This window comes from Moschus berezovskii, chromosome 12 (genome assembly GCF_049115385.1).
Source record: "Moschus berezovskii isolate FMDL1 chromosome 12, NW_MosBer_1.0, whole genome shotgun sequence".
Taxonomy (NCBI): Eukaryota; Metazoa; Chordata; class Mammalia; order Artiodactyla; family Moschidae; genus Moschus; species Moschus berezovskii.
The window spans coordinates 56,147,216-56,219,304 of record NC_142471.1 but is presented as its reverse complement, the minus strand read 5'-3'; the positions used below and the strand labels follow the sequence as shown (position 1 = coordinate 56,219,304).

Sequence of the window (72,089 nt, the reverse complement as noted above, 5' to 3'; positions counted from 1 at the left end):
CATTAAGATCTTTGCTGTACAGTTCTTCCATGTTTTTTTTCCATCTCTTCTTAATCTCTTCAATGTCTGCTAGGTCTCTACCACTTCTGTCCTTTATTGTACCCATCTTCGGGTGAAATGTTCCCTTGATATCTCCAATTTCCTGAAGAGAGCTCTAGTTTTTCCCCACAAAATATGATCCACTGGAGGAGGGAATGGCAGATCACTCCAGTATACTTGCAGTGAGAACCTCATGAACTGTATAAAAGAACAAAAAGATATGACACTGAAAACAGTATTGCATAGAAACCTGGAATGTTAGATCAATGAATTAAGGAAAATTGGACGTGGTCAAGCAGGAGATGTTAAGAATAAACACCGACATCTTAAGAATCAGTAAACTAAAATGAACGGGAATGGGTGAAATTAATTCAAATGACCATGACATCTACTATTATGGGAAAGAACCCCACAGAAGAAATGGAGTAGTCCTCATAATCAACAAGAGTCTAAAATGCAGTACTTGGGTGCAACCACAAAAGTGACAGAATGATCTCGGTTTGTTTCCAAGGCAAACCATTCAACATCACAGTAATTCAAATCTATGCCTCTACCACCTGAAGATGGTAGAGAAGATGAAGTTGATCAGCTGAAGCTGAAGACCTAGAAGACATCCTAGAACTAAGTTTATTAAACAATACCAAAAACCCACTATCAAATCAATCATTAGGGCTCATGAAAGTTCTTCCTTGTGTTATCTCACAAATCCTTTTTTTCCCATTCCTACCTCTCCACCACAAACCAGGACCTCATATTAAAAATGAATTATTGATATCCTGACTTGTCTCTTTGATCTCATTTTGGCCATAACTTATTTTATCCTTCAATTCACATTTAAGGGGCAATCTTGATAAAATACTAGTCAATAGCTTTTTCGAGAAACAAAAAGCAAACAGAGAAAAACTTTTAATCGATAAAATCTTAAATTCACAATTGACCATCAAACCAGTTTTCCAACCATTGGAAAATAACCAATAAATAGTTGAATGAATAATTCAGCTGTAAAACATTTAGGCTTTGGCATTTTAGCTTTAGTAAATTGAAGCAAGTTCCCATATGGAAAGGGGTATATTATTCCAGCTTATCTAACATCAAAGTCAAGGACATCAGTAACCAAATTGAAAAATGTCTTCCATTTGAGCACTGTGAATTCATTGACATGCCCAGTGGAACAAGAACAGAACAAGGAAACTGCCATAGCAGTCAGCTCAGCTAGAAATTCTGACTTATATTCAGGTCTGTTAATAACTGAGTATAAGGCAATGGCAAGCCACTCCAGTACTCTTGCCTAGAAAATCCCATGGATGGAGGAGCCTGGTAGGCTGCAGTCCATGGGGCTGCTAAGGGTCGGACATGACTGAGCAACTTCACTTTCACTTTCCACTTTCACACATTGGAGAGGGAGGTGGTGGCCCACTCCAGTGTTCTTGCCTGGAGAATCCCAGGCATGGGGGAGCCTGGTGGGCTTCCGTCTATGGGGTCACACAGAGTCGGACATGACTGTAGTGACTTAGCAGCAGCAGCAGCAGTGAATTGTATATGAGAGCTGTAGACACTGTGACATAGACACACACACACACACACACATACACAGCACCTGACCCCAGAGTCTGGTATCTACAGATTTCAAAATGTCCTATTTTTGTTTCATAGTAGATTTTCAAATAATAAGGGTCTTGGCCACCTCATGCGATGAGTTGACTCACTGGAAAAGACTCTGATGCTGGGAAGGATTGGGGTCGGGAGGAGAAGGGGACGACAGACAATGAGATGGCTGAATGGCATCACCGACTCGATGGACATGAGTTTGAGTGAACTCCAGGAGTTGGTGATGGACAGGGAGGCCTAGCGTGCTGTGATTCATGGGGTCGCAGAGAGTCGGACACAACTGAGCGACTGAACTGAACTGAACTGATCATCTTCATATACACTGTAGCAAAAGGAAGAACTTACCTTGATTGCAGAACTTGGAAGTTGGAAAAATCTGGTAAAAATGCCCGTCGGGTATTTGAAGGAGACCACAGGACCCAAGGCAAAATTCATTTTGATTCTTTGTGCCAGTTCAGGCATGGTGGCAAAGGCTACAAACCCTAAGAGAACAGGAGATTAGACAATCTTATAAAAATTAGGAGTAGTGATGTAATGTTTCTGCTAACAAAAGTGAAGCTTTCCTTTTTCATTTTATTCTTCTACTGCAGCAATCATGGGGGATGAATTGGGCAACTCCTCTGAGTTATTCTGCAAAGTTAATCTGTCTTCAGCCCTGTCTACTCTCAAATCTCCATTTCTTTCTTACTCTGAACAATTTAACTTGGTTGGGAAAAGTTAGGGATAAATTGCTGAAGCAACTCCTGCCAAGTAAACTGAGGATGCCCTCAACCCCCACCAAGCGGGGGCTAAGTGCTGGCAGTATTGTCACTCTACACCAACTCTGAGATGACAGAGTGAGTCACGGAACCTCTAGAAATAAATGATCAGTTTGTCGGAGGTGAATCAATCAGCTCTTTATGCATCACCATCTAGCTATTCTGGAGGAGAAAATGGCAACCCACTCCAGTATTCTTGCTGGGAAAATCTCATGGACAGAGGAGCCTGGCAGGCTACAGTCTGTGGGGTTACAAAGAGCTGGACATGACTGAGCATACACACACACACACACACATACAGCTATTCCACAGTTTTTCTTTCTCACAGTGGAATGAGACTGCATTGCTCCCAGTGCTTCATTGGATGCTTGCCAAACCTCCAGAATCTTCTGTGCTTCCAAAAGGGCGACCATGGTCCCAGTAAGGACCAAGTGTCTCCATTTATAAAGCAGTAGCATTGCATTTGTACCCAGCAATATGAGGGTGAAGGTCGTGGAGCTCAGCTCCGCACAGGAAAGTCTATGTGGAGGATCTCCTTTTTTTGGTTCCCTGTTGTGCTTTCCTGGACCCCGCTCCATTGTGTGTGTGTGTGTGTGCGCGCGTGTGCGCGTGCGCATGCTCAAAGCCATAGCAGAAGTTTTTTGTTTTTTTCTGAATTTCTTGTTGAAATACTGAAACTGTCTTAACCAGAAAAGGAGCTGGCTGGCACTGATAGAAAAACTGAAACAGGCATAATAGCTCCCCCTAGAAGATGTCTAGAAATGTGCAGAGGTTAAGTTTTTGATGGTCATACTGGCTGAAGAGTCCTACTCCATGCGATATTTAATGGGCTGGGCCTGACTTGTTAAATGTCCTGTGAAGAATAGGTCCTTCCCACATAACAGAAATTTCTCTGCTCAGGATGCAAATCACGCTCACTGAGAAATGTCATGCTTGAAATGCAACACAGAGCCCTGATAATCAAATTGACTATTTTCTCTGCCAATCAGATATTGAGGGCGTATCTAAGTCTAACCTGCTTTTCTAGTCACACTCAAATCATCTTTCTCCTAAAATCTCTCCAGAACCCCATCAGTGAAGTCAAGATGACCTGGTGTGAATTTTGTGTGCCATCTCTAATGTGTTAAGAGACCTTGAAGGAGCCAATTAATTTCTTTGAACTTCTGTCTTCTTTTTCTATGAGATGGGAATAATAGTGGTAGGCTTGTTCTAAAGCTTAGAGAGGGATATTGTAGGAAATGTCCTGAATGAAAAGCCCTAAACATAGAAAATGCTCCTAAGTGTTAGCAATTATGGTACGATTATTTTCCTGTTAGTGGTAGGTTTTTGTTTTTTTTTTTTTGGTGGGGGGATAGGGTCCTTTTACTAGTTCTTTGATACTCCTTTAGTATATTCTCTCTAATGCTCATATGCTGCAAGCTAAGTTGCTTCAGTTGTGTCTGATTCTTTGCAACCCTATGGACAGTAGCCAACCAGGATCCTCGGTCCATGGGTCTCCAGGCAGGACTATTGGAGTGGGTTGCAATGCCCTTCTCCAGGGGATCTTCCTGATCCAGGGATCAAACCCGGATCTCTTATGTCTCCTGCACTGGCAGGTGGGTTCTTTACCACTAGCGCCACCTGGGAAACAATGCTCACAGCTTCACAGCCATCTCCTAAATTTGTAAGCTGCCTATCAGTATAAATAGGCTTCCCTTATGGCTCAGCTGGTGAAGAATCTGCCTGCAATGCGGAAGACCTAGGTTCGATCCCTGGGTTCAGAAGATCCCCTGGACAAGGGAAAGGCTACCCACTCCAGTATTCTGGCCTGGAGAACTGCATGGACTGTATAGTCCATGGCATCACAGAGTCAGACATGACTGAGCAACTTTCATTTTCACTTTATCAGTATAAAACACTGGTAAATACATGTTCGTTTTTGATGATAATAGTGGTAATGTAGGATTATTTATTATCTCTCACACAGTTTCACCCAAATTAAGTGCATTTTCATTTAACCCAGTCTCTTAAAATTAGAAATTTTAGTGGAAGATTGATAACAAATTCATACTTTTTGTAGTATAGGGTTTTTACATTTTTATTTGGAGCTAGATTATTGATTTCTTTTTTGAAAAATCTGGGAAACCATTAAGAAGTATACATTCAAAGTACATTTCTTGAACTTTTAAAAAACTTTCTATACAGTGCTTATAGTTAATTGTGTGCTAAACCACTTCAGTCTTGTCTGACTCTGTAGCCCTCCAGGCTCTTACGTTCATGGGATTCTCCAGGCAAGAATACCGGAGTGGGTTGCCATTTCCTCCTCCAGGGGCTCTTCCTGAGCTAGGGATCAAACCCGGGTCTCTTATGTCTCCTGCATTGGCAGGCGGGTTCTTTACCACTAGCGCCACCCATGAATCATACACTAAGTGTATATGCCCAATTTGCCTGTTATAGTAAGTTTTTGCATTCCGATTCACAAAGAAAACATTACTATATCTTTTAAAATTTGTTCAAATATGAATATAAGCCCTCTTTTTTATTTTTTAATATCCCATGTGGGTTGTGAGGAAGGTATGATTGATGTATATTTAACATTCTTCCAGGATATTTCATGCCATTTGGCTTTACTTTTTCAGCCTGGAGGAGATCTAGAGACTCAGTCTTCAGAAATATTTCTTTGGAATTCCTGGAAAATTACATCACCATTACAAATGTGCTGCCATGACCGGAAATGGATGAAAGATTCTTCCTACAAACTCACAGTCTCTGGAATTCAGGTTTACAGCCACTAGAGTTACATTCCCATCACAGGACATATAATTAAGGACACTGTAAATGTAAAACAGTGACTCTGTTCCTGATTCAAAGGTGAACTCTTGCATGGCTCTGACCCTTGTAAAAATGTTGACCCTTGTAAACATACCTATTGTAGTACCAAGCGAATATCCAACGAAATACAACTTCTGCTGACCAGTTTTATTTACAATGAAGTCTATTATTCCGGGGAGATCATATTTGGCCATTTCATGAAAGCTGAAGAATAAAACAGGACCTTATAAATATTTGCAGCTAAGTTCAAAACAGAGGACTTGTTCATTTTTGTTTTTTATACACAGAATTTTGTGCTGTCCACTTACTTGGTTTGTGTTTCATTATTTATCCAGTTATATGTAGGCTATTGTGGTTTTGGTTTGCTGCACTTATATGTGTTACTTTCTAATAGCAGGAATGATTTCAAGGCTTGTGTATACTACATTTTCTGAAATTCAGTCTTGCCATTCTTCCTCTTCACTCCCTTCTCTTGCATTTCTTTTGCTGCCCTTTACCTACCTGGTTTTAATGCCTCTCTTTCAGTCTCTCCCAGGGAACTTCAAGATGCTTAGGGCCATTTAACACTCAGATTTCGAAATGGAAGTGGTTGCAAATCATGATTGTACCATGTACTAGCTGAGTAGCTGTCTGTAAGTTACTTAAATGCGCTGAGCTTAAGTTTCCGTTCTGTTCCGTCGCTCAGTCGTGTTCGACTCTATGCGACCCCGTGGACTGTAGCCTACCAGGCTTCTCCGTCCATGGGATTCTCCAGGCAAGAATACTGGAGTGGGTTACCGTTTCCTTCTCCAGGGGATCTTCCCGACCCAGGGATCGAACCCGGGTCTCCCGCATTGGAGGCGGACGCTTTAACCTCTGAGCCACCAGGGAAGCCCCGAGCTTAAGTTTCATCACCTGTAAAATAAGCATGATAGTGCTATATGGCAGGGGAGCTATGACAGCTGGATAGTATTAAAGGAATGACTCTAGCAGCAATTAGACATTCAATCAGATGTTGCTATTATTATTTCTGTCCATATACAGTTATATTCAATATATACCAAAATCCTATAGTACTGGTTCAGTCAACATTAATACAAATGTTGAGAGAACAAAAAATAATATATCTATATATTATATAATAATATATGGTTGAGTTAGGTATTTCACAAACTAAGGGCCTGCTTATTAAAGGAATATGAGAGGAAATATAGATTGGTACAGTATAAGAGAATCGTTGTGATGCCTTACAGTAAACGAGCTGCAAGTTCCCAACTAAGGACCAGCTGCATGAAGTATTTCCTGATGTTTGCCCCTGGCAAAAGCTCTGACCCTAACAATTTGGCCTATTCTTCCTTTCCTTCCAACTTGTCAGTAGGTACAGAAATAAGGTATGGAATATTTCATTAATATGCTTCTGTTCTAGTAGCAGGTTTCAAACAACCAGGGAATTTAAGCCTGAGAAAGGATGCTCATTGCAGACAGCAGCCTGTTCTCTGATGACAGCAGAAAACACTTTGATTAAAGCAAGCAGTCAGTGTGTCAAAAGATTCTTTCCTGTTACCTATTAACAAGGTTGTAAAGATCTCATATTAGAGTTTTCCTGAAAATGGTATTCTATACATTCTCAACCACAGTTCCTGTAGGTAAAATATAGTACTGATATACATCATCTTTGCAAAACTAATTGACAGTCCAAGAGAAAAAAAATTGTAATAACATCACTAGGATAAAAATATAAGCTTCGTGAAGGTGGAGGCTTGTTTACTCTTGAATGCTCAGGGACTAGAACAGTACATTGAACAGGCACTCAATAAATATTGGCTGAATGAATGCATACGTTGTTCCAAGAATTTTCTAATCTGTCGTTTGAGACATACTTTGTATTGGATAGAAATGTATGTTAAAATGACCTTGTCGAAATGATAATTCACTTGTCTGAGATTCAGTGTAAATCAGAGCTTCCTGCTGTTTATCTCCTTTGAGCTATTAGCAGAGACTGCAAGGAGCTGTGTGACTCCAAGTATCACACATTATTATTAATACCATCCATGCTATTATATTTAAAGGACTTGTCTCAAGTTTTGTTCATGGTCTTTCTTAGATACAGTTTACCTAAAGGCCCAGAATTTCTCTTCGTTCACCGAGAGTGTTTTGTGTCTTCTTGACCAAGTGTTCCCTCGACTGTTTCCCATCCATACATCATAACCAGCATCAGCTAGAAGGAATCCAAGGCTGCCATTGGCAAAATTCTCAAGCCAGGAGGCATTGTCTGAAAACAGGGCATGCTGCATATATACAACTGGTCGGGCGCCTAGAGGGAGGCAAGAAGGCAGAGAAATTTATAACAACTAAAGCATCTCGGAAACATAAGAATCACACACACACACACACACACACACACACCCCATTGGAAAAAACCCAAACCAAAAAAGAGACACATAATAAATGTATTTTAATTCCCAATCTTGCCCCAATTCTATCCTCCCTTCTTAACAATGTCTTTCCTATAAATGTTTCTCCTTTTATATTTCATAGTGGCTCCCCACAACTCCTCATCATGCTTGGTGTTGCAAGATTAGCAAAAAACAAAAATAAAGGTAAACAAAAAGACCCAGGATGCCCTGCTAAATTTACATTTCATATTAACAATGAACTAGGTTTTTAATATAAGTATATCATAAAATGAGACATATGAAAAACTCATCTGCTCTTATCTGAAATTCAAATTTCATTGGGCATCTCATATTTTATATACTAATCCTACCCATGTCACACTCCCATTTTTCATTTTGAAACTCTTGAATTCTTAAGCAACATGATTTTAGCTGCCTCTGAATGTGGATGGGAGATGATTTGGTAAATAAAGACCACTGAGCCTTTGCAGATACTTTGCTTACTCTTCTCTCTCCCTCCTCAGATGATTTGTGGTTACGTTTCCCTCATAGTTCAAAAGGATACATAGCAGCACTGTTTGCAATAGCCAGGACATGGAAGGAACCCAAATGTTCGTCAACAGAGGAATGGATAAAGAAGATATGGTACATGTATACAATGGAATATATCTCAGCCATGAAAAGGAATGAAATTGGGTCATTTGGGAGATGTGGATGGGCCTACAGAGTGGCATACAGAGTGAAGTAAGTCAGAAAAAGAAAAACAAATATCATATATTAGCACATATATATGGGATCTAGAAAAATGGTATAGACGATCTTATTTACAAAGCAGAAATAGAGACACAGATGTAGAGAACAAATACATGGATACCTAGGGAGAAATGGGGTTGTGTGCGAGAAATTGGGAGATTGGGATTGATGCATGTACATAATCTCTGTCCAACAATGAGGAAATCCACTTTATGGGAATACAGCAATTTCTCACGTGAGAAATAAGTAATGAGCTGACATAACGTAGGCTCCACTTTTACACTGACTCCCTAAGAAGCAAGTCTGGCAGCAGTCAACTAGATCAGTCCTGCCCTTTGTAATTTTCTGTTCTTGCCTGCCTTCAGAGAATTGGAATACAATGAGACTTCCTGTTAACTATATAAAAACTAATCCAAAATTCAAACCAATTTTGATAAATTAGTTACTATCTTAATGAACAGCCAGTACTAAATTTTAGTCATGTGCAATTCTCCTTCTCAAGATAGACACATCTTGTACCTGTGATCCTAGTGTCTTTTCGCCCGTGGGGAATCCGATTGACGCTGAGTATGTACCCATCTTGAGTGGTTACATCATACTCCTCACTGGGGTAGCCATTATAGGTGATGATTTCACTCTGCTCAGTAAAAATAGAAGCATTAGCTAAACATTTTCTCTAAAGGTTATCAAAAGGAGCTAGAACAAAGCAGCTAGTGTGTGCTTATTAGGGTAAATTATATGCAATCTGCAGCCCCAGGTAGCAGTGAGATTAATTTACTACATAAAGTCATGATTAAAAAAATTAGTAGACTATTAGAAAATGTCTGCTAGTGGTAAATATTGGGAGGGGAGTTGGAGATAATATCTTTGACCCTTTCTTCTGACAAAACTATATTCTCAAGTCAGTTGTCTTTTTTTAAGTACATATAGATATATTTTAATTGAAATGTAGTTAATTTACAAATTTATGTTAGTTTCTGGTGTGTAGCAAAGTAATTCAATTTTATACACACACAATATATATATATGTATTAAATATATCTTTTTCCATAATGGTTTATTATAGAATATTGAATATAGTTCCCTGTGCTAGACAGTAGGCAATAGGACCTTGTTGTTTATCCATTCTATACATAGCGGTTTGCACCTGCTAATCCCAAACCCTCCCCTGTCCCCCTCCCTTTGGTAACCACAAGTCTGTTCTCTATGAGTCTGTTCCTGTTTCATAGAAAAATTCATTTGTATCATATTTTAGATTTTATATGTCAATGACTTCATATATTATTTGTCTTTCTGATTTCCATGGTATGATAATCTCTAAGTCCATCAGTATAACTGCAAATGGCATTATTCTTTTTATGGCTGAGTAAAGTTCCATTGTGTATACACAAAATACAGGTATTACATCTTTTTAAAGTTTTTATTTTATACTGGGGTATAGTTGATTAACAATGTTGTTTTAGTTTCAGGTTTACAGCAAAGTGACTAAAACAATTGACATTTATGTATATAAATGTCAACTGTGAGACTGTTTTTGGTTCAAAGGTAATAAAACCACAGTCCAGGAGAGGGCAGTCACATATGTCATCCAGAGGGCTTAAAATCTGTGTGTGCTCAGTTGCCAGTCATGTCTAACTCTTTGAGACCCCATGGACTGTAGCTCGCCAGGCTCCTCTGCCCATGGAATTCTCCAGGCAAGAATGCTGGAGTGGGCAGTCATTCCCTTCTCCAGGGATATCTTCCCTACCCAGGGATCAAACTCAGGTCTCCTACATTGTAGGCAGATTCTTTACTGTCTGAGCCACCAGCAAATCTCTAAAAATCACTTATGTTTAATCTATATCAGAGATTTTCTGCTATAACAGGAACTTCAATAATCTTTCAACCTATTAATTTGCAGTATTTGATGTTCTTCAGAATTCTCCATCACTTACAATATTCATCCACACTTCAGGATTTGCTTCTTTTTCCAAATTGAAGAATCCAGCAGCATTTAAAGTTCCACAAATCAAATAGGCTGTTGTTAAAAGCAGCCACATGGTGGGAATGCCTGATAGAAAACATTTAAAAACCACAAATTATTATATGTCAAAATTGATTGATGAAATGAAAAAGTCCCCCAGTGAAAACTTGAATAACATCCTAAGAAAGCTGAGACAGTGTGGAAGGGAGTAAATACAGTGAGCTAACTCCGAACACTATTAATCTATTTTTTCACATAGAAACTGCCCTGACATAGTCCAGTTCCAGATATGAAATGAACTAGTATGAAGTCTTATTTTTTGTCTTATTTTAATCCAGGATTTTCACCTAATTTAAATCTTTGCTTACCTGTGAGTTGCCAGGATATGTAAAGATTCAGAGGACAAGTTTCCACACCATGGAGAAGCTAAAAGTGGAGCTATCCTTTAATCTCCTCTAACATCCACAAAATAAACAAGAGCAATGAACAATGAAGCTTCAAACAAACAGGTTTATGGTGAGTTTCAAGTGATGTGAAAACAGGTTTATGGTGAGTTTAAAATGATGTGACTATCTCTCTTGTGAATAACCAAAGGCAAAATTAGAATGTGCAATGTCTCTTCCTTAGCACAGTTTAAAAAGCATGTCTCCTCAAAGCAGTTTGACCAACATCACAATGCAGAGTACTTATCAAAGGGGAACTGCAGTTCAGTGGTCTGAGTTTGAAGTCCAGCCTCACCATGAACAAGATTTCTGACCTTGGGCAAGTTACTCAGTAGCTTTGTCTCTTGTTTTTCCTGCTGGTAATATTCGGATAATAAAACAACCTACCTAATAGGATTGTAGGGAGGATCAGTGACATATAATGCATTAATTGCAGTGTAAGCTCTTTCACTATTATTTTTTTTAATCCAAGAACAAGCAAGAGAGTAACATCAGAGAACCTTTATGGTAATAAATTAATGACAGACTTCTAGAGAAATTCAGAGTTTACTTTTGAAGTTCAGTAGCTTTCCCTGGTGGCTCAGAGGTTAAAGCGTCTGCCTCCAATGCGGGAGACCCGGGTTCGATCCCTGGGTCGGGAAGATCCCCTGGAGAAGGAAATGGTAACCCACTCCAGTACTCTTCCCTGGAGAATCCCATGGGCAGAGAAGCCTGGTAGGCTACAGTCCACGAGGTCGCAAAGAGTCGGACATGACTGAGCGACTGAACGGAACGGAACGGAGCTTTCCATAAACTTGCTATCTGGTTGCAGCTGATTTTATAGCTATAAATGTTATGTAATTAAAACCATTTTTGAAATTAATAATTGCCTGGAGAATCTCAGGGCTGGCGGAGCCTGGTGGGCTGCCGTCTTGTGGGGTCGCAAAGAGTCGGACACGACTGAAGCGACTTAGCAGCAGCAGCAGCAGCAGCAATGTGTATTGAGGGCTCAGCTTGTGCCAGGCCCTGTTCTAAATGTTTCATGTATGTTATTTAGATATCAAAGAAATGCCATTGAAATAGCTACTATTATTATCCTCATTTTATCAATGAAATTAGCAAAAGCTTAGAGAGATTAAAGATCTGCCCAAGGTTACAGAGCCAAGAGGTGACAGAACTAGGATAGGAACACAGGAAGCCTCAGTGCAGAGCCCTGTACCTGGCTACAACTCCCAACCTGCTTCCCAGTTGTCCTAAGTCTTGATCTTACCTAGTTAAGAGAGTTTCCCCTGCTCCTGAGGACTCCTTATCGATGAGGGACTTCTGAACTTTTGCTTGTGACAGTGAGATATGATTGCAGCTAGAAGCTAGAAAAATGAGAGATGGGAAGCCTGTGGAAATGAAGAAATCCTGGACAGTGGCACACACCCAAGGTTAACCAGTTTGACTGAACCTCATTTGCACTGAATGTCTGTCACCCTTGGGAGGGTTCAGCAACATTTTCAAAACAAGGCATCCAACGCGGAAGTGTGTACTCAGGATCCTAAGGCAAAATCAGAGTTAACAGTTGTCTACCTTCTCAATACCAGAGTTCACGAGGAGGGTCAACTGAAGCAATGTTTGTGAAAGTACTGGCAACCACCAGGTAACATGCAATGTGCAGGAAAGGGATTGATTTTAACAGTTGACAAGTTGAGGCCTTCCTGATTCACTTCTTTTCATATTTTTTAAAATTTGTTTTTTAATTGGAGTATATTGCTTTGCAATGTTGTGTTGGTTTCTGCTGTACAACAATGTGAATCAGCTATATGTATGCATATATCCCCTTCCCTCTTAAGCCTCCGTCCCCCCACCACCGTAACCCCGTCCTACCACTCTAGGTCATCACAGAGCACTGAGCTGACCTCCCTGTGTAATACCTTCCCACTAGCCATCTATTTTACATATAGCAGTGTATATATGCCAATGTTACTTGCTCAAGGTGTCCCACCCTCTCCTTCCTCCTCTGTGTTCACAAGTCCATTCTCATATCTGCATCTGCATTCCTGTCCTGCAAATTAGTCTGGACTCATTCCAAAATCCTTTCAAAAATACACATGTTCATATTTGTCCAGATCCTAAGATCTGTTCTACTTGAGCCAGTTAAACAAATGTAGAGTGAAAGGAAGCACTCAGCTTGTTGGAATAGGTTGGAATAGGAAAGCTTAAGTACCAGTCCACACTCCTTTGATGAAAAAGTCAACCATACTTTGCCTTCAGTGATAATGGGCAAAGGTGTGTGGCAGTGACAGAGGTGTGTAGATTTGTCTGGATCCTCTCATGGGTTGAGATTTTAAAAATAATCCTTCTAACAAAATTGCAATGAACTCCTTGGAGAATTCTAGGAAGCACAAACGTTGTGATAACTTCTTGTGGAAATAGCATAAATATAGTTAAACTTCTCAGGTCTTTCTGGATTGTAGACTAGCTTAAATCTCAGAAGGATTTCAACATCATTGCCTTCTCATAGTTTTCCTCAGCTTTGAGGTTTATCTAAAGAATCTGGAGACTTCTTCCAACTGATTTTCTTCTAAAAAGGCACAAAGTCGTCTTTTTACAGTAAATTCATAGGAAAATTTACTTTGTACTAACCTGGAATAAGTCCACTATTATTTGTAAAGTGCATTGGACACTAATAAAACAAAAAATTATTACTCAATAGTTTTTCTGCCGTTCAGACTCCAAACTATCCTTAAGTTTGGTGACCACTATGGCACAATCTGATGTCTTTGACACAATCTACATTTCTCCATATATTTAAAAAATTTTAGAAATGCATAATTATTCACATTTTTCTATCATATTTCATAGGGTACACTTACTTTTACTCTTTTCTCTATACCAGTGCTGTCCAGTAGAAATGTAGTGTGAAATACATATACAATTTACATTTTCTTACAGCCACATGTTTTAAAGTATAAAGAACAAATGACTAATAAAAATTTAGAAAAGAACAGATGACATAAAATTTTTATTTATAATTCATTTTATAAATAATCATTTTATAAAATTTAATTCTATTTCTATTTTTTTAAACCAATAGATCCAAAATATTACTATCTCAACATGTAATCAATATCATTATTGAGAAACTTTCCATTCTTTTTTTTTTTGCACTAAGTCTTTAAGTCTGAATATTATGTTACAGTATAGCACATCTCCATTAGTATTACCTCATTTAAAGGGCTGAACAGTCACATCTGACTAGTGGTATTTATTGGAGATTGCAGCTCTGTACTCTCAGGCTTATGTTTCCTTCTTCCTGTTTTTCCTTTTATTTTGTTGAAACTTTTCAACCAGATTCTTTATTTTTCATATCGTACTCACCCCAAATACATAACTTTGTATTTTAAGTGTGCTGTGCTAAGTCACTTCAGTCGTGTCTGACTCTTTGTGATCCCATGGATTGTATGTAGCCTGCCAGGCTCCTCTGTCCATGGAATTCTCCAGGCAAAAATACTAGAGTGGGTTGCTATGCCCTCCTTATATTTGACATGAATTGGGTACCTTCCTATCAAACCTCCTACTATTTGAATCATCAGCTATATCTTCTCAAGTGCTTGGCCTCTGTTCCTCAAATGAGCTTTGAGCCTTATTGTCCAGCAAAAAAGACGTGAGCATAAATACTTAGCTACAGTCCTTTATCAAAAGCGTGATATCCAACAGTGTTCTTGTGGTCACTACATCTGGAAGAATGGCTTGTTACACTGACTCTATCTACTCCAATAATAAATGTCAAACTACTATTTAAAACTTTTTTTTTTTAAGATTTACCATTTCCTAAGAGAAAATGTCACCAAAATAATATTATTTAAACTTATTTACAGATTTGACAGCTTCCTGGATTTAACTCTTCTGAGAGTATTGATTGAATAAATAGCCACAGGTATCAGTTCGTTTCAGTTGCTCAGTCATGTCCAAATCTTTGTGACCCCATGGACTGCAGCACGCCAGGCTTCCCTGTCCATCACCAACTCCTGGAGATTGCTCAAACTCATGTCCATCCAGTCAGTGATGCCATCCAACCATCTCATCCTCTGTCATGCCCTTCTCCTCCTGCCTTCAATTTTTCCCAGCATCAGAGTCTTTCCCAATGAGTCAGTTCTTTGCATCAGGTGGCCAAAGTATTGGAGTTTCAGCTTTAGCATCAGTCCTTCCAATGAATATTCAGGACTGATTTCCTTTAGGATTGATTGGTTTGATCTCCTTGCAGTCCAAGGGACTCTCAAGAGTCTTCTCCAACACCACAGTTTAAAAGCATCAATACTTCAGTGCTCAGCTTTCTTTATAGTCCAACTCTCACATCCATACATGACTACTGGAAAAACCATAGATTTGACTAGATGGACCTTTGTCACAAAGTAATGTCTCTGCTTTTCAATATGCTGTCTAGGATGGTCATAGGTATATATGTGTGTAAATATCACAGCCGCTTACTTGAGAGATTTTGCTTTGAGATCGTGAGTATCAACACAAATTGTCCCTAAAAGAGCCCCGATTCCTTAATATTGAGCTGCAAATGTCTTTGTTTCTGGCTAATTCAATAGCCACATAATAGCCCAAGCTATCTTCATTACCACCTGGACCACTGCACTCTTCTAACTAAATTCTCTGCATCTATCTCATTTGTTCTCATTATTCAAACTATTGTCATCATTTTAAATCACAGATCTGATTCTGTTTTAAGCATTGTTGAGATTAAAAGTCCTTAATGATTTAGCATCCAAATTTCTGTGAGTGGCAAGGAAAGCATAAAACCGGTGTCTATCTCTTTAAACTCATCTTGTCCCATTTTCTTCCTGTGCTTCTTTAACTTTCTTTAGTAAGTCTATCTCCTTGCCACTGAGAGCTAGTTTCCTATCTGTAACAACTGGCAGAATGTACAGATCTCAGCCAAAATTTCATTTCCTCAGAGAATAGCCTGTCCACTTTGATGACATTGGTGATTCATTACAGTTACAATTAGATTTAATTATGTGAGTAAGTAGCTATACAATATCTGATTTTTTTCATTAGCCTTTAAGTTCCACTTGGGAAGGAATGGTGTCTACCTTATTGCCCTTCATGTTCTGAATGCCTAATTATTAGTAGTTCATAATAAATACAACATTATTGCATAACGATAAAGAGTTTCGTATCCAAAGTCAAGAGTTCAGAGTTAGAGAGGTAATATGTTGGGAGAAGTGGCTCAATAGCTCCAGACTTCAATTCCTTAGTCTATAAAGTGGGGATAATAGTGGTACCATTTTAAATGGCGATTCTTAAGATTAAATAAGATAATTCATGTAAAGTGCTTACACAGTTACTTCCTTATAAAAAATGACTCAGTGTACCTCAATAATTTTTAGGTGATAATTTTTGCTAAACCATATACTTCCTCTGTGTTTTATTCCCTTGCACAAACGAGTAACATTTTTATACTGGGGCTTCCTATGTGTTTTATTACAGGGAAAGAATGCACTGCTGTGGCCAAAAAAATGAAATAGTTCTTTTGACAACCATAGTTTTTAATATAAATTATAAAGACATGTTTTGATTTATGCTTTTCACCTTCTTGTAAGCTTTAGTTACGTGACTGAAACATGCGTTAAGTGTTCGGCATGGGTAAGTGCAATCATTTCTGGGACACTGACAGGTCAAGTGCTGGGATTGGCCAGTCTGATATGCCATAGTCACCAAAGAGGTGCCTCCCTGTGAAACTTTTTGGTGCCCTGCCAGCCAGCCTTCCCCTGCCAACACTCAGATCTTTAATACTCCCCCTCACACCTATAGTTCCTTTATTTAAGTATGCTAAGACCAGTCTGTTCTAAAGGAGATCAGTCCTAGGTGTTCATTGGAAGGACTGATGCTAAAGCTGAAACTCCCATACTTTGGCCACCTCATGCGAAGAGTTGACTCACTGGAAAAGACTCTGATGTTGGGAGGGATTGGGGGCAGGAGGAGAAGGGGATGACAGAGGATGAGATGGTTGGATGGCATCACCGACTCGATGGACATGAGTTTGAGTGAACTCCGGGAGTTGGTGATGGACAGGGAGGCCTGGCGTGCTGCGGTTCATGGGGTCGCAAACAGTCGGACATGACTGAGCGACTGAACTGAACTCAACTAAACTGAAGACATTTTTGAGAAATGAGTCTTAGCTAAATATGTATTCATTCAGTTCAGTTCAGTTCAGTTCAGTCACTCAGTCATGTCCGACTCTCTGCGACCCCATGAATCACAGCACGCACAGGACTGGAAAAGGTCAGTTTTCATTACAATTCCAAAGAAAGGCAATGCCAAAGAATGCTCAAACTACCGCACAATTGCACTCATCTCACACGCTAGTAAAGTCATGCTCAAAATTCTCCAAGTCAGGCTTCAGCAGTATGTGAACCGTGAACTCCCAGATGTTCAAGCAGGTTGTAGAAAAGGCAGAGGCACCAGAGATCAAATTGCCAACATCCGCTGGATCATGGAGAAAGCAAGAGAGTTCCAGAAAAACATCTATTTCTGCTTCATTGACTATGCCAAAGCCTTTGACTATGTGGATCACCATAAACTGTGGAAAATTCTGAAAGAATTGGGAATACTAAACCACCTGACCTGCCTCTTGAGAAACCTGTAAGCAGGTCAGGAAGCAACAGTTCGAACTGTACATGGAACAACAGACTGGTTCCAAATAGGAAAAGGAGTACGTCAAGGCTGTATATTGCCACCTTGCTTATTTAACTTATATGCAGAGTACATCATGAGGAACGCTGGGCTGGAAGAAGCACAAGCTGGGATCAAGATTGCTGGGAGAAATATCAATAACCTCAGATATGCAGATGACACTACCCTTATGGCAGAAAGTGAAGAGGACCTCAAAAGCCTCTTGATGAAAGTGAAAGAGGAGAGTGAAAAGGTTGGTTTGAAGCTCAACATTCAGAAAACAAAGATCATGGCATCTGGTCCCATCACTTCATGGGAAATAGATGGAAAAACAGTGGAAACAGTGTCAGACTTTATTTTTTTGGGCTCCAAAATCACTGCAGATGCTGATTGCAGCCATGTATTCATTACATGTATGAAAAGTTTTCCAGTTTCCATAGTACTTAGTCAAGTGCTTAGAGGACAGCGATGGCCAGCCATTCAACAGCTATTTATTGATCACTGAAAGTGCCTGGGTAGTTATGGGTGCAATCACGAATGAGACAGACAGAACCACTGTCACAAGATGGTTGTTTTCCCACCCATGTCCATTTGGAAATGGATAGACTTCACGTTCTCTGCTTTTCCTTGTCTGTAGACACCCAAGTCTTCCCTTACAACATAGACCATTTATTTCCTCCTCTGGGATGTCTGCTCAGACACTTTAGCTTTGTGTAATCATCCCTTTTCCATATATGACTGTATTCATACCTGGGCTTCATTAGTGGCTCAGACGATAATGAATCAGCTTTCAATGTGGGAGACCTGGGTTTGATCACTGGGTTCAGAAGATCCCCTGGAGGAGGGCATGGCAACCCACACGGGTATTCTTGCCTGAAGAATCCCCTTAGACAGGAATCTGGTGGGCTACAGTGTATGGGATTGCAAAGAATTGGACAGAACTAAGCAACTAAGTTTAATGGGGTCACACAGAGTCGGACAGAACTGAAGCGACTTAGCAACAGCAGTAAGCAACTAAGTATAGCACATAGACATACCTAGATCATAACATTGACAGCACAGGAAAGTGCTCTTGAGAAATAGAGTAACCAGTTAGTTATTTGCTGTTTGACTTTGGGTACCCTAGTTATTTCAACTACTTATCCTCTTCATATGTAAAATGCATATATTAATATCTAACTCATAAACCATTGCAAGGACTAAATGAGATAACGTATGTCTAGTTTGGTTCTTGGTGCATCAGTTCAGTTCAGTTCAGTTCAGTCGCTCAGTCGTGTCCGACTCTCCGCGACCCCATGAATCACAGCACGCCAGGCCTCCCTGTCCATCACCAACTCCCGGAGTTCACTCAAACTCATGTCCACAGAGTCGGTGATGCCATCCAGCCATCTCATTCTCCGTCGTCCCCTTCTCCTCCCGCCCCCAACCTTTCCCAGCATCAGAGTCTTTTCCAGTGAGTCAACTCGTCGCATGAGGTGGCCAAAGTATTGCAGTTTCAGCTTTAGCATCAGTCCCTCCAATGAACATCCAGGATTGATCTCCTCTAGAATGGACTGGTTGGATCTCCTTGCAGTATAAGGGACTCTCAAGAGTCTTCTCCAACACCACAGTTCAAAAGCATCGATTCTTCGGCGGTCAGCCTTCTTCACAGTCCGACTCTCACATCCATACATGACCACGGGAAAAACCATTGCCTTGACTAGACGGACCTTGGTTGGCAAAGTAATGTCTCTGCTTTTTAATATACTATCAAGGTTGGTCATAACTTTCCTTCCAAGGAGCAAGCGTCTTTTAATTTCATGGCTGCAATCAGCATCTGCAGTGATTTTGGAGCCCAAAAAAACAAAGTCTGACACTGTTTCCACTGTTTTTCCATCTATTTCCCATGAAGTGATGGGACCAGATGCCATGGTGCATAGTAGGCACTAAATAAATATTAATTCTTATTTCTGTGCACATGTTTCTTCTGTTTCTCCCTCCATTGTATTAGGCAGTATGGCACTGGATAAAATCTTAGAGCTTATTTAATTGCTTGTGTGAATAAATGGAGATTAATTGCTTGACAAATACTATTATTCTGGCAATACTGCATTGTGAGAAGTAATATAGCATCATGGTTAATCAACAGTACTGGTCCCTATATTGAGATAGCTTTCCCCCAAAAAAGTGGGTCTATTACTTCGGCAAGTTATTAACTTTACAAACATACAGTTATGTCTATAAAGATGTGTAAAATGGACAGAACATGGAGTCCATTTTCAGGACTATTATGAGAATCCAAGATAGCGTATAGAAAGCACTTAGTATAATACCTGTATAATGTGAAGTGTTTCAAAATAATCGGTAGAGCTGATTTCTATTTTTAATGTTAGAAAGATAAATATATCAAAGTCTCAAGATGGCAGGAAAATAGGATTTTGCATATGTCCTTTAATGTCTCATATACCTAATTCCTCGGAGAAGGCAATGGCAACCCATTCCAGTACTCTTGCCTGGAAAATCCCATGGACGGAGGAGCCTGGTGGGCTGCAGTCCATGGGGTCGCTAAGAGTCGGACACGACTAAGCGACTTCACTTTCACTTTTCATTTTCATGCATTGGAGAAGGAAATGACAACCCAGTATTCTTGCCTGGAGAATCCCAGGGATGGGGGAACCTGGTGGGCTGCCATCTATGGGGTCGCACAGAGTCGGACATGACTGAAATGACTTAGCAGCAGCAACAGCATATTTTATTCCTATGTAAATTAAGATTTCCATATGGGAATTTTCCATATGGGAATTGATCATGATTAAAGATATTAATCAATTATCTTTATGTGAGTGAGTGAAAGTCACTCAGTTGTGTGCGACTCTTTGTAACACTATACCCACCCCCCCAGGCTCCTCTGTCTATGAAATTTTCTAGGCAAGAACACTGGAGTAGTTTGCCATTCCCTTCTCCAGGGGATCTTCCTGACTCAGGGATCGAAGCCAGGTCTCCTGCACTGCAGGCAGATTCTTCACCATATGAGCTACCAGGGAAGTGCCCCTCCCAGTATTTTATAAATAATATGTATTAATCCCTTTATATGTAACTGGCATTGTATTAAATTCTTTTAATGCATTGTCTCATAATAACTCAATAATAGATGTACTAATGTTGTCTTCGGGCTTCTCTGATGGCTCAGTGGTGAAGAATCTGTCTGCTAATGCAGGAGACGTGGGTTCTATCTCTGGGTTGGGAAGATCCCCTGGAGAAGAAACTGGCAATCCACTCCAGTATTCTTGACTGGGAAATCCCATGTACAGAGGAGCATGGAGGGCTGCAGCCCCCCAAAATATTCAGACACAATGTAGTGACTGAACAACAACAAATATTATTTCCATTTCACAGATAGCAAAATGTGATTAAAGTGATTCATTAATTTGTCTGTGGATATAAAGATAATAATAGAGCTAGGAACCAAACCTAAACAATGTGACTTCAGGGCCTACGTTTAAGTACTGGGCTTTACAAATATGCTTCATGTATTAATACATCTTTGGTATCCATGACAGCAGATGATGTAGGCAGGAAAGAATGTCACTATTTTGTAGAAAAGGAAATTGCTGGAGTCGGTGATTAAATGTGGCTAATCAGTTGTGGAGTTGGCTCTAGAACTTTCAATATCTAATGCTAACATGAGTATTTGTTGTTGTTGCTTAGTTGCTAAGTCATGTCAAACTCTTTTGCGACCCCATGGACTGTAGCCTGCCAGACTCCTCTGTCCATGGGATTTCCAAGACAAGAATGCTGGAGTGAGTTGCCATTTCCTTCTCCTTCCTGACCCAGGGATCGAAACTTCATCTCTAGCATTGCAGGTGGATTCTTTACTGCTTAGCCACTGGGAAGCCCAACATGAGCATTATCAATAACCATTCCTTGTTACCTCTCAATCAATAAAAAGAAAGGTAATTACGGCTCTGAAAGCACTTTGAATAGAAATAGTACAGAAATGAGAATGATTTTTGTTATGATGATCTTTATAACTACTGATATTATCCTTGATGTCCTTTAAAGGAAGGACTAACAGAACTAGTTCATTCCACTGAGCCAAATGTATCCATATAACGTCACATTGGCGTGCAGGACGTAATATTTGGAATCAACACTGAAGGGACTGGATCTGGAAGATGTGGAAAAAACTGTGACATGTTCAGCCTCATTTAGGCAATCTCAGGTATAAAGATGAAGGAAAGGCCTTTTCTTACAAAGAATAGTGACTTCCCCAAATTTCTGACTCAACTAAATGTGGAAAGGTGGATTGTTATATTGAGGGTTGGGTAATTCTCCAGTGTTGCAAGACAGGGCTTCATGGAGATGAATTACATTGGGTAGGGTCAAGTGATTGCTACCTGAAAGTGTGACTATGGAAAAACTATCACAACACACCTATCAACACATTGGCAGATAAACACCAACCAGGCTGCCAGATCTGGCTTTGTTCTATGCCAGCCTAATTTTGACTCAGAACCTGGGTAGCCTGTTTCACTTAGTCACGCACACTCCTGCTCTGTCTGGACATTACCCGTCTTATACCCTGTCCTCGTTTCTGGTTCAGCCACTCCCTTTCTGTTCTCTGGTGATTTTGCTTTAGTCTTCCTGTTTAATTTTAAATTTTATTTAAATAAATAAACAAATGCTGTGTCCTCATTGCTGCATGCGCTTTTCTTTAGTTGCAGGGAGTGGGGGCTACTCTCTGGTTGTGATGTGTGGGCTTCTCATTGTGGTGGCTTCTCTTGTTGCAGAGCATGAACCCTCCAGAGCACAGGCTCAATAGTTGTGGTGATGGGTTTAGTTGCTCCATAGCATCTGGGATCCTCCCTGATCAGGGATTGAACCCATGTCTCCTGCACTGGCAGACAGATTCTTTACCATTGAGCACCAGGGAAGCCCCTGTTTACTTTATAAACTTTTCTCTTAAGTAAAAATGTGTATTAAATTCTACTCTTACCCACTGTACAAAGCCTCGGAAATTCTCTAACAAGCAGGACCTTCCCTGACCAGGACAATCTATATTGGATTTCCTCATCTACATCTTTAGGGGAACAATATCAGGAAATACCAAGAGCTAGACTTTGGATTTCAATAATTCTGCACTCAAGATCCAGATTTGATTGTTATTCTCAAATATTTACCTGAGTTAGTATTTAAGTCTTCTGAGCATCAATGGTCTTGCTTAAAATAAGATAAGCATAGTACCGTATCACAGAGACAGGGACAGAAATAGACATCTTTGGCTATGCCTTTGATAAATGCCAAATAAACTAACAAGTATTAAATAAATATTGTGTGTGTGTGTGTGTGAAAGTTTCTCAGTCATATCCAACTCTTTGCAGCCCCATGGACTGTGCAGTCCATGCAATTTTCCAGGCCAGAATACTGGAGTAGGTAGCCATTCTCTTCTTCAGGGGATCTTCCTAACCCAGGGATCAAACCCAGGGCTCCTGCATTGCAGGAAGATTCTTTATTATCTGAGCCACCAAGGAACACACAAGAGGTGCAGGGTAAATTTTTTATATTAATAACTGGTAAGGATTACAAAGTCATGATGTCACCAAGGAGACTCTGACACCCCAAGTCCTGTGCACAGAAGCCTTATAATGGAATTGAAAAATGGTCCCATATTAAAATGTTCTCCCCTCTGGAAGTTGCTGGTTCAGATTCCTGAACATGTAATTCAAACCAAAAATATTAAATTTATATGATTGATGAGAATGGTGGTGATGTACCTTGAGGCTCCTACTGAAAATAAATTATAAATTAAGATAGAATATTTGTAAGATGTAGGAATAAACACAAGAAAATCCTACATGATTAAGAGATGTAATGTTGTGTACACACTGCTATAATTAAAATGGATAACCAACAAGGACCTATTGTACAGCACAGGGAGCTCTGGTCAATGTTATGTGGTAGCCTGGTTGGGAGGGGTGTCTGGGGGAGAAGGGATACATGTATATATGTGGCTGAGTCCCTTTGTTCTTCACCTGAAGTTGTCACAACATTGTTAATTGGTTATACTCCAATGCAAAATAAACAGATTTTTAAAAATGGTGTAGGGAAGGTGATCAAGATAGCAGAGTAGGGAGAACTAAGCTCCCCTCCTCCCATGAGCACATCAAAATTACAACTATTTACAAAGCGACGATCGATGAGAACGACCTGAGGACCACCAGAAAATATTTTCCACAGTTAAAGATCTAAAAAAACGAACAACAAGACAGGAAGGAGGAGTGAAGATGTGATATAATAAAAACCCACACCCCTGGGTCGGTGACCCACTTAAAAACACACTTAAAAACATATTAAGAGGGTAAATCTTAGGTTAAGTGTCCTTACCACAATAAGAGACCATGGTATCACACTAAGAGAGTGAGTCACTAGCAGATCTGCATAACAAGAACTATTCAACTCAGTTCATCGTGAGATGAAAAATAAGACAGAGAAAAATAATGAAATAAGAAACAGGATTTCTTGAGCATCTATCCAAAGAAAAAAATAATGATAATGGTAATAATAATTAATAATAATAGTAGTAGTTTGTCATTGCTGATAGCAAATGACCACAAACTTAGTGATTTAAAACAATATTTATTTTCTCACTTTCTGTGGGTCAGTAGTTCAGGTATGGCATAGTTAGGTCCTCTGCTCCGGGTCTCACTCATTCTCAAGCTGCAATCCAGGCATTAGACAGACTGCTTTCTCAACAAGAGGCCGAACTAGGAAAGAACGGACTCCCAAGCTCATTCAGGTTTTAGGCAGAATTCATTTTCTCATATATGACTGAGAGTCCCAGTTCTTTACAAGTTATCAGCTGCAGGCCACCTGCAGATCCTAGAAGCCACACACTGTTCCTTCCCACATTTGTTTGCCTTATTAAGCCAACAAGGAGAATCTTTTGCTCTAGTCTGCTAAGATGGATTCTTATATAATAGACTGCAATTAGGGGATGACATCCCATCACCTTTGCCAATTTTCCTGCTAGAAGCAAGTCTCAGGTCCCTCCCACACTCAACGGAAAAGGATTACACAAATCTGTGGTTCCTGGGTGGACCACAAATTATTGGAGGGGTTACCTTAGAGTCTGTGTACCACATTATTATGACTAAAATCCACTTCCTTAGAGAACGGAAAGTGTATTTAATTTTACAGCCATTCCTCCATCATTCTAATTAGGTCGTGGTAAATTTCACAGGGTGCATCCTGTCCAAGGTAAAAATCCACATGATTGTAGTGTGGAATTGACTTGTAATAAATGAGCTTGGTAATTGTAGGGAGTAAATTCTCAACATCTTTGAGATCAGCCACGTAGTCCTGTCCACCACTCCACACTGCTGTTGGAACTTCCATATTAGAAACGTTGTATAGAGGAGGTGTAAGCTAAATAAAATTGAAAAGAGAGAAAAATAGTTTTCATAGAAAATCGAATCATAGAAGGAACATCAATTATCAGTCGTTAAGTAAGTTCTGCATGTTCTAAATGTTACGGAATGTTACATACATACATTCACCATTCTACTACTATCTTAGAAATAGTCTGAAAATGCAAGCAACATATGCAAGCAGAATTGAGAAAGAGTGACAGGGAGAAAGAGAGAGCCTGATGATTGCATATATTCCTGGCTATTGTGAGTTTACCATTATACTTCTTATTTCAGTAAAACCAAACCATATTTTTATAACATTTAAAATAGAGTGATTTTTACTACTTGCATTGTAAAGACCTACATAGTCTATGGACTAAATTGTGTTCCCCCCAGGTTCATACATTGAAACTGTAACCCCAAAGTGATTGTATTTAGAGAAAAGGCTTTTAGGAAGTAATTAAGGTTAAATGAGGTCATAAGGTTTGGATCCTAATCCAACGGGATTGGTGGCCTTATAGGAAGGGGAAGTGAGAGAAAGAGAGAGAGAGAGACCTCTCTCTTCAAACCAGACACAAAGAGGAAAGGCTATGCGGACATGCATGGAGAAGGTGGCTATCTGCAATCCAGTAAGAGAGCCTTCACTAGAACCTGACCATGCTGGCACCCCTGCTCTCAGACTTCCAGCTTCCAGGACTGTTAGAAATAAATTTCTGTTGTTTAAGCCACTCAATCTATGGGATTTTTTTATGGGAGCCAAAGGTGATTAATGTACCATAATGTACCATAATTTCAGCAGCAAGACTAAGAAGAAAAGGTAACAAGGACCAAGTTATAAATCCTTAGAAAACAGTAACTTTGGCCTGGAAGAGGTTTCCAAGACTAGAAATGTGCCTGGGGAGACCCCTGGCTCGGTAACTGCACCGTGAGTTCTCTTAGTAGCGTGATCTGCAGGCAGAGCACTGGTATAGCCATTCCACATGTCACCGTCAGTAGATGGGTCTTTGCATTAGCAAATATCTTAAGTATAAGTCCCTACCTTGTCATACTGGGAGACCTTGGATCTGGGCTTAGAAGCAAGTGGTAAATAGGAATGTGTAGCCGTGAGAAGACAATGTGAAGGGCAAAGAAGGAAATCAGTGAAGATTAGCACGAATGAGTACTGCATGCAAGGGAACGGTGGGCTAAGGAAAGCCTGGTGCACTCAATGCCAAGGGCAACTGATGAAAGATGAGGCTTGCTTTTCCTGACTTGGTAGTGTTCTCAGTAGAATAATACAAGGCATAAATATTCAAATGCACGGATAGAGAGAGATAAAGAATAGAAAAACAACACAGCACAGAGGAAGCAAAAATATTAGCAAGCTTTAAGGCACAAGTGGGCCTGAGGAGCTCCTGAAATCAGAACACATTTACTGCAGTAATTTAATGCCCTACTCAGAATGACTCACTGGAAAAGACTCTGATGCTGGGAGGGATTGGGGGCAGGAAGAGAAGGGGACGACAGAGAATGAGATGGCTGGATGGTATCACCGACTCGATGGACATGAGTTTGAGTGAACTCTGGGAGTTGGTGATGGATAGGGAGGCCTGGCGTGCTGCCATTCATGGGGTTGCAAACAGTTGGATACAACTGAGTGACTGAACTGAACTGAACTGAACTCAGAATGAACTGGGAAGCCCAGATGTCAAAACAAAAATGAACATCCAGATCAGGATCCAAATGATACATGGTGGCTTTTGGCCCAGAAATTTTTCTTTTTTCACTTTTTTTTTAGTAATACAGGATTGGTGATTATATTGGTAATTATACCTAACTTATGATGATGTTACTTATAGTTGTGACAAAGGTTATTAATTGTTAAAACTTATATATTGTTTACAGTTTAAGTTTTCTTTTCCTCCCTAAAGTTCCAAGCAAAAGATCCATAATTGAACCTGAACCACCATATATTTTGATAGAATCTGCGAGCACAATGATGGAGTTAATACCTGTGATTCAGCTTTCATCCAAGTAGGTACTTGAGTCTTAAAGGGTAAGGTCATCATCTAAAAAGCTTTTCCTAAAGCAACTACGTACTCTTGCTAGTACAAGGAGTTGTTAATCACAAGAGTAAATAGCACTCTGATACAAGTGTGTGTGTGTGGGCACACACCTCTCCACACACATACAACTATAGCAGTTTAGGGGAAAATCAGATTTTTCACACTACTTGACGTTATACATTTTCACTATTATAGTTATTATGGTAACAGTGGAATTGCTTTAAAAAAATCTCCATATTTCCACATGCCTGATTTGAAAAAAATCCATGTATCTTTGTTGCCTACTTGTTTAATTTGAGCTCAGTCTATTAGCCAGAAGCTGAAGCCATCATTGGATTTCCTTAAATACTGGAAAAATTAACAACAATGCCTATTCACTTTAATGTGGAGTTTTCTCACAAAGGAAAGTTTTCATATATAATGTCAAGATATAAATGGACCTATCATTATCTGGCAAACAGCATTGCTTTTTTTTAAAGGTGATAATCCTGTCTGGAATATCTTTAATAATTCATAATTGTTTTTGAATGAGCAGTAAATGATATCCAAAAACTTATTAGGATAATGTTATTTCATTTTTTTGAGGTTCATTTATGAGGGATGGATAAGAAGCCAGAGAATATGCTTTAGAAATAAAATTATGCATCTTTAATTCTTTCTTTAAAAATATGGTCTTAAATGCTGAGAGTTTCTATTTTTTTGAGAAGGAGTAAGTGTAACAGAAGAAGAATGGACTTTTGATCCAGGAACCCTGGGTGGTATTCTGGTTCTTTACTAGCTAAATAATTTTTGACAATTCACCTACCCTCTCTGAGCTTCTGGAAAAATAGAGACAATTTACCTAACCTAATATTTATCTGGGAAGGTCATGCTGAGAATCAAAAACAATGATATGGCAAGAACTGAACTAAACTGAAGATCCCTCCAAATAGCATCTGATCTACACAAAGTATCTGGCATAGTGAATGGAGCATAGTGAGTAGGTGCTTGATGAGTAGATACTGTTTTTACAAATTTCATTTGCAGTATGCAGTTGGTGATTATTGTTATTGTACCTGGTGGAAGTGCTTCATGTTCTGATCAGGGTTTCCCCAATCAAAAGCTTGGAACCGACCAGAATTAACAGTCTACAAAAAGATACAAATAAAAAGCACATTAAAATGATATATGAAAGCAACATACATGTAAAGACAGTAAGCAAAATATATACAAAAAGGATTGACATAATGTCCCACACTTTAGCACATGAGCTAAAAGTCAAAGTTTAATAAAGGAAATAATAAAAATGATAAAAATTGATACAAATTCATGGGACTATCTTTTCTTTCCTTTTATACTTTTCCATTGAAAAATCTTTGAGCAGTGATGCCTTTAAATAAATTCTATGCTGTGTACATAGCCATGTTTTAAAAGATGTTACATTGATTCTTGAACATCTTGGCTTCAAGAATTTTAATACTTTTTTTAAAAGCACTAGCTATACATTAAAAAATGACTGCTACTATTATTAAACTTTATACCTTGTTATATTATCAGATGGTCTAGGATATTATGACTATATTCCTTATTCTTAAGCATTTTTGCTACCTTTGAAAGGAATGCTCACTCAAAGAACACCTTCAAGGCTTTCTGAGGTATAGTGTTTGTCTGTCTCCTGTCTATATGAAGAAGCAGCCTACCATGTTGTCAATAACATGGCCACAGGCTGAGTGTCTGAGACACTGTGTGTGCCCTTTTGTTATTTTAAGTTTTAGACTTCAGATGTTAATATAGAAACATTAATATGTCTAGGGGTTCCTTTTTCTGGTTATTTGCAACCCATTTGGCTTGAGGAGACATAATTTTTACCTTTACCTCAAGCACTTCATTAAATTATTTTCAGACTACTCCAACTGTTTTTTTCCCTTTAACTTGATTTTTTCACACGAACTAATTTAATTCTGACTTTTTTGTTTGAAATGTTTTCCACTGTGATTTATATTCACAGAGACAGTAGTCTTCTGTGGTTGAAATTCTGTAGGTTTTCAGCAATGAGAGGCAATAGGATGTACTATATAGTTAGGAACTTGGGTTCGAGCATCAAATGGACCTAGTTTTAATCCAGGCTTAATGGATTATTAAATCGGGGATCCAGGCTGTATATGCACCTTCTTTAACTGTTTTCTCATCTGTGCAATGAAAATGACAATAGCATTCTGCTTATAGGGTTGTGAAGATTAAGTAGTGTATGAAAAGCATGCGGCACCTAGGAATGGTCAAGAAATCACTCTTTTTATTGACATTGTTACCATCATGTCATAATCATCACCCTTGCTTTAACTGTCTACGTAAGTTATAACCAAATATTTTATCTCCCCGCCCCACCCACTTATTTCTATTCTCAAGAGAACTTTCTATCAAAGGAGACGGGATAGCTTTAAGAATAGTCAACTGTGAGAGGTAAGGATTGGCTATGACATTTTTAGAGTGGGGAATACCAATGGTTTCATTGAAAGATTGTTAGGAGAATTCATAACAGACAATGATATATATCTGGACAATAAGAACACATTGTTAAGTGCTCAATGAATATGAAGTTGAAGTTGTATTATCTGGAAAACTATGCCTTTCAGAGTCTACCTGTCTCCTCACCAGTTCAGTTCAGTTCAGTTCAGTCAGTGTCAGACTTTATTTTTTTGGGCTCCAAAATCACTGCAGATGGTGATTGCAGTCATGAAATTAAAAGACGCTTACTCCTTGGAAGGAAAGTTATGACCAACCTTGATAGTATATTAAAAAGCAGAGACATTACTTTGCCAACAAAGGTCCGTCTAGTCAAGGCTATGGTTTTTCCCGTGGTCATGTATGGATGTGAGAGTTGGACTGTAAAGAAAGCTGATCGCCGAAGAATTGATGCCTTTGAACTGTGGTGTTGGAGAAGACTCTTGAGAGTCCCTTGGACTGCAAGGAGATCCAACCAGTCCATTTTAGAGGAGCTCAATCCTGGGTGTTCATTGGAAGGACTGATGCTAAAGCTGAAACTGCAATACTTTGGCCACCTCATGTGACGAGTTGACTCACTGGAAAAGACTCTGATGCTGGGAAAGGTTGGGGGCAGGATGAGAAGGGGACGACAGAGAATGAGATGGCTGGATGGCATCACCGACTCTGTGGACATGAGTTTGAGTGTACTCCGGGAGTTGGTGATGGACAGGGAGGCCTGGCGTGCTGTGAATCATGGGGTCGCGGAGTCGGACACGACTGAGCGACTGAACTGTAGGAAGCCCTAAATCTGGAATATCTGTCTTCCTTTAGGAACTTGAATGGTTATCTCTTGAGGATGGGACTCTTCAAAGAATTTCAGAAATCTTCAACTAGTATTTAAGATTGTCTACAGCAGTGATTGTCAACTTTAAAGCATGGAAGAAATTTATAAGGGTGTAGGTTAAAATTCAGATTCCTAGGGATTTCAGATTCTTATTCAACTTTTTAAAGTATTTTAAAATTAAGATATTTAATTAAATATTAAGTATTAAGCCTCCCCCACCTGTACATGTGCACACACACATACACACCCAGACATACGTGGCTTAGAGAGTTATACCAACTGAATTTGACTTATCGCTGAGCTTGCCAAATACTGAGAAATATATAGTAACACACACAAAAACGTAAATGGAGAGTATAAACAGAAACCCTTAATCCATTTTAAACCCTCTCTAACATTTAATTTCCTCTAAATTAAGCAGTATTTCCACACTCTGAAATTGCCCATATCCCAGTTGGAGGGTAAAAAGATCTTTCTAGAATAGCATTTATCATGTTATGTATAGCTCTGTTAGAGTGAATGATTTCCCGAAAGAGGAAGCACAAACTTTTCTTAGACAAGACAATTAGGAGTAATCTGAAGATCAGAATTCAGTCAGAATATCTAGGAATACACAGAAGGCCTGGAGAATGGATGAGAGTAAAGAAAACCGACATGAGTTGATCTGATTCCAGAAACATCCACTTGACAGTGGCATAACCCACAGAGTGAGCTCTCCGGACGTGGGATCTTGCAGAGATATGTGTGTGTTATATCAGGAAGTGGGAGTACATACCTGGGCCCAGTGCAGCATGGTCTGAACAGAAGTTCCTGCGGAGCTCTGTGCAAAATAAACATCTAAGCGACTCTGCAAAGTAAAAAGATTATTTCTTACCTGAAGGCTAATCATGTAAACACACCACAAGTGAATCTGAGTATTTTCTTTCCCTCTCTCACCTGAACCAATCTCTCTCTCTCAGAATAAACATGTACCACATCCTCTGAAGACAAACTAAGCAAAGAAGCCCATCTTTAAGAATTTTCTCTTCACTCACCTCTATTCTCCTGCCTAGGGCAGTGTCTGTGTAAAGCCCACAGAGGACATCCTGTGGTCAAAGACAAAAGGCAATGCACTTTTTCTTTCCAGGACCAAGAATATAGTCAAGAGATATTTAATGTAGCCTCAAAACCTCCTACTCAAGTAGGTAGACTCTCAGCTTGGGTTGGAAGCCAAGAACATGCTAGCTACAGTCCAGGAGACAAAAAGACTTTGAAATGTGGTTTCCATGCAATTTAGAATGAACTCTCTTTATCTCTGTCTAACAAAACAATTGCTTTCCTGGATCTGACTACTTACACGTACCATGTTTAAGTTTTTTGGATCAAATCCGCTCAAAGTAAATATAAAGTTGCTGCAAATACGACGAAATATCTTCCGGTTGCATACCTTGGTGGCAATGAATTGGTCAAAAAATGTGTGAGGAGAGAACATCTTGTCACCAAATAATATCTGCAAGATCGATTTAAGACACCATCAACTTTCATGGATGTGAATGTCAAGTGGAAAACGAGTGATAATTCAGTCAAGCACTGGACATGGGTGACATCTGCTCAGTACTAGTCCTCAGTGAAACCAAAAATCCCATTAAACTTTGTAGTCCTCCCAACTCACCTCTTGAAGCTTTTTCACCCAAGATCCTTTAGTTGAAGTGTTTTTTGGAGCATCCCCTAAAAAACTAGTCTCCACAGGAAATTGGTGAGGCTTTGGGGTCAGTGATACCTTGGTTTGATTCTAAACTTTATCTCATATTTAGTTTTCTATTTCCTGGATTTCCTCAACTATAAAATAGAAAATCAACGTGCACTAAGAATTTCTGTGTAGATAATAGATCACATTTAAAATACACCTAGGGCAAAGTAGGCAAGGTGGTAGAGTAGAAAGACCCTAAGCTCATCTTCCCCACAGGCACACTAAAATTAGAACTATTTACAGAGCAACTATTGATGAGAAAAACTGGAAGACCAACTTTTGGCTAATAGCAGAGGAAAAGAGAAAAAAAAAAATCTTGACTCTCTAAAAGTTTATACCATGAAAGTTTATATCATTTCACTGTCAAATCCTATAAAGTTTGTCTTCTTTTTGTAAAACCCTGGCTCAGTTTCTCAACTGAAGTGTATAGTTCTATAACTATAGTTCTAAATGGTTATATTCTATAGCCATTTCCATCATCTTTGGCCCTTCTTATATCTTTTACTCTCATTCACTTCCATGTGGTTCCCAAGAAAGTTTTTCTAAAAAGAGCATTGTGCATGTCATTCCTTTGTGTTAATACTTTCCATGATCACCCACCATATATCGAATATAACCCAAGCTTCTTAACCTGGCATTTAAGTCCCACATTTCCAATATTCCTACATTTCCTACAGAATCTATTCATACATTTCCAATATTATTTCTCATACTTCACAAATTTAAAGCTAAATAAAGTCAACTACATGTGATTTCCCATGATTTGAGCTTCACCCCTTCAATGGTACTCAGGTTTCCCTCTCAGTTTGGAAAGACTTTTCTACAAGACATAGTAAATTGAAATCTTGTCCTTTAGCCCAAACTCAGAAACGCCATCCAGGAAGTCTTCCATGATTCCAATGACTAGAAACATTTTCTCTGAGTTTGTCTGGCAATTTCTTTGATCTATCATTATGATTTTGCTGGAATTTCTATTAGGAATTAGTGAGTTAGTCACATGTGGTAGCTTCTCTATTGGAGTTAAAGCATCTTATGGGTAATATTTCTAAAACTACAAAACTGATCAATCCATTTCTCTGTTCAGCATTCTTCAATGACTTTCCATCACCAACAGAACAAAACTCTTTAACATGACATAGCTGCTTCCTATGAACTGTGTGTTATTCTCTTTCACACATGTACCCCAATTTTCAGTTATGTCGACTGGCTGAAAAGTAGCTTTATAGGCATAGCTGTTTCCTGGTGCGATGCTTTTGAAACAGTAGCTTCTAGATCATCTTTTTTTTTTTTTTTTTTACAAAATTGAATTGAACTGCACTACACTATAGGTAGATCAAAACATATTGAAAGTTGAAGTAGAGTTGTGCCAGTTGAGAATGTGAAGATCCTACCATCTCAAAATATCTCTTAACTTTGTGGGAATGCTGAAATAATTTAACAAGAAGTCTGGTGCTGTTTGCCTGATAATGTAGGACTGGGTTGGACTGAAATATCTATGGTAAAGATGCCCATGTACTATGAGGGATCTGTGAGCATTTTTCACATTGTTACCGTAGTTTTGCTGCTATGGTCTTCCTTGGTTGTATAGATATGAAATTAAATCACCTTGGGCTAATTTGCTTATCTCTCACCAATCAGAACTCCTGGCTTCTATAAAAATTCTTTCACTTTCATATGCTTTCACTGAAATCACTAAACAGTCTAAACACCTTCTGTCTGTCACAGGAGAAGCCCATATTACGATGTAACAGGAAAACACATCAACTCGCATAGAACAATTCTCTCCATTGAGCAAATAATCATTAGTCAGCTGGCAGCTGGTAGAAATCATCGAGGTCTAGGATACTCCCTAGGTTTTGAGAAGTTGACAAAAAGAGTTGACAAAGTGTGGGCAACTTTGGACTTTCAGTGTTCTGTGGAAATCATGACAGCAATAACAATAGCTGGAATTTGTTAAAGGCTAACAATGTGTAAAAGATTTACATATATGTACTCACTTAATCCTCAGAGCAGCCTTATGAGTAGATATTACTATTATCCTCACTTAATAGATGAATAAAATATTTCCTAGAATTAAGGTCTTGACCAAATCCACCTAGCTACCTAGGATTCAAATTCATGCCATCAGACTCCATACAGTCTGAAATACTACATTATGCTGTCCTTGATACACTATGGGGCACAGGAGAGAAATTTAACCTACTAAATTAAACCACTGATGCTTTTGAACTGTGGTGCTGGAGAAGACTCTTGAGAGTCCCTTGGACTGAAAGGAGACCAAAGCTAAAGGAAATCTACCCTGAATATACATTGTAAGTACTGATGCTGAAGCTCCAATACTTTGGCTACCTGACGCGAAGAGCTGATTCATTAGAAAAGACCCTGATGCTGGGAAAGATTGAGGGCAGGAGGAAAAGGGGATGACAGAGGATGAGATGATTGGATGGCATCACCGACTCAATGGACATGGTTTGAGAAAACTCCAGAAGATGGTGAAGAACAGGGAAGGCTGGCATATTTCAGTCCATGGGGTTGCAAAGAGTTAGACATGACTGAGCAACTGAACAGCAACAAATTAAACCAATTAATCAGCCCTTCAATCAAATCAGCTTTTGCTATATCTATGATTGAGGAATCACGCGAGAGAGAAGCCTCTAAATAACAAATGGAGACGGTAGAGTAGAATGGTATCAGAGTGAGCGTCCTGAACTCAATTGGCAAAATTGTGCATCATCAGTAAACCTACTAATCAAGCACCTATTTTATTCTTTCTAAATGCTCAGTTGTGTCAGACTCTGTGTGACCCCAAGGACTGTAGCCTGCTGGGCTCCTCTGTCCATGGATTTCTCCAGTCCAAGAATACTGGTGGGGTTAGCCATTTCCTTCTTCAGAGGATCTTCCTGACCCAGGGATCGAACCTGAGTCTTCAGCATTGTAGGCGGGCTCTTTACCACTGATTCACTTGGTAAAACTTTATGTCTCAAGTTGTCTTTTCTTGAAATCAGTAGACATAGAGCTAGTTTTAGTTACTACAGACTGAAACCTGGGGAAAAGTTGTCACATACCTTGACTGCTTTTCTGGAAAGATTTGTAAATTTTTTCATAGGACTTTGGGTGTATTTCAAGGTGGTGACTGGAGCCAGTGCAAAAAATATCTTAATCCTTTTAGCCAGCTCTGGATTAGTGGAGAATGCTATGAAAGCTGAAAGGAAAGAAGATACTAATTCATGGATTTAGAACAATTCTTACTTAACTCATTTTAAGTGATAGTAAAAGCAATTACATTAGAAAAGAAAACAAAGACACTCAGAGTAAGCACCATTTGGGGGCAAGGATTTTTAAATTTCCAAAGATGAAACTGGCTGATTCAGAATAAAGTGAGTTTCCTGTTTCTGAAGGATGCAAATCTACTTACAGAGAATATTACAGAAAGGATTCAAATATCTGTTGTCAGGCATGTCTAGTTAAACTCCAATGGGCCATTCTAGCTTGACCATAGTTTCTGGTATCAGACAAAACTGAACTATAATTTTGGTTTCCCATTTCCTAGCTGTGTGAAAACTTGGGCAACTTACCTCCCCTTTATGAGTCTCAGCTTTCTCTATCTGTAAACATGGAAAATAGAATACTTATAGAAAAATTCTTTCAAAGGTTAGATTTTATATCTATATAGAGTTTCCAATGGCATTATCACCATTAGAAAGGATTTCTAAGTTCAGCCATTTATAAAATATGAATGATAATGCTCTTAAATGCCTGGTGTGAATGCTGTTAGCATTGTCAAGGTCTCTAGCTGAAAAGAGAACAGAGAAGAGAATGGAGAGCCTTATGGCACTGCCAACGTGGCCCATTCACACCTAGCCTACCCTAGCACCCACTGGGAACTAACTAAGTCACATTGATTGTGGCATATGATCACTGAGATTTGTAATTCTCTGCTTTCTTTTTAGTTTCCCTTACTAGACTGTAAGCTCTTCAAGGGAAAGATGTATACCATATTTATCTTTGATTTCCTGGTATCTAATCCAGTGTCTGGCAAGCGTTTGTTGGGTACACAAATGAATAAATAAATAATTGACTTTCTTACAATCTAATCCATTAATCTCCAAATTTAGTCCTGAGGGGGCAGAAAAATCCCTTAGTCATCCTCACTTTATTTACTCTTCAGAAGACAGCCAGATGTGATGTTTTTCCAACTCGAAGTCCCCAAGCTAGAGACTGCACATAGGGAAGAAATTCTGACCCCCTTCATGAATATGAAGAAAATCTCCTGACACCCTCAGATCACATCTGCCCCAAACACACCAATGGTGGTGCCTTGGGAGTGGCCCACATAGTAGAGTCGCTCTTGTCTGGTTTTCTCTATGATAAAATTGATTGTGGCTGGAAGGTCATATTTAGCCATCTCATCCAAACTGCCAAAGGAAAAAACAAAGCAAAACAAAACAGCATTAGAAAAAAATCCATCTCATTGTTAGGCTTGTAATATTTAAATATATGCATTGCAAATCTAGATGCTTAGCTTTTGTTAAATATAAGACTAGAATCAATATATGATGTCAGGCATCTTCTGAGGATCTCGTCTTGATCCAAGAGTAACTTTGTGTTAAGAAACTGAAAAATCTGACTTACAAATCCTACAGAGTTGTTGCAGTTGTTTGGTCACTAAGTCATGCCTTTGTGACCCCTTAGTCTACAGCATGCCAGGCTCCTCTGTTTTCTACTGTCTCCCAGAGTTTACTCAGATTTCTGTCCATTGAGTTAGTGATGCTATCTAACCATCTCATCCTCTGCTGCCCCCTTCTCCTTTTGCCTTTGATCTTTCCCAGCATCAGGGGCTTTTTTACCCAATCTACAGAGGATTTTCACTTAATTCTATAGCAGATTTACCAAACTCCTTTGAAAAGAAAAATTACGTGGAATACTTATTTTACAAACAGAAAAAGTGAAGACTTGCAGACCTCAGTCCAGAGAGACTGAATTAACATTTCCAGGAAGAGGCCTCAGGGGCTTTCTCTCCTATATGTAGTCAGGAGAACATTCATCTAGGGAATCACGATGCTGTTTGCAATGGTGCCATGACACAAGTGCACTGGGATGTGGAATTAGGGAATAACAAATGGCTTCCAGGAATGAGGCGGGAATGAGGTCAAAGAACAAGCAACTTTAGTGACCTTCAAGGCATGGTTCTTAGCTTCACTACAAATGCCAGATTTGTAGCTTCACTACAAATGCCAGGTTTGCTTCTGTGACTCAGCTGGCCTAACTTCTAAGGCAAACAGCACCCCCAGGGACTGCTGCTGGCAGGTTGGCTCCGCGGAGAGATTTCAGCACCCTCAGTCTATGGAGGACAGAGTTCCTTCACTCCTCAGTGAATAAACATTACAGTGTCATCTCTACTCAAGTGCTTGGCTCATTTTGACTTAACACGAATGTCTGGTTCTCAGGATTTTCAATCAGAACATTGTTTCTGTTCCCATTTCTTGATCAGTGTCATTATTCCTCTTCATTAAGCATACCATGTAAATTTCTGGACTGCACGTTGATGATGTGATAGTCATGGAATTTGCATTTTGATTTTTTTTTCTTTCTTATATACTTTACATACACACAAGCCAAGTGGAGTGTTTAAAACAACTATCAGTGCAATAATAAGGGCATTTCTTCAGAGCTTGTGAAGAAAACCTGGGGAGAGGAAGGTATGTTTATTTCCATCTTGTGGATTTCACAATGTGCAGCTAGACAAAAAGGGAAAATTCAGAACGGTAGTCATCTATATAAAAGAGCAATGTACACATGGTAGTCATTAGTAGTGTTCTTCTTACCTGAAGGCCCAGTATTCTGGTGATTTGGGTGAAAATTTCAAATGTTTTCTGGACCAAGTATTTCCCCGGCTGTTCCCCAGCCACACATCATAACCAACATCTGCCAGAAGGAAAGCCAAGCTGTTGTTGGGCAGGTTGCAAATCCAGTTACTGGCAGATGCAACTAAGCCATGTTGTAAATACACAACAGGCTTTGGAGCTGAAAAACACAGGCAATGAGAATTTTTTAATCTGAATTTCCTTGGTGCCTACAAGAAAATTCTCTTTTCTGACTGCCTGTAATACAAAAGGAAAGTTAAGAAAGGAAATTTGGCAGCACCAGGCAAATCTAGATGTTAGGATTTTGAACTATTTCTGAAGCTGGTCAAATTATTTATCTTCTCCATGTCTTGTTTTACTCTCTGTAAAACTGGGATTATGTCCAGTGCATTGAATTGTTAAATAGCTGTTGGAGTCAGAGTGCCCTGTTTCAAAAATCTCTTCTGCTATGTACCAATCTCTTTGTGCCTTAGTTAACTTATTTTGTAATGGGGGATAATAAAAAATGATATCTTATGGTGTAGTTACAAGAATTAAATTAGAATTAAAATATAATTTTGTTCAGCCACAATAATTACCTGCTCTATAATTATTCACATTAATGACATTTTATTTCTCAAAAAGCATCTGATTACAAAGCTAATATTTTTCCAAGATAATAACAAAGACAATAAAAATGCCATTTGTTGAATATTTTACTGAATGCCAGGCACTATGCTAGTTAATTTGCATTGTCAGAAAGTGAAATGCAAGGTTTTAAGTGAAATGTACACAAGGTAAAATTGTTCATTTGATATAAAAATTCTGCTTACAATGTAGAATTGGAACAATTTGATTAAAGAAAGGAAAGGAAAAGAAGGAAATGAGGAAGTGGTGCTGAAAACATTGAGAAGAGAAAGAGAAGTGACTAGGATATTTCTGTCTTTTATAAATGGTTTATGATGCTGTGTTGGTACCACAAGGCTTTCCCACAGGTCCCCTTTGGGGCTCGACCAGCTTCCTGAGATTGAGTAGGCAAGACTGGACTCTCAGAGAGCCTCAGCCATCTGGAAGCAAGGACCAAAATCTATATCCATTAATCCACCTTTTGAGAAAAAGACAGAAGGAAGAGGTGTTACTAATTCTGCTAAAACACCACCAAAGTGCAGTCACAATCCATAGCTCATCTCTAACCTGAGCCCTCAGGCAGCTTCTCATTGTAGAGACAGCTTTCATTCCATGATTTCTGGCAGCTACCTGGCAGAACTGACAAGGTGAAAGTTCGGGCAAGTAAAGTTCTCACGAGTATTTCCAAAGGTAATGGCGTTATTTTAGGAAATGGTCAGTTCTATAAAGTGAGCAACACTGTTCCATCTAGGTTGTGTAAAATTTTTAAAAAATCTTCTAATAAATAACCCTTCTAATATTGGAAAGTTTGTTTATACAAAGCTCCAAAGAACAAAAGGCTCTAAGAAATGAGAGAAGAAGCAAACAGTTCTTGCTAAGTGGATCCTGTCTTCTCTAAGATACTAACCTGTATTGCAGGAAGCTAGAAATGGCTCTTTAATTACAATCACGTATAGAACTAATAGGGTCAGGTTTACTGTAAAAAATAAAATCCAAATGACTTGTGTAGAGAACTAATTACAAATGAAAAGAAAAGCAGTTAGAAAGCTACTGCAGTAGCTTAAAAGATAACTGATAACGTCAAAGATAATGATAATGTCTAAGCCAGGACTTGAGTGACGTTGAAACTGAGAGTTTTCAGAGAGAGACATTTAGAAGGCAAAATTGGTAGGTCTTGGTGATTGGCTGGATATAGAAAGTGAGGGGAGAAAAGCATCAAAATGACCCTAGAGTTCTGGTTTTTAAGCTGGGAAGTGGGTAGTCCTAGAATAAGACAACATTTTTTTGTTTGTTTCCATGTTTGTTGGGAAACAGGACAAAATGATGGAGAAAAGGAAAGACTAAATAGTGTATGCCAAAATGATTGAAAAACTCCAGCATTATACAAATGAAATGGAATAGTGGAGGTGATGGTGATGATTTTCCTCCACTAGCAGGAGGAATAGAAGAGAATAAGCTCTATTTTAGAATCACAGCTGTCCTGCTGCTATCAGCACATCCAGGAACCCCTCCTTAGGCATTATTCCTTTCATAATGAAATAAATCCTACCTGTTTTTGGACATCCTCTTCCATGAGGAATCCTGTAAATTCCGAGGATATAACCATCTTCTGTGACAACGTCATATGTTTCATAAGGATAGCCCCAGTAGGAAATAATCTGGCTCTAAAAAGGGGAAAGGAACATGTATACCTTCATGATATAATGCCTAGATTTTTACCCACATTGCAATATAATACTTTAAGTCACAACCTACTGTTCATCTATATTTTGGAACAGAATAGAGCAGGAAAATCAGGATAACTTGAAGAGGGTTTTAAAAGGAAGATGCATGCCAAGGTGTTGGTAAGGTAAGGTGGTGATCATACATGGTAGTTTTCTTGGCACTCAGTTCAGTTCAGTTCAGTCGCTCTTGGCACTCAGGTAGTTTTTAATGCACTCAGGTTCACACTCTAAATGTTTTTTGAAAAATTATATCATTGATAGTTCCATTCTTAAAGTTCTGATACAAATGGGTATGGGTGGGGACATGACGGTACACAATGTATACAAGAAATACGTTTCCCATTGGAATGAAGCATATAGTAAGCATTTGTCACGGTCTTTTGTTTGTTTGTTTTTGTTGTTTGCATAGATCTATTTCATTCCACTTTGTTCTAGTCCCCTTCTGATTGAATTCCTGCATGTTAAGATATTTTTGTTTATAAGCAGCCCAAACAAAATCTGGCTTACTAAACTTAAAATGTACATGAATATAGTTTATAAATCAGAGAAACTGTTCTAGAAAAAACCTCAGGAAGACCCCAAAGATTCGCTAAAAAGATCATCAATAGGAATTTGTGAACTTTCTCTTCAGGAAACCACCATGAGATGGTAGCTCAAATCACCAGCAGAGGGAGCCTTACTGCCCCAAATTGGGTCAGGTCTTTCAGTTCTTTGGTTAGTCAACTATGCCAAGGAACAAAGGTTGGAAACACAGATTTAGTCAATTTAGAATTTTTAAAAACTAGACAAGCATACCAGTAATATCTAAAATGACACCAGGAACGCCCCTAAAATGACAACAGCTTAATAATTCCTTATCTTAAATATTTTCCCTTAATGAACGACTTACAATATTCATATTAGCTTCAGGATTTGTGGTGCTTCCTTTCTTGTGATAACCATATACAGGTCCAAGAAGAAGCATCCAGCATGTTGCTGCTAAAAGTTGCCACATTTGGAATCTACCTGTAAAAGGAAATATTAATATATTTGTCAGCAAAGAGAATTCTAAAAGTGAAACTCCGTGTAAATTTTCTATAAGACTACTGTTAGAGGGACTGGAAAGATCCTTCTAGGTAGTGTTTTAACAAATAATATACTTAATTATTCAAGATTCATCCCATGAAAAATCTGAACTGGTAATTTTTTAGTAGGAAAAGAAAGAAAGAAGAAAGGAAGGAAAGAAGAAAAAAATAAACCCAATATCAACTAAATCTACAATAGATAATTGAACAAAAGAAGGAAATGTACATATAATTCACAGAAAAATCTAAGGACAAATATATGAATCAAAGCACATTTAATATCTCTAGTTATCAGATAAATAAGTACTCTTCTTCTGATGGTGGAAGTGAGTATTGGCACAACCTTAATGGAAAGAGATGTATTAGCACATATTGGGAATTTAAAAATATTTATACACCTTACTCTATAATTCTAAGAGTCTATCCAAAAGAAAAAAAATATATGCACGCATCATCTGTAAAATTTACCTTTTCTTTACTGATCATGTAGCATTCTTTATTCATGCATGAAGATCATAGTTCAGAATTCTCCTCTAGTAGACATTTTCTTTTTTTTTATAATAATATACATGTTTCAATGCCATTCTCCCAAATCATGCCACCCTCGCCCTCTCCCACAGAGTCCAAAAGACTGTTCTATATACCTGTGTCTCTTTTGCTGTCTTGTATACAGGGTTATCATTACCATCTTTCTAAATTCCATATATATGAGTTAGTATACTGTATTGGTGTTTTTCTTTCTGGCTTACTTCACTCTGTATAATAGGCTCCAGTTTCATCCACCTCATTAGAACTGATTCAAATATATTCTTTTTAATGGCTGAGTAATACTCCATTGTGTATATGTACCAAAGCTTTCTTATCCATTCATCTGCAGATGGACATCTAGGTTGCTTCCATGTCCTCGCTATTATAAACAGTGCTGTGATGAACATTGGAGTACATGTGTCTCTTTCAATTCTGGTTTCCTCGGTGTGTATGCCCAGGAGTGCGATTGCTGGATCATATGGCAGTTCTATTTCCTTATCTTTGACAAAGGAGGCAAGAATATAAAATGAAGAAAAGACAGTATCTTTAACAAGTGGTGCTGGGAAAACTGGTCAGCCACTTGTAAAAGAATGAAACTAGAACACTTCCTAACACCATACACCAAAATAAACTCAAGATGGATTAAAGATCTAAATGTAAGACCAGAAACTATAAAACTCCTAGAGAAGAACATAGGCAAAACACTCTCTGACATAAATCACAGCAGGATCCTCCATGACCCACCTCCCAAAATATTGGAAATAAAAGCAAAAATAAACAGATGGGAGCTAATTAAAATTAAAAGCTTCTGCACAGTAAAATTTACCTTATTGTTTATCTTAATTTGCTAAAATAAGAGAAAGATAAACTAAATTATGGAGGAGGAAGAATGGAATTATTCAGCAGCCGAATATTATCTTTTTGCATGATATGTGAATTCCTATTATATAATACTAAGGGCAAAATAATGCAATTTGTGCATACATTTTGATCTCAGTGATATAACAAACTATAAAGAGAGAGAAAGGACTAAGCATCAAATTTTAATTATGGTTATATCTAGACGGTAAATTTTTTCTCCTTTTTAAAGGACTCTCCATTTCTAAATTTTCTATGTCCAGTATTACTTTTCATAAGAAAGAAGCTGTTTTTCAAATAGAAAATTGTGAAAATTATGAGATGAAAAAATGATGTATATTCTTCATTTGGTTTTTAAACTACTTAAGTTCAAAAACAAATTATGACTGCAAAAGTAACAGAGGGGGACATTTTGCAGGCAATCTCCCATTAACCACTATATAAAATGAAAATCTCAATGATGATGAAAAGTCTCACTCTGTAAGAAATGGAAGGATTTTTCAGACTATGCCCTCACTATTCTGTTACAGAAAATTCCATGAGCTCCTTTCTTAGATTTGTCAAAGTCATAACTTTTGTTGAGTATATCAGTTCAGTTCAGTTCAGTCAATCAGTCGTGTCCAACTCTTTGCGGCCCCATGGACTTCAGCACACCCAGCCTCCCTTTCTATCACTAACTCCTGGAGTTTACTCAAACTCATGTCCACTGAGTTGTTGATGCCATTCAACTATTTCATCCTCTGTTGTCCCCTTCTCCTCCTGCCTTCAATCTTTCCCAGCATCAGGGTCTTTTCCAATGAGTCAGTTCTTTGCATCAGGTGGCCAAAGTATTGGAGTTCTGAGTCTATACTATAATTAATATGATTAATAATATATGGATTATATATGTAGTACATGTGTGCTTAGTCGCTCAGTCATGTCTGACTCTTTGCAACCCTAGGGACTGGATCCCACCAGCCTCCTCTCTCCATAAAGTTCTCCAGACAAGAATACTGAAGTGGGTTGCCACTTTCTCCTCCAGGGGACCTTCCTGACCCAGGGATTGAAGCAAAGTCTACTGCATCTCCTGCACTGACAGGCAGATCTTTACCACTAGTGTCACCTGGGAAGCCCATATAATACATATGTAAGTTTATGTTAATATATTTATGTATAATGAATATTGATTAATATAGCCAAATTCTGGTGAAACACTATAATATGGTAGAGATAATAATGCCACCACCAACAGTGATAATTATTATAGCTAATACAACTTGTTTTGAACACCTAATATGTGTCAAGTAAGGTGTCAGACGTGATTGTGATTATCTCATTTTTAAAATAATCCCAAGGTCTAAACTCAGGTGGCTTGATTCTAAAGGAAATGTGAATCATTAGGCTCTTAACCTTTCAGTCTGAGTTAGGAGATATATGGGCCCCAGGCTGAGCAGCTGGAGTTTGTCCTCTGTGGACAGATGCTCCAAGATGAAGAGGAGGAGGAATTGAGCACTGTCCAGATAAGACACCACATATTTCTCATTCTCAAGATCGAGGAGACTTTCCCGACAATGTATGTGCAGAAAGGCCCCTTGGAGATCAAACAGGGAGTGATGCCACCTACCCATAGGCCTCTTCACTAGAATCCACTTTGGCTGAGAGAAGGGCGCGCACACATGGTAAGAGCCTGAAATATATAAATATGGACTCAGAACCAGGCAGAGCAAGATAACTGGCTAAAGAAAACCCAGAAAAAAAAATGCCCCATATAAGTGATTCAAACTACCACAACAGCGCGACTCTCTTGGAGCCCATGTATTTGTCTATCTATCCACATGTACCCTTTTCCTTCTAATAAGCACTTAACATGTTTCACTACTTGCTGTGTCTTCACGCGAATTCATTTCTGCAAAGCGAAGGACCAGGCCTTATTGTTGATTCTGGTCTAGTGGCTAGGATTTAACACTGTCACTGCCGTGGCCTGACTTCAGTCTCTGGTTGGAAACCAAATTCTGCTTCAAGCAGCTGCAAGCTGAGGCCTTCCGAGACCAAGACAATTCAGAATAGACTTACTAGGACCCTCTGCTATGTGCCTGCTTAGTATTACATGTGGCCATGGATCACAGACATCAAAATTACTGTTAAAACAATGAAGACTTTTAGAACCCACCCCAGCCAAACCAGACGAGAATCACTGGGTATATAGCTAGGCACCTGCGTTTAAAACCCTCATTTCAAGTGATTCATGTGTATTTCCACATGTGAAAAACAGACTGGATTCCATGAGAAAAGAAAAAGTTTCATTCTCTCATCTTTCTCTTTGAGACCTAGCATGAAGGTTCTGAGAAGTAAAATATTGCCTGCCATATTCGGAAACAAAGGATGTCACAGTCATCAGTGATTGCAGCCCTTCAACAGTGAGCCCTGGGGGAACTAAGGAAGGAAATTAAGAACACCTGCCATCTAGCAGTCATCAGACTGTGGCCACTCCCTACAGTGAGCCCTGAGGAAACTCAGGTTGTGAAAACCCAGGATACTGGTCCCAGACAGCTGAGGTATATATCAAAGGAATGGGAATTATTTCAGTAAGCCCATATTCTGACATCTTTCCATACACAGAAAAGCACTACATTCCTTAACCTGAGATATCTAGTTTTCTTTTACTAACAATAATCTTGTGTTCCTACCACCTACCCTTTGTTGAGAAACTCCTATGTGTTCCAGCTGTCCCCTTACCTACTTGGAGTAGTTTTCTAGGATTACTTGAGATGCTGCCTCCAGGGCTTGAAGTCTTCAGTATGTCCACTGAATAAAGCATATAATAACTCTCAACTTTTAATTTGTGTATGTATCTTTTAGTCAACAGTGCCTATAAATGTTTGCCAAATATATAGATGGGTGAAAGAAAGAATGAGTACATATCATTTAACCTTAAAAACTATCCCAAATTGACTCACTATTTTGTATCACATTTTTCTTGTCTGCTTTCATCTTACCCCATTGAATTGGTCCTCTCTTTCTGACAGTAAGTTTTGAAAGTTCATTGTGTCCTTAATTCATGACTGTATCTTATGGGAATTTGCATGCTTAGTCGCTCAGTTGTGTCTGACTCTTTGTGACCCCATTGATTGTAGCCTGCCAAACTCCCTTGTCCACAGGATTTTTTCCAGGCAAAAATACTAGAATGGGTTTCCATTTGCTCCTCCAGGGGATCTTCCAGACCCAGGAATCAAACTCCTGTCTCTGTGCCTTGCAGATTGATTCTTTACCACCAAGTGATCAGAGAAGCCCCTACAGGAAGGTAGTAGGGCAATTTAAAAATTAATCTTTTCTCTCAAGACATTGACAGTTTAGATGATCCAATCTCTGCTGAGTGATTGATACTTGAGGCCTCTGAGTCACAATCACTGGCAAGTGACTGGGGTTCCTGAATCAGAGGAGATTGGACACTCTTCTGAAATGGGCAGACTGGAGAGTTTGAGGGGCTTGTAGTGATACAGGGGGAGGGCTGTGTGCTGCTTAGGAGAAGAGCCCTAGCTGTGCACAAGAATGAACTAGTTGTGACAGACTGTATTTTGCAGCCATGACTGAAGGAAGGCCCATTCAGCTGCCTTTGTTTTGTTTTTCTGTGTGTTGGATCTGGGTATGGGAGGGTGATACACGCAGGCAACAGGTATCTTTGTGTTATATCTTTATAAGAGGTAGCAGGTCCTAACCAAACAATCTTTCTGCAGGTACTTCTCACCAGGGCTGTGCTTACATGTGCTTTCTGGGCATGTGTTTACCTGCTCTGTGTGATCTGAGTCTCACGATATTTAGTGTAATTGTAGTGTAAATCTACCTTATTTATGTCTCCTTAATGATACTGCAACAATCCTCTAATTTCTTTGACCCGTTTCTAGGATAGCTTCCTGATGAATGTGTCCTCCATTGACCTCCTGCTGATTCCATGTAGGACTAAGAAGAGAGAAGACATTATAATGTTTGACTAAGAAGAGAGAAGACATTGTAAATTCCAGGGAACTTTTAATCCTTAAACTCAAAATCTTTAGCCTCAAGAACCCAGACTAAATCAATATAGATTATATTTATTATTTCATATTTCATTTTATGAATAAAATTTATATTTTATTTTATATGTAGATAATATAATCTGCACAGATTATATTGATTTATTACTCTAAAGCATTCATGTTGCTTTGCTGTAAAAGTGACTCTCATTTTAATAGCAAAATGCTATTTTTAAAATCAACTCAACTCATAGAAAATGTTATAATATATAGACATAAATGTATGTTTTTAGACTCTCTATGTATACATATATATAAGTTATATACATGCCTGTTGGAGAGTCCTAACTTAAAATATCATAATTAAGACTCAGTATGGTTCTACAATCAAGATTCTGTTTAACTTTTTGTTTTTCCATAGTTTCATTTGCTCTTAGAATTTTATCATTTGAATGATATCAATTAAGCATAACTTGACCCAAATTTTCCAGGGAAAACCTTAGGAAATGCTTGTTTGGTATTTTTTCCTTTTTCTCTTCATTGTACACTCTGATGACAAAGGAATGGCTACCCTCTCCAGTGTTCTTGCCTGGAGAATTCCATTGACAGAGGAGCCTGGCAGGGTCCGTGGGGTCTTGGACATGACTGAGCAATTAGCACTAACACATACACTGTGATGAAGGGGAGGCTAAAACGATGCAAGCAACCCAAAACAGGAACCTCATCTTTGAAAACTTTCCTGCAGGCAGATGCCCACTGTGTCTGTGGTGAGAGACTTAATGAAAGTGGTTTTAAAAATGATAGCACCAAGAATGGGAAGACTCTCCTCCAATGTTCAAAATCTCCTTTCTCTAATGATTACTTTCTTTCTCTCTTTCTTGTTACAGTGCCAGGGAGAATTATGAGACTTCCAAAAAAATGGTGTATTTTCTGCTTCATATTGGGCTTAACTATTTTATGTCAAATGCATGTGGGTTATATAGGTAGCTCTCATAAGCCATGCATTTTGCACTGACAGATATATTGATGATGAAACCAAGGATAGCAATTACTCAACCAAGGAAATAATGAAGATTTTTATTCCACTTTTCTCATTGCTCAGTTATAGTCACTGTCAGTGTCTAAGCAAACAAGTAACCAGGGATTATGCTGATACTTGGACAGCATTTTCAATGAATCCCTACTCCAACCCTTAATGATGTTGCAGAAATGGAAGTGAAAGTTAGCCAGATTATACAGGTATAAAGACTCCACAGGTAGCTCTAAGCAAGCTTTGGTTCTGAAAGCGCACAAAGGCCAGTTTCTCTGTATGGTTCTTTGATGAATCTCAGTCAGCTCAATGGTAAAATAAAGTCAGTGATGAGTCCTGAGTGCTTTGTGAAAATTTTTAAGTTAAAATTCTAGATCTGTGCTTTGGAGGGTGTTGAGGCCATGAGAACTTGATCTCAGATCTGTGACTACAGGGAGTAGAACTAGTCATCAGCCACAGCTCCTGTGCTCTAATATCCATCATTGTGTCCCCACTGAAGCCACACATTTTAGGCACTCCCTAAGTATTGGCTATCACTATTAGCTCTGCCAGTCAAGGTAACCTCCCTGAAACTTAGTTTCCTGAGATTAGTTTAAGAAGATAAATGGGTTAATGATAACTAAGATGATAAATCATGTCTATAAAATAGCTAACAGAGTTTGGCACTTAATAAACAGTAGCTATTATTACAGCACGTCTTCTACTATTCAGTGATTGCTTCAGATGTGTAAGTCTTGGCTGTGAAACTAGTCCATGTCTTCTTAAAGGTAAGAACCACATTTTATACTGTGCCTGTATTTAAGCTTTTATAGCTTTCATTTCTCTACCCTTGCTCATAACTCTTTCAATTGAGTTGTGAGTAAATGACAGGTTATAATGTACTAACATCTCTTTTCAAATAAGAACATGTCAAAGCTGTTGAAAATTTCTGTTTTCAGACCCATCACAAGCATGAAAATCAAAACCGTAATCAAAAATCTTCCAACAAACAAAATCTCAGGACCAGACAGCTTCACAGGTGAATTCTATTTAGAGAAGAGCTAACACCTATCCTACTCAAACTCTTCCAGAAAATTGCAGAGGAAGATAAACTGCTAAACTCATTCTATGAGGCCACCATCACCCTAATACCAAAACCAGACAAAGATGCCACATAAAAAGAAAACTACAGGACAATGTCACTGATGAACATAGATGCAAAAATCCTCAACAAAATTCTAGCAAACAGAATCCAACAGCATATTAAAAAGATCATACATCATGACCAAGTGGGCTTTATCCCAGGGATGCAAGGATTCTTCAATATTTGTAAAATAAATCAATGTGATATACCACATTAAAAAACTGAAAGATAAAAACCATATGATTATCTCAATAGATGCAGAGAAAGCCTTTGACAAAATTCAGCATCCATTTATGATAAAAACCCTCCAGAAAGCATGCATAGAAGGAATATACCTCAACATAATAAAAGCCATATATGATAAAACCACAGCAAACATTATCCTCAGTGGTGAAAAATTGAAAGCATTTCCTCTAAAGTCAGGAACAAGACAAGGGTTTTGTTCAACATAGTTTTGGAAGTTTTAGGCACAACAATCAGAGAAAAAAAAAGAAATAAAAGAAATACAGATTGGAAAAAAAGAAGTAAGACTCTCACTGTTTGCAGATGACATGATCCTCTACATAGAAAACCCTAAAGACACCACCAGAAAATTACTAGAGCTAATCAATAAATACAGCAAAGTTGCAGGATAAAATTAACACACAGAAATCCCTTGTATTCCTATACACTGACAATGAGAAAACAGAAAGAGAAATTAAAGAAACAATTCCATTCACCATCGTGACAAAAAGAATAAAATACTTAGAAAAAATCTACCTAAAGAAACAAAAGACCTATATATAGAAAACTATAAAACACTGATGAAAGAAATCAAAGATGACACAAATAGATTGAGAAATATACCATGTTCGTGGATCAGAAGAATCAATATAGTGAAAATGAAAATACTACCCAAAATGATCTATAGATTCAATGCAATCCCTATCAAGCTACCAATGGTATTTTTCAAGAACTAGAACAAATATTTTCACAATTTGTATGGAAATACAAAGAACCTCGAATAGCCAAAGCAATCTTGAAAAGGAAGAATGGAAGTGGAGGGATCAACCTGCCTGACTTCAGACTATACTACAAAGCTACAGTCATCAAGACAGTATGATATTGGCACAAAGACAGAAATATAGATCAATGGAATAAAATAGAAAACTCAGAGATAAATCCACACACCTATGGATACCTTATCTTTGACAAAGGAGGCAAGAATATACAATGGAGAAAAGACAATCTCTTTAACAAGTGGTGCTGGGAAAACTGGTCAACCACCTGTGAAAGTACGAAACTAGAACACTTTCTAACACCATACACAAAAATAAACTCAAAATAGATTAAAGACCTAAACATAAGACCAGAAACTATAAAACTCCTAGAGGAAAGCATAGGAAAAGCACTCTCTGACATAAATCACAGCAGGATCCTCCATGACCCACATCCCAAAGTAATGGAAATAAAAGCAAAAATAAAAAAATGGGACCTAATTAAACTTAAAAGCTTTTGCACAACAAAGGAAACTATAAGCAAGGTGAAAAGATAGCCTTCAGGATGGGAGAAAATAATAGCAAATGAAGCAACTGACATAATCTCAAAAATATACAAGCAGCTCCCAGCTCAATACCAGGAAAATAAATGACCCAATCAAAAAATAGGCCAAAGAACTAAACAGACATTTCTCCAAAGAAGACATACAGATGGCTAACAAACACATGAAAAGATGCTCAAAATCACTTATTATCAGAGAAATGAAAATCAAAACTACAATGAGGTACCATCTCATGGTGGTCAGAATGGCTGCTATCAAAAAGTCTACAAACAATAAGTGCTGGAGAGAGTGTGTGGAAAAGGGAACCCTCTTACACTGTTGGTGGGAATGCAAACTAGTACAGCTACTATGGAGAACAGTGTGGAGATTCCTCAAAAAACTGGAAATAGAACTCCCATACGACCCACCAATCCCACTGCTGGGCATACACACCGAGGAAACCAGGATTGAAAGAGACATGTGTACCCTAGTGTTCATCACAGCACTGTTTACAAAGTCAGGACATGGAAGCAACCTAGTAAGAAAGCTGTGGTACATATACACGATGGAATATTACTTAGCTATTAAAAAAGAATTCATTTGAATCAGTTCTAATGAGGTGGATGAAACAGGAGCCTATTATACAGAGTGAAGTAAGTCAGAAAGAACACCAATACAGCATATTAATGCATATACATGGAATTTAGAAAGATGGTAATGATGATCCTATATGCAAGACAGCAAAAGAGACGCAGATATAAACTACAGACTTTTGGACTGTGTGGGAGAAGATGAGGGTGGGATGATTTGGGAGAATAGTATGGAAACATGTATATTACCATATGTGAAATAGATCACCAGTCCAAGTTTGATGCATGACACTGGGCACTCAAAGCTGGTGCACTTGGATAACCCTGAGGGATGGAATAGGAAGGGAGGTGGGAGGGGTTTCAGGATGGGGAACACATGTACACCCATAGCTGATTCATGTCAGTGTATGGTAAAAACCACTACAGTATTGTAAAGTAATCAGCCTCCAATTAAAATAAATTAAATAAATTTAAAAATTTCTGTTTGTTTATAACTTTCACCAAGAATTCTTATTTTTTACTATATAAAATACCTGCTATTACACATTTAATATATATTTCTTAAGCCATTGATTGAGCATGTATATGCTTAATCATTATAAATTATTATTTTCCACAAGTAGAAAATGCCAATTTAGGATTTGAACAAGGTCTATTTACTCCATGTTCTTTTCACTGAATTTTGCCTTCTCTTATAAAATTATTCTATAGTGAAAATCTCTCAAAGTTTTAAGAGGTGTCTTAACATATGCAGAGTGCATCATGTGAAATGCTGGGCTGGATGAAGCACAAGCTGGAATCAAGATTGCTGGGAGAAATGTCAACCTCATATATACAGATTATACCACTTTAATGGCAGAAAATAAAGAGGAACTACAGAACCTCTTGATGAGGGTGAAAAAGGAGAGTGGAAAAAGCTGGCTTACAACTCAACTTTCCCAAAATGAAGATCATGGCATCTGGTCCCATAACTTCATGGCAAATAGATGGGGAAACAATGGAAACAGTGACAGACTTTATTTTCTTGGGCTCCAAAATCACTGCAGATGGTGACTGCAGCCACAAAATTAAAAGTTGCTTGCTGCTTGGAAGAAAAACCATGGCAAACTTAGTCAACGAAGCAAAAAGTGGAGACATCACTTTGCCAACACAGATCTGTATGTCAAAACCATAGTTTTTCCAGTAGCTATGTACAGATGTGACAGTTGGACCATAAAGAAGGCTGAAAGTGAAAGCGTTAGTCGCTCAGTTGTGTCCGACTCTGCAATCCCATTGACTGTATCTCACCCAGGCTCCTCTGTCCATGGAATTCTCCAGGCAAGAATACTGGAGTGGGTTGCCACTTTCTTCTCCAGGTGATATTCCTGACCCAGGGATCAAATCCGGGTCTCCCATATTGCAGGCAGATTCTTTATCATCTGAGCTACCAAAGAAGGCTGAGCACTAAAGAATTGGTGATTTTGAATTGTGGTGCTGGAGAAGACTCTCAAGAGTCTCTTGGACAACGAAGAGATCAAACCAGTCAATCCTAAAGGAAATCAACTATGAATATTCATTGGAAGGACTGATGCTGATGTTGAAGCTCCAATCCTTTGGCTATCTGATGCAAAGAGCCGACTCATTGGACAAGACCTTGATGCTGGGAAAGATTGAGGGCAGGAGGAAAAGGGGGCAGCAGAGGATGAGATAATTGGTTGGCATCACTGACTCAATGGACTTGAGTTTAAGCAAAATCCAGGAGACAGTGAAGGACAGGGAAGCCTGGCATGCTGCACTCCATGGGGTATCAAAGAGTCAGACACGATTTAACAACTGAATAACAACACAAAATCTGGGCACAGTGTAACAGTAGAAGATTTGAAGAGAGGAATAATTCTGATAACAGATTTGAGTGTAAAATTCTTATCATCGACAGAATTGAAAATGAGATAGGGACAAGAAATATGAAACTCTATGTATGCATGTTGCTTGGCAACCAAATAAAAAATAACAAGAGAAAGCCTGTGTTCACAAGCACAATAAAATGTAACTTAAATGTGTGGTATTCTCACACCTCAAGGGAGAGGTGACAATTGTGATGAAAATTATGCATATGTATTTCCTGCCAATGCAGGAAGTGTAAGAGATGCAGGCTTGATCCCTGGGTTTGAAAGATCCCCTGGAGGAGGGCATGGCAACCCACCTCAGTATTGTTGCCTGGAGAATCCCATGGACAGAGGAGCCTGGCAGGCTACAGTCCATAGAGTCACAAAGGGTCAGACATTATTGAAGCAACTTAGCATGCATGTATATATATACACCAAGTATAATATTAGTAAGAAACTTCTGTCATCAGTGATGGCATATCATTCCTGTTGTCAATGATAGCATACATTTCTCTTTCATCTTTTATTAATTAATGACTGAGAAGGATGAGAAAAGAGATGTAGGAAGAGAGAGTGGGAGAAAGAAAGTAATCATATCATGGATAATTATTTGGACTAAATGGTAAAAGATGCAAATTTATAATGAATCAGTGTTACTTATAATTGTAACCCAGATAAACAATACACAGAAAGTGCATTCTTCCTGCCCCAAAAGAGAGACAATAGGAGAAAAGTTCAAGGAAAAAGAATTATATATTAACACTTCTAGGCAATCTGGGTGCTGGGTTTGTTTTGTTTTTTAACTTCCTAACTTAAAGTTGCCTATGTTTAAGCAATTTTCCAATGTTTAGTGGTTAGTATACAAAACTCCCTAGTAAATTCAAATGACCCTTCATCTATGTATCTCTGTATATATTCCAGTGAAATACTAGTATATGACAATGAAGCATTTGTTTATATTTATTCTGTCATCACATAATACATCCTTATTTCACCAGCTATGCACAGTGTGGGGTAAGTTTATTATACTTTTTTCCATCATAATGAAGAATTATGAGATGTACTGGGGGTTAGTGAAAGAACTTTGGAAGAGTGGAAGACAAAAAACCTCTTGGGCTTTTCTTTTCCTATCTGGGACAACACTCAAGGCTGAAAATATATGCTCCATGCAGCCTATATCTTCAGGCTGTGGTGAGGGTCCAAGGTGCTAATGTTAACTACATTATGTTTAAATTATGAAGAATTATAAAATGCAAGAATATAAGGCAGCATGCACCTTCTCTTTAGAAAGATCCAAGGGCAGAAGGTAAACGCCTTTTTCTGGAAGGTGGTAGAGAGATTTTCCAAGAAATCCAGTGTTGATAACCATATACTTAGCAGAAGCTTTGAGAACTTTCCCCTGTGTTTACTATTAAAATGAACTGACAAATCTCCAATCAAAACCACCTGTGAGATTTCTCCTGCTGTCTTCCTCATAATCCATCCTTTTCTTCACTGCTGCTGCTGCTGCTGCTAAGTCGCTTCAGTCGTGTCCGACTCTATGCGATTGGTGTCCTAATTTCTAGCTGCATCATTCTCTAGCCACATCCACTGGTCGTCCCAGTTCCCCCTGATTCATTGGCATCATGTATTCTGTCCACTGCTCACTCTTCCTTGTCCCATACTCATTCTGTCCCTAACCATGTGCTTTCATATATTCTAGGTGAGAAAGAAATCCAAATCCATACAACCTACCCTGACCACTCATCTGAGCTCTAATTCCATATTTCCTTGAGTGTTCAGGATGTATCCATTTTTTCTTTTTTAAACCTTTAAACCAGCATGTTTTCAAATAAAATCACCCTCATTTTTTTCTTTCTCAATTCCTCTTTTGTCCCTCAATTTTAGACTCTTTTCCCCCTTCATCCTGAAAGCTGGAATCTTAGACATTTTCTTATCTTCTATGGTTTCTTCAAACCCTATCTCCAATCTTTAACAAAGTATTAATGTTCTTCCTTTAAACCTTTTAAAACTCTTCTTCAAAACTTTGCTCAGATTTTCATTTTTGCTATTATTCTTTCAAAACTATTTTCAGTTACTTCTGCTACCTCTCTAGCCCACAACTTCATTTCAAATACCTGTATCATTTTACTGGGGTCCTGGTTGGGCTTTCATTAGTCTTTATGACTCAGATCATTATGTATGTTGCTGACAGATTGATTTGTATAAAATTCATTTTCTCATGTCAAATCTCCATTCAAGAAATCATAATGAAAGACTTGAACTTATCTAATCATGCTGCAGTAACCCATACAAGACTAGCTGTCTCATAGATAGAAGTCAATTATTTTCAGATATCAGGCAACAGGGTATAGTATTATTAATACTACTCAGAAGCAGGTATATTTTACAAAGCCAATAGAAGAATCAAAGCAGAATGCTAAAAAATCTTTGATCATCTTAGAATAAGGCAGAAAAGGGATAAATAAACAGGAATTGAAAGGAAGAAGGAAGGAAAGAAAGAGAGAGAGACACACACAGAGAGACAGAGAGAGAGAAAAAGAAATGACAATGGAAAACAAACGGAAAAGATGGCAGGCAAACCCAAATGTACCAAAAATTATATTAAGTGTTAATGCACGGAATATTCTAATTAAAAGACAGAACTTGTCAGGCTGGATAGAAAAGCAAAGCCCAACTACAAGCTTTGCACAGGAGACACACTTTACATATACAGAAAAATAGGTTAAAATTAAAATAAATAAAAAGGAGTATGCCACGTAGGAGTAAGCATATGAAAGCTGGCATGGGTACATGGGTATAATATCAGACAAAGAAGACTTTCAAGACAGAGCATTGTTTGAGATAAAGAGGAATGCTCATAGTGTTTATTCACCTGGAAGACAAAAGTCAATTCAGCAGAACAACAAAACAACCCTAGATGTGGAGGTACCTAATAATAGAGATCTTCCTTGATGACTCAGCAGTAAAGAATCTACCTGCAATGCAGGAGATTTGAGTGGGCGGGAGAGGTGGTTTCAATACCCGGGTCCAGAAGATCCCCTGGAGAAGGAAATGACAACCCACTGCAGTACTTTTGCCTGGGAAATCCCATGGACAGAGAAGTCTGATGGACTAGAGTTCATGGGGTTGCAAAAGAGTTGGATACAACCGTGTGACTAAACAACAACCACCTAAAAACAGAATTTAGGAACACAAAAGAAAAAAACCTGATGGAACCAAAGGGAATTCAGTTTTGTAGTTGTAGATTGTAGATTTCAACATTTGTCTTTCAGTATTTGATAGAAAAAGTAGACTTTATCATCAGTAATGATACAGAAAATATGAATGATACTGTAGCTCAATTGATCTAATTGACATTTGCAAAACACACAGCTGAAAAATTGAAAAGGAAAATTAGAAAAAATGTATAATTGACCGGTAATTAAAACACTATGGGGTCGCAAAGAGTCGGACACGACTGAGCGACTGAACTGAACTGAACTGAATCAAAACCAGGGATGCTGCCAAAGTGGTACTTAGAAAGTTATTTGTAGATATTTAACTTGATTAGGAAAGAGAAAGGTTTAAAATCAGTAATCCAAACTTTTACTTTATTAAGTAGAAAAAGAAAGTTATATTAAGCCCAAAGTGATGCAGGGGTAAAGAATCCACCTGCCAATACAGGAGACTTAGGAGGTGCAGTTTCCATCCCTGAGTCAGGGCAACCTCTTGGAGTAGGAAATAGCAACCCACTCAAGTATTCTTGCCTGGAAAATTCCATTGACAGAGGAGGCTAGTTGGTGAGAGTTGCAAGGAGTCTAACACAACTGAGCACACAGGCACACACAGACACACAAAAAGTGAGTAGACAGGGGAAAAGCAATTATCAATAAAATAAAAAAGAGAGTATTAGAGAAAATTAACAAAGTCAGAGTTGGTCATGAAGCATGAGACAGATGGTCCTCCCAGGGTGAGCAGCTGGCTTTCCTTCCCTGTGGACCGATACTCCAAAATGAAGATAGCAGGAGAGAGAGAGGAGGCTAAGCCCTGCCCAGATAAAAGATAAGAGACCACATATTTGTCATTCTCAAAGCCAAGGAGACCTTTCCGACCTGTCTACTCCTTGGAAGTCAAGAGGGGCAAGCCAAGTTTGCCAAGCTACTCATAAACCTCTTTACTAGATCCATCCTGGCTGAAAGGTGCGCGGTCACACAGGAGGATTCTGAGATATACCAAATACGGACTCAGAACCAGGCAAAGCAAAATGATTGACCAAAGGAAATTGGGAAGAAATGCCCATATAAGTGATTTAACTACCATGAGGATGTGATTCTCTAAGCCTGCCTCTGTGCCTATCCACATGAAATATTTTTTACCCTAATAAACACTCTAGTGTGCTGCCCTCTGACTTTAATCTCTGGTCAAGAAACAAAATCCTGCTTCAAGCGGCTGCAGGCTAGGCCATAAGAGATGGATCAATAATTTGGAAAGATTAATAAAACTGATAAGCAATAGCAAGATTAATCAAAGGAAAGCTGTTTCAGGTAGAAATAGAACATTTGACTAGCCCTATATCTATTAAAGAAATTAAATCTGTTTTGAAAAACAAATTTCAGACCCAATGGTTACATTGGTAAATATCCTATTTAATATTTGAGAAATAAATTATTAAAATTTGGAGAAAAAATTAAAATCTGTATTGTTATATTTATGAAATTTTAAAGAAAATTCTTATCTTACATCCAGAACTTCTGCTCTATAAATTTATACTGAGGACAATTCTCAAATTTGAATGCTGGGGAGATTTTTTTACGAAATTGCTTTTATGCTTGTTATTTATTTTAAAAAATGAAAAACATTTAAATTATAAAGCGAAGATTAAACTATAAACTAGTGAAATTTTATAGATCTAGTCATTAAAATGTATATGAAAGTGAGTGTTAGTCGCTCAGTGTCTTACTCTTTGTGACCCCATGGACTGTAGCCCACCTCGCTCCTCTGTCCATGAAATTCTCCAGGCAAGAATACTGGAGTGGGTAGCCATTCCCTTCTCCATGGCATCTTCTCCACCCAGGGATCAAAACTGGGTCTCCCCCATTGCAGATGGATTCTTTAATGCCTGAGACCCCAGGGAAGCTGCTATAAAATGTGTATAAGGACTACATAATAATGAGAAAACACACATGGAATATTATGTTAAATGGGAAAAAATTACTGTTGGGAGGAAAGATTATAGTTTTCATGCTAGGGTATGCAAGGACTTTCCAACAAATACATAGACAATTAAATAGTTTTTAAAAAATAAAATTCTAGATCTTTCACTCTCATATATATTCTCTCCTAAAATTGATATGGCCTGAGATTTCTAACTTCAATGAGATTCTCATTTTCTAATGCTACAAAGGAAATGTATAACTCTCTCCTCTCTTGAATTCTTAACTCTGATGAAATATTCTGAGATTGTTAAAAAAAAAAACCTGGGGCCCCTAACAAAGGATATTGGGGACCCTAACTTCACAATATTGACACTGGTATTAGGAAAGGGAGAGATTAATAAAGTATCAATCCTTTTTCAAAAGCAATTAACCTTCACAAATCATGTAGTTCCAAATTCTTTGCTTTCAAAAAATTGAAAAAGGATCTACTTGAGTTGTTAGGAGGTAAATCATTTAAAATAACTTTTTGTAGATGCATCAGTATGACTTCTGATGTGGAGCTTCAAAAAATTAAGAGTTGAATGGTATTAGGTAAACATGATTTTCCAGTACTTATATTTATCAAATAAATGGAAAAGAATTGATTTTAAATTTTTGTCACCTGTGAATAAATAATAATTCTCACTGGGTGTATGAATTAAAAGGAAAAGATCCATTCATATCAGTAAGAGAGTCATTGCTATTAAAATTTGATTTTAAGACTTAAAATTATTCATTGAATTTTTAATATATTTATGATCCTTTGACCAAATGAATTCTACTAAAATTACAATGATAAATCATTTAAAAATTAAAAGGAAAATGCAACCTTATACTCAAGTGAAAACAGCTTAAATTTTAATGTATATCCACTTTTTAGTCCTAGAGAAGAAGGATCATTGATCAATAAAATAATCTTTAAGCATATAAGTAAATGCCACTAGGATAATTTTATATATCAAAAAACTATTCTATGGAATATATTTTAATAATTTTATAACAATTTCAATTTAAACTGGCAATACTTATGAAATACCTTTAAACACATTATTTGTAACTATTTAAAATTATGATAAATATTTTTCATACATCAGCCTAAAAGTATGATAACATTTATAGAATTTTGCAAAATTTGTTTGGGCCTAAGAAACAATACTAGATTTTAAGCAACTACAATCTTATTTCTTTAATATCTCAAACAAATAAACAAACCAAAAAAGTGTGATATTTGGAAATTCTGAAAGGATTACTGCAAAATGGTATGGTTATATGCAAGTACTAGGATTAAAAGTATTCCCTCTTCTACTAATTTGCTGCTTGGTTATGTATTTTCTTCAATGACTTTATTAGTTAGAGTTATTCTTTCAATTAAAATGTACTAAAATTTTTATTATAATGGATATTTATGGCATAAAATATAATAATATACTTATAAAGATACTTAGAAATAATTAGCTATAAATTTAAATGCAGTGAGCTCTGAATAAAGGCTCTAGAAGTCTTCTTGTGGGGCAAAGTCCACAAGTTTTAGTATTTCCACCTTGTAATAACCGTTTCATAGTTCTCCAGTTTTTCTTATTATGACATTTTTGTCAATGACATAAATAACTGGGTTTTCCAGAAACCCATTGTCTGTCAATTAAAATATTTTGGCCTCTGACATAATTTCCCTTTTTATTTGACATTTTCAATCTGATACTGATTAAAGTGTTAGTCACTCAGTAGTGTTCCACTCTTTGTGACCCTGTGGACTGTAGGCCACCAGGCTCCTCTGCCCATGGAATTCTTCAGGCAAGTATACTGGAGTGGGTAGCCATTCCCTTCTCCAGGGGATCTTCCCCACCCAGGGATAAAATCTGGGTCTTCTGTAGGTGGATTTGCTATCACTGTGTTTACAAAAAGTTAGATTCTGTTTTGCTCTTATCTCAGCAACCTTCACAAAGTCTGATATTCTCATCTCTTACCAAAGTATGGTGACTCATAAGGTTACACAACAATTGGGAGCAAAGTTAAACAGAATCTAGATCTAAATTTGTTCTCTATTTTTGAATTCCCCCTCTAGAGTGAAAGACTTAATGAATCAGAAAGACTAATGAGGTTATTAACAAGTGAAAGAAAGGAAATCATTTCACAATCAGATGTCTAGGCCTGCAATTTTCGGATTTGAGGATTAAGAACCTTTCTGTCAAAGGAAGAAGGACTAGGCAACTGTGACAAGATCTTTAAATAGGGTGGAGAGGCTAATAGCTCTGAGCTCCAACACCAAAGGCAACAGAAGAGAAAGGAGTTTTAGAGTGAATGGGAAGAGCAAACACAAAAGAGAAAGGAAAAATAGCATATATTTTCGTGGCTCTTCTACAATATGAAGAATGAAGCACTTGCTCTACTTGGCAAAGTAGCCTCTGAAAGACTGATGCCTCAAAATCTAAAATAATAAAATAATAAAATAAATAACCAAAGAGGAGATGTTAAGTGAAATGTGAAAGGTGCTCAGTCATGTCTGACTCTTTGTGATCCCGACTATCCATGGAATTCTCCAGGGCAGAATATTGAAGTGGGTAGCTGTTCCCTTCTCCAGGGGATCTTCCTAACCCAGGGATCGAATCCAGGTCTCCCACATTTCAGGCGGATTCTTTACCAGCTGAACTACCAGGGAAGCCCAAGAATACTCAAGTGGGTAGCTTAACCCTTCTCCAGCAATCTTCCCCACCCAGGAATAGAACTGAGGTCTCCTGCATTGCAGGTGGTTCTTTACCAGCTGAGTTACCAAGCAAGGAGGAAATATTTTTTCCCTGAGAACTATTAAAGCAAACTGCATTAGAATAAAATGACTTTCCATATTGTCATATTTCCTGCTTGAAGTGTGAAATATATTGTCATGATTATTTATTTGATAGATAAATGATTATATATATATTTCAAACAAGAGGAAAACCTGGTAAGAACTTCTTTCTTAATTCTAGAAACAGAAAATAAAGAATAAGTATATTGTAAAATCAAACAAACAAAACAACTTTCTGACTTTGATTTATAGAATTAAAGGACAATCTTTCAATCTCTCAATGTCTTGGGGGGGTATTAGTCCATCAAATTTGCTTATCTTCATCTCTCTAGCTTTGAATGCAGGTCTGTAATCATGAGGACTGAAGGAGAATATACTCTTAACATCAGCATTAATATAAACCACTTTTTCACTCATTCAACAAGGCTATTCATTATAAAGCAGCAGCAAAAAGTGGCAGGACCTTCAAAAACTCTTAGAAGGGTGCTCACATGCCAGAAGCAGGCATATGATTTAGTCCAGTGACTTCTGTCTATTACTTGGTCCCACATTAACTTGCAGATGACCCTACTCATAGGAAAGAGTATTCAGGCTCAAGGCCTTCAGAAGGAGACAATAAAGGGCTTTAAATGCTGAAGTTTTAAAAATGTTATTTAAATATTACTTCCCAAACCTCTAGATGCACAACCCCAAGGCAAGATCTCTTAAATTCTTAAAAAAGTATCAGTCACTAGCATTTCCAGGTACAGATTTGTGATATCATCTCTCTTTGAGTTTCAAAAATAGCAATGTCTGCTTTGCAAATGCTACAGCTTTCTGAAAGCGAAAACTCACCCTAATGTGTCTAGAAAACTGCAATCTATCTTCTCCATTTGGAGTGGCCATGTTTTATTCTTGCTATCTTTTGCTATCAATATATGATATTCCTTACCAACAATTAAAGTTTTGTACCTCCAAATATTTCCCATGTCTCATTGAAATATCATGATCTAGGCTCTGCAAATAAATCAATAGTCATTACCCAATCTCTGAAATGTCCAGGGATCTGTCTTCAAATCCTGGGAGCTTCAGATAGATTTAGCTTCTTTCAGAGAGAGCTGTCAGTGGACCATGATCTGTTTGAAACAGCTCAGAAGATGTTGCAACCAGAAATTTCTCAACTGGAGGCAGATTAATCATGTCTTGAAACACAACACATGCTACCCAGACAACCTTGTTAGGTTAGTTCTTAGCCTGTGATGAAAAAAAGAGTTGTAATGGAGCAAAGTCCCTGCTTCTGCCAAGTAGTGCCTGAGTTGTGTGCTTCCAGGGATAAATGGATTGAGAGCTTCTCGGCAGAATATAGACTGTCCATTCAGAAAATAATTTGTGCCCAAGGATGGCTGCAATGTCCCAATCATATAAGCATCTCTGTAAACTACCTAATCTCCTGCATCATCTAACAACAATACCTGTAATTCTATTTATTTTCAATTATTGCTTTAGCTTTCCTAGATTTTTACTTCTTGTTCAGTCACTAAATTGTGTCTGACTCTTTGCAACTCCATGGACCATAGCCCACCAGGCTCATCTGTCCATGGGGTTTTCCAAGCAAGGATACTAGAGTGGGTTGCCATTCCCTTCTCCAGGGGATCTTCCCAGACCAGAGATTGAACATGCATCTCCTACATTGTCATGGGGATTTTATACCACTACATCCCCAGGAAAGCCCCCAAATTTTCTCTACCTTGTCCTATAAATTGCATATTAGAATTGGCAGGTAACACAGAAAATGTTGTTTCCAATCCTTTCAACTGAAACCTAGAAAAACAGTATCTGATTCAAGATTTCCAGCTGGCTAAAGGCAACAAATGAACAAAACAAAAGACAGAAAAGAAAAAATAGCTTTTTCTCCTACTCTCTAACCAGTCATTCCCACTAAGTAAGAAGCTCCTGTGTCTACACTGGGGCAGAGGAGGCTTGGTGTTCAGTTCAGTCCAGTCTCTCAGCTGTGTTCGATTCTTTGAGACCCCATGGACTACAGCTTGCCAGGCTTCCCTGTCCATCACCAACTCCCAGAGCTTGCTAAAACTCATGTCCATCCAGTCAGTGATGCCATCCAACCATCTCATCTTCTGTTGTGCCCTTCTCCTCCTACCTTCAATCTTTTCCAGCACCAGGGTCTTTTCCAATGAGTCAGTCCTTCGCATCAGGTGGCCAAAGTATTGGAGTTTCAGTTTCAACATCAGTCCTTCCAATGAATATTCAGGACTGATTTCCTTTATGATGTGTTAGAGAGGGGCTTAGATAGGGGCTTTATAAGGGCTTTTTAAATTTTATAGGGACTTGGTGTTAGATAACGTATAAAAATTTTTAAATTGCATGTTTCTATTTTCCACTTTCATATTTGCAAGAATACAGTTCTAATTTCTCTAGAAAAACTAACCAAACTTCTAAAATGACCCAAAATTAACATTTTACAAGCATTAAGAGTCATCTGAAGAGGAGAAAGAGTATTCTTGTTAGTTTGTGAATTTTCATCACTGATTCAGGAATATCTGTGTCCACTCAGCATATAGGAGATGCTGTCAAAACCCTGTCTCAGAATTTTGGTCAGGAAAACAGAACTCAGTGGCATGAAACCAATTTAAATATCTTCAGATTTTTTAGGATTGTGTCAATTTGTAATTGGATTGGAGTTGATTTGATTCAAAATTTCAGTTGGAATTGGTTTTGCTTCTGTGACTCTGTTTCACCAGTTTAATTAAAATTATTTAGAGATTTATTTGATTTATTAGAAAGACTTTTGTATCCCTATGTTTTTAACAGGAAATTACACTTTTAAGCATTGCGTTCTACTAACATGTCCTTTTAAGTCTAAGAATGAAAAACAAAATCAACTGGAATGATAGTATACATGTTCAGTTCAGTTCAGTTGCGTCCAACTCTCCGCAACCCCATGAATCACAGCACGCCAGGCCTCCCTGTCCATCACCAACTCCCGGACTTCACTCAAACTCATGTCCATCGAGTTGGTGATGCCATCCATCCGTCTTATTCTTTGTCGTCCCCGTCTCCTCCCGCCCTTAATCCCTCCCAGCATCATAGTCTTTTCCAGTGAGTCAACTCATCGCATGAGGTGGCCAAAGTATTGAAGTTTCAGCTTTAGCATCAGTCCTTCCAATGAACACCCAGGATTGATCTCCTTTAGAATGGACTGGTTGGATCTCCTTGCAGTCAAAAACATCAATTCTTCGGTGATCAGCCTTCTTCACAGTCCAAATACATGTTGGCAATACATAAATATCTGGAAACCTGTCTAGGCTAGAAAATCAGATTATTCTTGAGCAAAAGAAATGGGAAGGTAAAATTCTCAAGTACTGCATAGTTGATGTTGGATATATTATCAAAAATTTTCTGCAGTGCATCCCAGCAAAGGAAATCCATACCATTCTGGTTGGAAAATTTTTAGAGTGAGTGATTTATTCATCCATATAAGGGGTCTCTACTGTTTTGCTATTATCTCATATAATTTGGCTGTAATCTCTGTCTCTGATATTCACTCCTACATATTCACCCTCCATTTTATCCAAAAATGTTGCAACATATCATTGTATATAAGGTTTTCACATGGTATTTTATAGTAAATCTCATCTGTTTCCTACTTTTCTTACTCTACACTATGTTTGGTGAAGAGGACTGGCTATTATGTAGAGTTAAAACACTTGCTTGCTTTGTACCATGAAGTGAAACCACCTAGGATTTTGCAAGCCCCAAATATCTCTTCTTCAAATTTTATGTGCTGTGTGCTTAGCTGCTTAGTCGTGTCCAACTCTTTGAGACCCCATGGACTGTAGCCTGCCAGGCTCCTCTGTCCATGGAGATTCTGAAGGCAAGAATACTGGAGTGGGTTTCCATGCCCCCCTCCAGTTAAATTTTATAGGAGCTTTTTTATAAACAACTTTTGTTTTTATGATAGCCATTCTGGCAGGTGTGAGGTGACAGTTCATTGGATAATAGTTTTGATCAGCTTTTCTCTGATGGTTAGCTATGTTGAGCATCTTTTCACATGCCTGTTGACCATCAGTGTCTTCTTGAAAAAATGTCTATTTGGGTTTTCTGCCTTTTTTTTTCTTCACCACACAGCATACAGGATCTTAGTTCCCTGACCAGGGATTGAACCTGTGTTCCCTACAATGGAAGTGTAGCATCCTAATCACTAGACTGCTGGATAATTCACCTATTTAAAAAAAATTTCTTTTTCTGATGTTGAGTTGTATGAGTTGTTCATGTATTTTTGATATTAATGTCTTACTGATATATCATTTGCAAATATTTTCTCCCATTCAAACCTATGGTAACTCTCTCTTCTTTGCCCACTTCTATCCCACTTCTTCTTTCCTAGCTTAAAGTGAAGCCAGTCAGGGAATCTCTAGATCTTTAGCTTTCCAGGTGAAGTTGGACACCAGGCTGTTCTTTCTCAAAGGGTAGGGTATATACCTTGAAAGTGAAAGAAAATGTTAGTTGCTCAGTCGTGTCTGACTCTTTGTGAGCCCATAGACTGTAGCCAGCCAGATTCCTCTGTCCATGGGTTTCTCCTGGCAAGAATACTGGAGTGGATTGCCATTTCCTTCTCCAGGGGATCTTCCTGACCCAGGGATCAAAGCCGGGTCTCCTGCATTGCAGGCAGATTCTTTACTGTCTGAGTTACCAGAGAATACCTTACCCTCTCCAAGTTGCTCTGAAGTCCCTTCCTTGGTCCTGAATTGAGAGGCAGGCACTCACATCTCTGTTGCTTGGAGGAGGGAGAATGTGTAGGGAAAAGAAGAGGTAGAATTCACAGCACAGTAATAGGTTTCTCCAAATACCCTCTCCTGAAACCCACAGTTCCTGACCATTTCAGGTCCTTAATATGTTTGTTGGAGTAAATCATTGAGAGGAAGTGACTGTTGGTTGACCCATGAGCTGGATCTGGGTAACCAGAGGCTCCTCACTCGCTCCCCTGTTCTTGCTTGCTCTCTCTGCTTTAGAAGTTGCCCCAAAGACACAGCTTTGAGACAGTAAGTTTGGCGTTTGATTTTTTTACTTTTCATTTATATTGGCGTATAGTTGATTAACAATGTTGTGTTAGTTTCAAGTGTGCCACAAAGAGATTCAGTCACATATATACATAGTAAGCTGCTGTTGAGACCATTTGGACTATGTATGTGACTGAACCCAGTTAAAATTGCTATATAAACTTTGAAGATTGTAGTGGACAGGTGCAGAGATAACCTGTCTTGTGGCCGCCCAAGACAAGCCTCCTAAATAAGTTCCTTTGCTTATCAAATTCTGTCATCTGCCAATCTGAAGAGACCTGCCTCTTTCTTCAGTCTCTCCTTACTCTTAATGTATGGGCCCAGTTTATGAGCCAACAGTGTATAAGAATCAAAGAAACATTTTCTCTTACCTTTGTTGTTAATCTTGTGTAGGCGTATAGCCCTTCACTTTGGCATACTGTTTTTATTGCACTGAGTCTCAATTGAACTTTCCATGTTATCTCCCTCAAGAGCTGCTACAAATCTAAAAATTGATTAGTTAATTTTAGCCCAGTGAAACCCACTTTGGACTTTTGACCTTCAGAACTATAAGATAATAATTTTATGCTGTGTTGTGTTCTGTTGTGCTGTGTTGTTATATGTTGTGTTTATGTTGTGTTGTGCTGTGTTGTTTGTGGTGTCCAGTAATAGAAAACACATTATCTATCCATTTGTTGTATGTTCCTCCCATTAGTTCTCTAAGGTTGGGCTTCCCTGGTGGCTCAGATGGTAAAGAATCTGCCCACAATGCCAGGAGACCCAGATTCAATCCCTGCAATGGAAAGATCCCCTGGAGAAGGGAATGGTTACCCATTCCAGAGTTCTTGCCTGGAGAATTCCATGGACAGAGGAAACTGGTGGGCTACAGTCCATGAGGTTGCAAAGAGTTGGACATGACTGAGTGATTAACACTTTCACTTTAAGAGTAGGGATATTTTATATGTAATAAAGTATATAAGGGATTCCCTGGTGGCCCAGCTTGTAAAGAATCTGCCTGTAATATCGGAGACCTGGGTTTGATCCCTGGATTGGGAAGATATCCTGGAGAAGGGAACAGCTGCCCACTCCAGTATTCTGGTCTGGAGAATTCAATTGACTGTATAGTCCATGGGGTCGCAAAGAGTCAGACATGACTGAATGACTTTCATTTTGGTGGCTCAGTGGTAAAGAATCTGCCTGCCAATGCAGGAGATGCGAGTTCACTCCCTGGGTCAGGAAGATCTCCTGGAGAAGGAAATGACAACCTACTCCAGTATTCTTGCCTGGGAAATCCTACGGACAGAAGAGCCTGGAGAACTATAGTCCATGGGATCACAAAACAGACACAGCTTAGTGACTAAACAACACCAGCAACAACAATAAAGTGCAAGCAAGAATATATAAAATGTTAAAGTTTGACCAATTTAAGTTTATTAAAGAAAGAGGTTAAATAGAGTTCTGATGCATTAGCCCTCATTTCAATTTTTTGAAGTACCAATAATAAAACTGTGTTTATTTCTGTTGGCATGTGGATTTTACTTCAAAAAATAAAAGAGAATTGTTTTCAAATTCAGTTGATAGTTATATTAAACTTTCACTTGTTCTCCCTCTTCAGGTAATTCATTAAATGTCTTCATAAAATCATGAAATTTTAGGGCTCATGGGAATCTCAGATATTATGTATTCATACTTTTTCATTTAAAGAAAAATTGCATTTTAAAAAGTTAGAATTAATTAAAGGTTGTGACAGAACTAAGGTTAGAACTGATTTTTTGTACAGTGTTAATTTTACTAAATTGCTGTTTTCATTTACTGAAAGTCACAAGGAACTTTAATGTATATATGTACATGTATGTATAACTATGTACACACAGATTATTTGCAGAATATTCACAGATTCCAGAGATTATGAGGCAAATATATCTCTGAGGGACCATTTTTTCCTCTTGTCAATCACAAGCACACAGGTGGACACAACAGAATTGGTAATCTTTTCTTCTTATGCTTCATTTGAATTTAGAGTGTTAGATTTGTTATGCTTCATCAGTACACATAGGCTGCATGTATTCTCTGTAATATATCAACTATTATGTCACAGCAATGTTTTTAGAAAGGATTTATTCATTCAGAAACTTATAGTTTAGTGGTAGAAGTTTGAAGTGTACACAAATAGCTAAAAATGCAGAAGGCATTAGTAGTTTTTTTTGTTTGTTTGTTTTTCAGACAAATACTATGATCCCTCAATGGAAAGGAACTCATTAAAAACATTGAGTCCATTTGATAATGAAAAACCACCCTTTCATTCAGGGGTTCATTTACTAAATATTAGTGGTATATTAATTATACATATTATGTGAATTTAAACATCTTCATGACTAAGACTTTCATCTGAAAAGTGACTGTGGAAGCATTATGAATTCTTTGCAATTTATTGCAAAATTTAATGCAATTTTAATAAAAAATTCCAGTAATTTTTGAAAACTTGCTGAAAATGTAAGTTCTACTAAGAATAAAAGGACAAGACTATTTAAAATATTTAGAGTAACAAGATAGAACTTATCTAGCTTTATTTTAAAATATATTTTAAAGCTATTTTATTTTTAAAAGTTTATCATAGTATGAGAATTGACCACAGATTTACAAAACAGAATAGATAAGCCAGAAGCAATCACAAAATAGAAAAAAATGTAATATATAATACATCACATGTATGTGTGCTCAGTTGATCAGTCATATTCGACTCTGTGCCCCAGGGACTGTAGACCACTAGGGTACTCTGTCCAAGGGGTTTTTCGGTCAAGAATACTGAAGTGGATTTTCATTTCCTCCTATAGGGGATCTTCCTGACGCAGGGAGAGAACCCGTATCTTCTGTGTCTCCTGCCTTACAAGTGGATTCTTGACTCACTGAGCCATTGGGGAAACCCCTAATACATTGCATAATATACAATAAAAATAATATACATTCAGTGGAGTAAAGAGGTACATGTATGTTAAAGGTTAGAATGGGAAAATTAGTTGGATAGGTCTTGGGATCTTAGAGGAAAAGCATCATATTTAGAAAGAAGGAATCATTAAAAACATTCTTAAATTTTGAGATGATATTAATAGAAAACCTCCAAAACTGACACTGATGGGGAAGAAAAATAATTTTCCCTCTAACTTTCTAGATTCTTGGCTGAGACATCACTGTAATAAAAGACAAATTAATAAGAGAAAAAGCAAACAAGTTTCATACCATGTATGCCTCCTGTATAAAACATAGAAAAGATCCAGGAAAACTGAGTCATTCCCAGAAATGGCCCAAGCCACCCCCTTAAATACCATCTCCAGCTAAAGACAAAAGAAGATCTTGGGGTGGGGGGAGCAGTTATGAGAGATGAACAAGAAAACATAGTAAACAGTTATGCACATTTAAGGAACTGTCTTCTCCATACACAAGGGTGTCTAGAGATTTAAAGTCATTCTCTTTCTAAAAAGACATGGAGACTGCCTTACAAGTGGAGATTTCACTTATAAACTTGTGTCTCTTACAAAATGGTAATTTGTACTCAATTAGAGCCTTTCCTCTGTGTGCTGTTTCTTAAAAAATAACCAGACTAAAATAATCATTATGCCAAAGAAGCATGTCTTAGGGTGACATAATTTGCTCTCTTTCAACACTATTAGTCATAAATTGAAATCTGGAGTTAGACCCAACTCTAAAGCATATGTTCTAATATTCTGTCTTGCAATAAAGAAAAAAAATATGGAATAAACAGTGGGGGAGAAAGATCTTCTCATGAGCCTGTGTTTATTTCCTCTGTACAAACTAACCAAGACTTTAAGATTCGTGTTTTAAAATAGTTTAATGCTTAAAATAGTTTTGTTAAGAGCTCAAATATTTGACCGTGCTGCTTGGCTCAATAACTTCAGACTACAGTGCAGTTTCACCCCAAAGTGCTCAGTAATCAGCCTAAAGGTATTATTATCAGCCTAATTGTGTTATGCATTAAGTTAAACTTTAAAATACAGGAAGAGCTATACCTTGGATCATGTATGACTAGGGTCCAGGAAATACTTTTGACTGAGGACATTTGCCTTAGTAATTTGAAAACACGTAAGAATGACTTTGTACTGAAATCTTGCAGCACTTGCAGAACAAGTGGCAGGTGTTATTAACCACCTGCCTGTGTCCTTGATGATCACGGCTTCTCTGGAAAGATTTGTCTTTCTTATTCCACCATGCTGTTTATTCAATGGATATAAAAAAGACTCCAGAAAGAGCTTTTAGTTGTTATTAAGGATAGTTTGCTCACAGGTGATATAAGGAACTTCCCAAGTGGCACTAGTGGTAAAGAACCAACCTGCAAAACAGGAGATATGAGAGACTAGGTTTCAATCCCTGAATTGGGAAGATCCCCTGGTGAAGGGCATGGCAACCCACTTCAGTATTCTTGCCTGGAGAATTCCATGGACAGAGGAGGTTACAGTCCATGGGGTCACAAAGAGTTAGACACAACTGAAGCGACTTAGCATGCATGAATGCGTGCACGTGATGGAAATGAAATAAAAGTCTGACATGGGTAAACAAGTAACCAAATATGTCCAGGAAGAAAAACCTCCTCACTAATCCTAATTATTCCTGAAAGCCCATCTTGATGTTTTGATAGGAGGGTGGAAATTCAAGCAATGACAATATATTCTTAAATATTATCAAAAAACAAAATTTAACTGAGTAAATTCAAAGATCTAATTGGGTTTATTCAATGATATATGAATCAGCATCATTTTCCCTAAAAAACAAAAAGGAATTCTAAAGAGCTACAGGCTGGGAAAGATTTTTCAGGGCAGAAAGGGAGTGGGACAAGAAAGTCATAAACAAGGGAAAGAATTATTTCAGGCAAGCTCACTTCCCTGTAGGGGAAGACAGGGGTCTGTCAGGTCGGTTGCCTCCTTACTGCTGGCCGTGTAATTCCAGATTGACTGGTTAAATTTCATATTCCTGGAAAAGGTTGAAACTGCAATTAAGTCTTGGTTTCCTGACATAGAATTTGGTACAAGTGACTTCATTTTGAGCATTAAAATGAAACAAACCAAAACACTTTCCCACTTTTGATCAGATTCTCAAATTAATTCAGAGATGTGATCAAAATTTAAGGCACTAGTGCCACTGGAAGCTACTGCTCTGAAGTTTGCCCAGTTTTTGCTGATTCTCAGTGTGATACTGACAGGTACTGAAGTTTCTGTCGAGCCTCTGTTGTAGTCATAGGTCACAATTTCAGGTTTGCTCTTTTTTTTTCAGTTGATCTTTCCCTTTATTCTATTTCTGATGTTCCTGTCTTAAGGAGATCACATGCTTGGGTTTATGGATGCAGTAGCTGGAACATGCATTTAAAGCCCTTGAGAGAATACAAGGCACCAGGAAAACTACTATGATTGTTATAAGCAGGATAATTTTCAATGTCTGGAGTGTGCTACCAATCAAAATCAAATAAGTCAAAGAAAGACCCCATTGAGGGAGTAATCATTTTAAGCCAGGTGGCTGCTCAGTGATCTTATGTAAGTCAATTTCAGTGTCCTCAGAGGCATCAGTCCAGGTACAGCACATGGTATTGATCACAGCATAGATAACCCTCTGCTCAGCTAAAGGATAATTCAGGGTTATCATATTACAGGGCTTCCCAAATGGCTCAGTGATGAAGAATCCACCTGCCAATGCCAGAGACACAGCTTCTATCCCTGGGTCTGGAAGATACCCTGGAGAATTAAATGGCAACCCACTCCAGTATTCTTCATTGGGTAACCCTGTGGACAAAGGAGCCTGGTGGGCTACAATCTATGGGATCACGAAAGAGTTGGACACAACTTAGCCCCTAAACAACAAGTTCTCCACATATTATTACTCCTATTGTATTATAAGAACAACTTTTTCAGTGAGTCTAAGGATTTTTGTTGGGCAGCTATTGTTTTATCTATCCCAAATACTTTCAAGAGTCAAGGAAGGCTTTCTGATTATAGACTTATTTGCAGGCATACCTCAGAGATATTTCAGGTTCAGTTCCAGATCGCTGCAGTAAAGTGAATATCACAATAAACTGAGTCACATGACTTTATTTGCTTTCCCAGTGCATATAAAAGTTATGTTTACACAATACTATAGTCTATTTACTGTGCAATAGCATTATGTCTAAAACAATACTGTACATACCTAAATTTTAAAGTCTTTCATTGCTAAAAAGTGCTAACCATCACCTGAGCCTTCAGTGAATTGCAGTATTTTTGCAATAGTAACATAGTTTAATTTTAGCTTATGGGAAAAGGCTTAAAAACTTAAAAAATTCTTTTAAATATCTTTCCAGTTCTCAGCTGGGAAAAACAATAAATATTTCTGAAGTACTGAGCAACTTCTTGAACTCGAGTGATATCCCCAATAAGGCCGCAAAAGTTATATTATTTTCCTTCTTCTACCTTAGATCTGGGCCA

The 72,089-nt window shown here is 38.2% G+C and overlaps 2 protein-coding genes across 4 annotated transcripts in view; both read right to left on the bottom strand.

Annotated features, from left to right (window-relative positions):
• LIPN (lipase family member N) overlaps nt 1–12,189 on the bottom strand; it is a 21,547-nt gene extending 9,358 nt beyond the window's left edge. The window contains exons 1-6 of the mRNA XM_055425146.2: nt 12,000–12,189; nt 10,279–10,394; nt 8,864–8,981; nt 7,311–7,509; nt 5,311–5,420; nt 1,993–2,129 (exon numbers count right to left, since the gene is read on the bottom strand). Of these exons, the coding sequence (XP_055281121.2) occupies nt 1,993–2,129; nt 5,311–5,420; nt 7,311–7,509; nt 8,864–8,981; nt 10,279–10,383 (669 nt within the window). The 5' untranslated portion in view covers nt 10,384–10,394; nt 12,000–12,189. The remainder of the gene's footprint in view (nt 1–1,992; nt 2,130–5,310; nt 5,421–7,310; nt 7,510–8,863; nt 8,982–10,278; nt 10,395–11,999) is intronic.
• An 11,811-nt stretch (nt 12,190–24,000) lies between these two features.
• Nucleotides 24,001–61,715, bottom strand: LIPK (lipase family member K). 3 transcript variants are annotated; one of them, XM_088842506.1, is made up of 11 exons: nt 61,611–61,698; nt 44,118–44,180; nt 40,954–41,069; nt 39,890–40,004; nt 37,696–37,894; nt 36,176–36,285; nt 34,936–35,072; nt 31,484–31,630; nt 30,917–30,988; nt 27,890–27,961; nt 24,001–24,805 (listed from the first exon to the last, which is right to left on the bottom strand). In XM_088842506.1, exons 2-11 carry the CDS (start codon nt 44,119–44,121, stop codon nt 24,572–24,574), a joined length of 1,206 nt encoding a protein of 401 aa, XP_088698632.1. In that variant the 5' UTR covers nt 44,122–44,180; nt 61,611–61,698; the 3' UTR covers nt 24,001–24,571. The 3 variants fall into 3 exon arrangements, with proteins under 3 accessions (XP_088698632.1, XP_088698633.1, XP_055281119.2); XM_088842507.1 differs by having other exon boundaries at nt 37,696–37,795; XM_055425144.2 differs by lacking the exon at nt 44,118–44,180 and having other exon boundaries at nt 61,611–61,715.
• Between the last annotated feature and the right edge of the window lie 10,374 nt (nt 61,716–72,089).

Excerpts from the sequence above, each read along its gene's own strand:
- LIPK (XM_088842506.1), bottom strand. Across the intron at positions 37,895-39,889 it reads AAGAGGATGTCCAAAAACAG|CTCCAAAGCCTGTTGTGTAT; the intron begins GTAGGATTTATT and ends TGTGTTTTTCAG. Across the intron at positions 30,989-31,483 it reads ATCCAAAAAACTTAAACATG|AGTCGCTTAGATGTTTATTT; the intron begins GTACGTGTAAGT and ends TTTACTTTGCAG.